Source organism: Pelobates fuscus, chromosome 3 (genome assembly GCF_036172605.1).
Source record: "Pelobates fuscus isolate aPelFus1 chromosome 3, aPelFus1.pri, whole genome shotgun sequence".
NCBI lineage: Eukaryota > Metazoa > Chordata > Amphibia > Anura > Pelobatidae > Pelobates > Pelobates fuscus.
In genome coordinates this window covers 360,334,331-360,390,417 of record NC_086319.1, presented here as the reverse complement: position 1 = coordinate 360,390,417, position 56,087 = coordinate 360,334,331, and the positions used below count along the sequence as shown (strand labels likewise).

At 42.6% G+C, this 56,087-nt stretch overlaps 1 protein-coding gene across 1 annotated transcript; it reads right to left on the bottom strand.

Moving 5' to 3' along the window:
- Nucleotides 1–23,434: 23,434 nt before the first annotated feature.
- LOC134601848 (olfactory receptor 5F1-like) lies at nt 23,435–55,576 on the bottom strand. The gene is made up of 4 exons (XM_063446350.1): nt 55,541–55,576; nt 48,225–49,172; nt 41,904–42,195; nt 23,435–23,562 (listed from the first exon to the last, which is right to left on the bottom strand). The coding sequence occupies exons 1-4, from the start codon at nt 55,574–55,576 to the stop codon at nt 23,435–23,437; spliced, it is 1,404 nt and encodes a 467-aa protein (XP_063302420.1).
- Between the last annotated feature and the right edge of the window lie 511 nt (nt 55,577–56,087).

The window sequence follows — 56,087 nt, the reverse complement described above, 5'->3', positions numbered from 1 at the left end:
CAAGTCATTGGTGGAATAGTGGGTGTCTTCCCTCTTCTGAACTTCCATTCATTACCCGGCATCTTCCTCCAGGTGTAGCTCCTTCGCCGAAGATTTTAAATCCTTCCCGCATTATTCTCTACCACTTCCGCATACGTCACGCGTTACGTTCTTATCACGTGACCGGTGTGCGTTCCACACTCGAAAAAAACATGGCCATGCGTTCCACCATAATCATAAAGGAATCCACTGTTATTTACACACATTGGTGATACCCGGGAATCTGAACGAGAGGGCTATTACATGTTGCACACAAACAACAGCAGTCATGATGATAATATTAATATATCCTCTACATCTAACAAAATTAATAAATCAAAGAAAATTTAAATTAAAAATTAAAATTGAATGCAACAACTTCTTATCCAAGCTTGCATTCAATATAATCATAAATCTACACAATATACATCACAAGCTATTATCTCTTGTAGCATTAATGGTTTAATATTTGCCTAGACGTGGGCAGCTTGCGAAGAGACACAAAGTGGGCCATCTTGGAAAACCGATCAACTTTCATTAGGATAACAGTGTTACCATTCGAAGGAGGTAATTCAACAATGAAATCCATGGACAGGTTAGACCAAGGCCTCTCGGGAACGGGTAACGGATGCAACAGCCCACACGGAACCCTACGAGAAGATTTCATACAGGCACAAGTGGTACAGGCACCTATATAGTCGGTGACATCCTTACGCAAGGAATCCCACCAAAAATACCTAGAAATAGCCGACACTGTTTTGGAAATACCAGGATGTCCAGCAGTCTTAGTGTCATGATATAACGACAGAATATCCCGTCTCTCGGGAACATCGACGAATAGTTTATCAGTAGGCCTCTCGCTAGGAGCCATGCTTTGTTTTGCTTGTATGGCCTGCAAGAGGGACGAGGAAATAGACAAAATAGTAGTAGCTATTATCCTTTCTGGGGGAATGACGGGAGTAACATCAATCTCCTGTTTGTCAGTAGTTTTGAACTGTCTGGACAGAGCGTCCGCTTTAGTGTTGCGATCACCCGGCCTATAGGTGATAATATAATTGAAATGGGACAAAAACAGTGACCACCTAGCCTGCCTAGAAGACAATATTTTAGCCTCACTAAGGTAGGATAGGTTCTTGTGATCCGTAAATATGAGGATAGGATCCTTGGTTCCTTCTAGCAAATGCCTCCATTCTTTAAGTGCTAAAATAATAGCAAGGAGTTCGCGATTACCCACATCATAATTCTTTTCCGCCTTGGACATTTGTTTGGAAAAGAAACCACAAGGATGCAAAGGCTTTTCAGGCGACTCTCTTTGGGACAAAACAGCACCTACCCCGATATCAGAAGCATCAACCTCAAGAATATAGGGCAGTGAGGGGACAGGATGCTGTAAGATAGGTGCAGAGGCAAACGTAGTTTTAAGAAACGAGTATTGCCTTCCTTTTTTGTCATACGGGTAATAGGTGCTACAATAGACGAAAAACCTTTGATAAACCATCTATAATAATTAGAGAAACCAAGAAAACGCTGAATTGCTTTCAGACCTTGTGGTAGAGGCCAGTCTATGACAGCAGAAAGCTTCTGGGGATCCATACGAAAACCTTTAGCAGAAATCTAAAAACCCCAAAACTGGACTTCGGATTGGTCAAATAGACATTTTTCCAGTTTACAATAAAGACCATTAGCAAGAAGGGTCTTCAGAACTGTCATAACATGTCTGTGATGAGTGTGTAAGTCAGTAGAATATATTAATATGTCATCCAAGTACACAATTACAAATGTGTGAATAAAGTCTCTTAAGACGTCATTAATAAATTCTTGAAATACTGCTGGGGCATTGCAAAGACCAAATGGCATAACAGTATACTCGTAATGGCCTGATCTAGTGTTGAACGCTGTCTTCCATTCGTGGTCTTTCTTGATACCGTATTAAATTGTATGAACCTCTAAGATCCTGTTTGGTGAATACCGTAGTATGTTTGAGCCTGTCAAACAATTCCGTGATTAACGGTATTGGGTATGCATTTTTGATGGTGTTTTTATTTAGACCTCTATAATCGATACACGGTCTTAAATCACCTTCTTTCTTCGATACAAAGAAGAACCCCGCTCCAGCCGGAGAAGAGGATCTCCTAATAAATCCCTTGTCTAGTGATTCCTTAATATATTCCTCCATGACACGGTTTTCTTGAACCGATAAAGGGTACACCCTGCCCTTTGGAGGTATAGTGCCAGGCAATAAGTCAATAACACAATCGTAGGGTCTGTGAGGCGGTAATTTGTCAGCCTCCCTTTTATCGAAGACAGTCTTTAAAAATAAGTACTGAGAGGGTATAGCCGTAGACAAAGGAGGAGTGGTAGGAACATTAATAGAATTCAAAGGTGTGACTTCAATAGTACAAGACTCGTGGTTTTATTTGCCCTGTTTCCCAGTCAAAAATGGGATTGTGAGCACGTAACCATGGGTACCCTAACACTAAGTGTGAAGAGGGAGAGGTGATGACCTGGAACCGAATGGTTTCAAAGTGTAAAACCCCTGTATATATGTGTAACGGTACAGTTTCATGAGTAACAACTGGAGAACTTAACGGTGTACCATCTATGGCAATTTAGGAGACTTAGATATCACACCCAAGGACAGTCCCCTATAAGGTCTTAGGTGCGAGAGTTTTCCGGAAGCAAAGGACATCCCTTTACCATATGGTCTCTCCTACCGCAGTATAGGCAGAGTCCGTCCCTTCTCCTATGTAATATCTCAGTATCAGAGAGTTTGGCAACCCCTAATTGCATGGATTCCTCATGAGATACTTTAACTCTCTCCGGTATATTAACTCTGGGGTTAATAGGTGTAACAAAACGTCTATTCCTGTTCTTAGTATAGAGCCTGTCACGAATCCTATTATCTACAGGGAGTGCAGAATTATTAGGCAAGTTGTATTTTTGAGGATTAATTTTATTATTGAACAACAACCATGTTCTCAATGAACCCAAAAAACTCATTAATATCAAAGCTGAATATTTTTGGAAGTAGTTTTTAGTTTGTTTTTAGTTTTAGCTATTTTAGGGGGATATCTGTGTGTGCAGGTGACTATTACTGTGCATAATTATTAGGCAACTTAACAAAAAACAAATATATACCCATTTCAATTATTTATTTTTACCAGTGAAACCAATATAACATCTCAACATTCACAAATATACATTTCTGACATTCAAAAACAAAACAAAAACAAATCAGTGACCAATATAGCCACCTTTCTTTGCAAGGACACTCAAAAGCCTGCCATCCATGGATTCTGTCAGTGTTTTGATCTGTTCACCATCAACATTGCGTGCAGAAGCAACCACAGCCTCCCAGACACTGTTCAGAGAGGTGTACTGTTTCCCTCCTTGTAAATCTCACATTTGATGATGGACCACAGATTCTCAATGGGGTTCAGATCAGGTGAACAAGGAGGCCATGTCATTAGATTTTCTTCTTTTATACCCTTTCTTGCCAGCCACGCTGTGGAGTACTTGGACGCGTGTGATGGAGCATTGTCCTGCATGAAAATCATGTTTTTCTTGAAGGATGCAGACTTCTTCCTGTACCACCGCTTGAAGAAGGTGTCTTCCAGAAACTGGCAGTAGGACTGGGAGTTGAGCTTGACTCCATCCTCAACCCGAAAAGGCCCCACAAACTCATCTTTGATGATACCAGCCCAAACCAGTACTCCACCTCCACCTTGCTGGCGTCTGAGTCGGACTGGAGCTCTCTGCCCTTTACCAATCCAGCCACGGGCCCATCCATCTGGCCCATCAAGACTCACTCTCATTTCATCAGTCCATAAAACCTTAGAAAAATCAGTCTTGAGATATTTCTTGGCCCAGTCTTGACGTTTCAGCTTGTGTGTCTTGTTCAGTGGTGGTCGTCTTTCAGCCTTTCTTACCTTGGCCATGTCTCTGAGTATTGCACACCTTGTGCTTTTGGGCACTCCAGTGATGTTGCAGCTCTGAAATATGGCCAAACTGGTGGCAAGTGGCATCTTGGCAGCTGCACGCTTGACTTTTCTCAGTTCATGGGCAGTTATTTTGTGCCTTGGTGTTTCCACACGCTTCTTGCGACCCTGTTGACTATTTTGAATGAAACACTTGATTGTTCGATGATCACGCTTCAGAAGCTTTGCAATTTTAAGAGTGCTGCATCCCTCTGCAAGATATCTCACTATTTTTGACTTTTCTGAGCCTGTCACGTCCTTCTTTTGACCCATTTTGCCAAAGGAAAGGAAGTTGCCTAATAATTATGCACACCTGATATAGGGTGTTGATGTCATTAGACCACACCCCTTCTCATTACAGAGATGCACATCACCTAATATGCTTAATTGGTAGTAGGCTTTCGAGCCTATACAGCTTGGAGTAAGACAACATGCATAAAGAGGATGATGTGGTCAAAATACTAATTTGCCTAATAATTCTGCACTCCCTGTATATCAATGAGGTATTCAATAAGGTCCTCTAATGCAATAGGAAGCTCCTTAGCTGCTACCTCATCCAATATAGTATCTGATAAACCTTCCATGAAGGCAGTAGTTAACCCATTGTTGGTCCAATCTACCTGTGAAGCAAGGGTACGAAACTGAATAGCATAGTCAGCCACAGACCTAGAACCCTGTTTAATTCTCATTAATGCTCTTGCGGCATTTTTTGACCTTTTCGTTGTGTCAAAAGTTCTACGAAAAGCCGTAAGAAAACTGTTGAAATCATGCACCATAGGTCCATTAGCTTCCCAAATAGGATTTGCCCACTCAAGTGCTTTATCGGTAAGTTGGTGCATAAGGAACCCGACCTTAGACCTCTCTGTGGGAAATGAACGTGGATACATCTCAAAGTGGAATTCTATTTGATTAATGAACCCTCTGCATGTCTTAGAGTCCCCTCCATATCTAGGAGGGGGTGTTAAATGTGCCGAAGTATTAGACAAAGTAGATACTTCAGGAAGAAGGGGTGTAGGAGGGTTAGGTGTGGTTGCTGGAATGGTTCTAGATAATAGCGTCTGGAGAGCCTAGGCTATCTGATCCATACGGTGATCCTGCTTTACAAATCTAGCCTCATGGGTCGCCATCTGTTGAGCTAAATCTGCGGGGTCCATGGCCCTATCGTAATGTAACGAGATTATACCCCAACACGCAGGATCCAGCTAAACAGAAGACAGCACAGAGGAAATATACGTCTACCGGTCCTTAGAGTGGCCGGACTTGACGTATATAGGAGAAGTACAGAGTCAGGAACGATCCGAGGTCAAGGGCACAAAGAGACAGCGTAAACTAGGACTAGCCGGGGTCTGGTACACAGTAAACAGCAAGCCGGCAAACAGAACAGATAAGGATAAAGCGAAAACGAAGTCAGAATACAAAGCCAAGGTCAAATACGAAGGAACACAACTGATCACCACAAGCGCTAAAGGGAACTGTAGCAGAAACCACGATAGGGCAAGGAACTAAGGGAAAGAGGTAAGTATAAATAGCTAAACATCTATTTTGATTGGTCCCTGTCATATCCACACCCCCAAAAGGTAATTGTATGGGGAGTGTGGCATGACAGGGACCAATGGGAGACCTTTTCTAATTTAGGCTCCCACTGTCCTTTTAAGAGCGCGCCCGAGACTCGCGGCGCGCTCTTAGAGTCAGGCGGGACACGTGACCGCTTCTCGCGGTCACTGCCCGCCTTCCAGTTCCAGCCGTCGGATGAGCCGCGCGGCTCGTGCAGCAGCTGAGCCGCACTCGGCTTGAATAGAGGACCCCGGCCAGCACCTGGAAGGGTAAGTACCACTACAGATCCGCTCTTTAAGGTGTAACTTGGTGCTAATACATTTTTTAGATTTTGTTTTTTCCTATATATAATATTTGGTTTCTTTGGCAAATGTCCTCCTCAAATGGGGTCCTTGTCACGTCCTGCTCTGTTCTGTGGAGATGTCTGGCCTTGGCTTCTAGTATCCAGTACTCTTGTTACAATTCTTGTTTAGTTTTTCTTGGTTTTTGGTTTTCTATTCTATGTCTGGTTTTCTTTATGCTGGGATTTCTGGTTTCATTCCTGTAATCCATCCCTGGGATTCCCAGTCTCCAGGTTTCATTTAATTGTTTGTTTTATTTGCCACACCCGTATGTTTCCATCTTTCATTATGTTTCAGTGTTCCTGCAGGCAGCTGCTCACTGCTTCTGTCCTTTCTTGCAGGTATGTACTATATATGTGTTCTGAATCTGTGGATGTTTTAGTATACATTAGGCAGTGTAGGACCTGCCAGATATGGGGTACATTGGCGTTGTTGGCAGGCTTATGAAATGTATGATCATATAGTGTGACTAAACCCCCATGATTTCCATATGTAGTACTTAGTTATTTCTCCTCTTGTTTTGCCTATGTTATCTTGTTTTAGTTTGTATACCCAGTCCATGTACAGTCCTGTCCAGTCTTGCCCATGTTATGTTCATGTTTTCCTCATGTCTTGTGTATATGTTCTGGGTTTAGCTTACTATCCTTCTCTGGTTCTGGGCTCTCCTAGTTTTGTCTTGTTTCCATGTTTGGTGCCTATCTCTAGTCTTGCCTTGTTTCTAGTACTGGATACAATCTTGCTGCAGAGCCTCCCTATTCAGCTCCTGGGAGGTCTGCTAATTTCCATGCTCCTAGTTCCTGGTATCCGCTGAAGCTGATTCAGGGTCTTGGTATGTTGCTGCACAAATGCTGGTGCTCAACACCAGGGGGCGTGCGGTTACCCTGCACCAGACCCTGCTAATCCACCTCCACACTGTGACTTCTTCTCTGAACATCAGGCATACTGGGTCCCGGTCCTGCACCGCCGCCCGGACAGTGTCTGGGTCCTGGGCATCGGACCGCCACCCTGACAGTCCTCCAACAATATTGGCCAATATTTACATAAACTCCTCCTAATTTTAGGATGATCGGTGTTGTATTGTGTAAAAAAAGATTGTTTAAAATTTTCCCCTTTCTGTCTATCACTAGGGTGATCCATCAAAAATTAATTTCTATTCTTTTTAGACATCATATAAATCTCCCTTTCAATCCTTTTCTTGTTATAACCTTTTTTAGCAAGTTTATCAGCTACATGTTGGGCCTGCATGTGAAAATCCTTAATGTGGGAACAGTTCTTCCTAACTCGGGTAAGTTGTCCCTTTGTGATCCCCTTCAACCAAGGTTGATGGTGACAGCTATGTTTATGAACATAGCTGTTTCCATCCGTTGCTTTAAAAAAAACATTTGGTTTTGATCTCACTTCCTTCACAGAATAAAGTCAGATCCAAGAAATTGATTTCCCTACGGTCCCATAATGGAGAAAGTTTCAAATTATACTCATTTGAATTTAAATAACTAACAAAGGTCATGAATTCCAAATCTGACCCCTTCCAAATTATGATGACATCATCTATGTATCGCCACCATAGTACCAGGTTCTCCATCCAGTCATGCCCTGACCACACGCAGAGGTCTTCCCATCTGCGCATGTATATATTGGCATAACTGGGGGCGAACCTGGTACCCATGGCGCTCCCCACCAGTTGTAGAAAAAATGATTTGTCAAAGAAGAAATAATTATGTTCTAATATGAACTGAATACCAAAAAGTATGAAGGTTTTAAGGCCTAGAGAAATGTCTCCATCACTATCCAAATAATAGGCAACTGCCTCCAACCCAAGATCATGGCTAATGACCGTGTACAGCGAGGTCACATCCAGTGTGGCCCAGCTGTAACCCTCCTGCCACTCCAGATTTTCAATCTCTTGTAAAAACGATTTTGTGTCTTTGGTGTATGACAGTGCCTTTTGCGCATGTTTCTGTAAATGAAAATAAAAAAAAGCAGATTAATTGGCTGTAATTGACTCAATGCCACTGATTATTGGGCGTCCTGGTGGATTTTTCTAATTTTTATGAATTTTCGGGATAAAGTAAAAAATCAGAATGACTGGATGAGGATTCCAGAGATACTCAAAAATTCCTATCAGAAATAATATTTTCAGTTCTGGCTTCTTCCAGAAGGGTTTTAAGTTCTTTATTGAAGGCTAAAGTGGGATCACTCCCAAGCTTTTTATATGTCTTGCCATCTGCCAAAATATTAAAGGCTTCTTGTCGGTAATATTGCTCCGACATAATCTCTATTGCTCCGCCTTTGTCTGCCTCCTTGATAATAATATCCTCCCTTGAGGTTAAATTATTTAATGGTAGTTGTTCCCCCTTGGTCAAATTTTGTGCTTTCTTTCCTCCCTTTTGTTTGTTCATTCCTGCCCATTTTTCAAAGTCCTTCTCAACTAGACTCTCAAAAGTCTCCAAATGGGACCCTTTACTCTGCACTGGAAAGAACCTAGACCTTTGTTTAAATTTCTTTTGAGCACTATTTAGCTCATCTCCAACATCTTCCCCCGTTGGAATGGGAAACTTTAAAAAATGTCTCGTCACCGTCATAGATCTAATACATTTTTTAAAATCAATATACAATTGGAAATCGTCCGCCTCCTGATTAGGGGCAAATTTAATTCCCTTCTCTAGCAACTGAATCTCCTGTTCTGTCAAACTTACTCCAGTTAAATTCACAATACCCCTTCTTAATTCTTTCCCTGATACTTCTAATCCCTCCCTTTGTATCTCTCCTGATCCTCTGCTCGTTTTCTTTTTTGTGGGGATTCTGTGTATAGGTGAGAGAACCGGTTGGGATGTTCCCACCTTTTCTCTCGAGGGCGGAAATAATTGGTGATCTCTTTGGGGGCTCTTGTTCTCCCTTGAAAATGTTCCTCTTCTCTTAAGTCAGAGGTGTTCCCTTTTCTATTCTCATCTTTGTTTTTCAGGGCCTGTGCATAAGATCCAAAACGGTTTATTCCTCCACCAGGGGATCGTTCCATATCATTTACATTTCTATTTACATTACTATTTACATTTTCATCTGCCATTCACCTATAAGATGGCCTCCCCTCTCTTTCTGTTTTTTTTTTTGTTTGATACTCCCCTTCCTCTCTCTGGAGTCCCCTTTCTGGGGTCATTTGATAACCTCCTTTCTCTCATTGGGGTTCTTTTTCTAGAATTAATTGATGGAATTATTTTCCCAAAATTATATGGTGATTTCCTTTCCCTCTCTGGGGTTCACTTTCTAAAATTCATTGATGGGGTTCTAGTAAACTTTCTTTTGGCGTTAGATCTTCCTAATCTCCTACGAGCAACACTATTCTTAGTGGAGAAGATATTATGTGTCATATCCTCTTTATCCCTTAAATATTTATTATTTTTAGTGTCTGAGATTTTTTCATCTAAATATTTTAGTCTTTTGAACATGATTTCCTCTTTGAATTCCTCTTCCTCTTTGAATTCCGGGTCCTCCCTGTTTCCAACCTCTGTCTTGTCTAAAATTTCCAAGTCCTCTTCAGCCTTTATCTTACTTGCTTTGGAAAAATTCAATAGTAATGTCATTAATTGACAAGAACAATTAAACAAAATATCGTCCCATATACGGAGTCCCCTTGGAATGAGACCTTCCTTTAGATAACTCTCCAGGAAAGCAATGTCCCACCATTTTTTCATTTCCAAATTCAACAGTTTCTCTTTCTGTTTGAAACATTCCTCTAGTCCCTCCACATATTTTGGTTTAGCTACATTTTTAAACATTGACTCAAACTTTTGTGATCTTGCTTTCTGTATCCTTTGTAAATAGCTACTGCTATCTGCCATTATACGTAATTTAAAACACAATATGGATATGTATTACAATACTGGGAATACAACAAAGATTCGAAAAAATACAAATACACACAATCACCCGTGAACAAAGTGATTTGTGTAAACAAAAATAAAAACTTAACTTATAGGTACACAGCTTCCCAAGGTTATTTTCCAGCTGATAACCATATAACAGAACTGTATGAATGATAGGATGTTTTAGGGATTCTGCTAGTGTACCTAAAATAGAGGATAAGACATAGTGCAAATATTGTTTGATACTCAAAATAATATACTGGTTTATATGCACTCACAAGTTCCAAATTGGTAAAGCGTTTTATGGGTGCCTCCCCACGATGTAAATGGGGGGTGTTATTAGGTGTCCCTCCTCGAGTGGTAGCCAGTGGGGTATCAGGGTCAGCGAGATGATCCAAAAGACTGCAACCAGAAGAATACTTCATACAGTTCTGTTATATGGTTATCAGCTGGGAAATAACCTTGGGAAGCTGTGTACCTATAAGTTAAGTTTTTATTTTTGTTTACACAAATCACTTTGTGCACGGGTGATTGTGTGTATTTGTATTTTTTTTGAATCTTTACATTGACTCACTGTCTGATATATAGCAGTTGACATATCCCCACCTTAATACATTTTGGGGACCATGTAAAAAACACCCACAATAGCCAAAGCTTGTTTTTTTTCTGTCCATAAATTACTTAAAGTTCACTTACAGCACTATCCTCCCCTGATGGCAAGGCACAGAAACTCTTCTGCTGCAGCCTCTAGCTCCCCCTCCATCCAATCTGAGGACCCTCGCAATTTCATCCAATCCAATTGGACAGGAGAACGCACGTGTGTCAAAATGGTGCTTCTCCAATCAAATGCTGCTATCATTGAGTTTTACTTGATTATGGAAGTGGACGTTGGCCTTTTTAATGTAGATGGTGTTTGTACAAAATGGCAATGTTTTACAATAAAGGGTTAAAACTGCAGGACCACTGAGCAAAACCAATTCATTGAGACAAAGTGATCTGGGTAAATGTAGTGGTCTTTCAACATGCTTTATCCATTTTACATTATACTTATAAAGAGAACTTCTCTGTTCCCCATGATTAAAAAATGGCACCAATGAATAGTTAAATTCAAAATCTTCCTCCTCAGTGTAGATGTGTCAACCCACAAAAGTCCATCATTGACTCACAAAGTACATAGTACCTATTAGTTACATGCAAACCACTGAATGGTTTCAGGTGAATGTATTTTTTTAACTGATTGTTAAATCTCTCTTATAATATTGTAAAGCGCTACGGAATAGGTTGGTGCTATATAAATGCCAATAATAATAATAGTAAAAATAATAAAGAGCTTTGTTTATAATAAAGTACTTCCACAATAATGATTGCAAATTTTGCACTTTTTCTTATTAGAAATGGCCAGAAAAGTCTTCTGATCTATTACACTATTCACAGCAGTTGACATGTGTAGAAGTGTCAGCCGTCCTTGCAATTCTATAATCAACATCTTAAAAAGTATCCCCTCCTCAACCAACAACAGAAGTGGGGGATTGACGCCACTGAACGCCAGTCATACCAGAGCTAGTTCTAGCTCTCCAATAGGTGAGTGTAATACCTTCTTGATTTGGAGTTTTTCTTCCAATTTGATTTTCAGTTGCAGTCCGCACTATTGGAATTAAAAAAAAAAAAAAAAATGTATTTTTTTTTTTTTTTTTATTCCTACATACCTTCATCCGAACCAAGAGAACTTGACCACTTCTACTATCTGCAGAGATCTACTCTACACTCCTATTCCTGCAAGTGGATTTGGCCTTTTATATGCCCATTTTGTTCAGGACTATTAACTATTTTACTCTAGTGTGATATATGTAAGTACACAAGTGCATCTTAACTACTCTAGAGTGAATTACGGTGTTATTATTTTCATTTATCTCAGCTGTCTATTTTGGTTTAAATATACCTTCTTATTGTTTTTAGTGGCGCAACCTATACATTTCATTTTCTAGAAGTGGGATGATAGCCTGTGCTGAATGTGCTGGATGTCATAGTGATTGCAAAGCCATTTAAACCAAAATAGCTGAATTGGTAAAATACTCCAAGTAACTATTTTGACTTAAAATTTGAATTCCCTTTGGATTTATTTTGAATTCAAGACATTTCTTCCTTTAGTAAATGATCATGTAAGTTTGTGCCCAGTGAGGTACTGCCTCCCATAACAAAGCAATGTAAAAAGAATGATATAATAAAATGTTTATTAGAGTTACAGTTTACTAGGCAGACAAAGTAGGTATAAAGTCCAGCAGATTCAACCTTTCTTAGTATGCAGACCCAGAAACAGGAAAACAAAAACAACCCTCTTCGATGGCACTATTTTCAATTTGTTCAAAAAGCGAAAAAAAAAAGCAATAAGGATGTCAAATGCTACGAGTGATGTCATTGGTTAGATGACATTTGAAATTCAATGTAAATGTTAGACCAAAATGGATGAATTAGAAAACTTCTTCAAGTCAGCTACGTTTTCAATTCCGCTTCTTGACCTAAATTTTGAAATTCACTTTGAATCAGACAAGTCTCTAGAGCGAGGGTGCTTAAAAGGTAGATGCCCAGATGTTTGAAAACTACAGCTTTCATGATACTTTGTCATTCTAAAGGCATTCTAAAGACATGCAAAGTATCATGGGAGCTGTAGTTCTACAACATGTTGTGATCTACCTTTTGGGCACCCCTGCTCTAGGTGATATGAGGGGAGCCAGGGCTGCCATCAGAAATTTTGGGGCCCCTGACACAGTTTTAAGTGTGGGCCCCCTGGGCCCGCCCCCGAGGGCCCATTCTGAGTCCACCCACAAGGATGGCCTGTGTGGTGTGTAAAATGGATACATATTGCACATTTGTATAATGTAGTTTTGTGTGTTTTAGATAAAATGTGTGTTTGTGTAGTGAATGCAGAGTGTTCGTGTTGTGGTTTTAGTGTGTGTATGGTGAATGCTGTGTGTGTTTGTGTTGTGGGTTTAGTGTTTGTATTGTGAATACAGTGGGTGTTTGTGTTGTGGTTTTAGTGTGTGTATGGTGAATGCAGTGTGTGTGTTGTAGTTTTAGTGTGTGTATGGTGAATGCAGTGCGTGTTTGTGTTGTGGTTTTAGTGTGTGTATGGTGAATGCAGTGTGTGTTTGTGTTGTGGTTTTAGTGTGTGTATGGTGAATGCAGTGTGTGTTTGTGTTGTGGTTTTAGTGTGTGTATGGTGCATGCAGTGTGTGTGTTGTAGTTTTAGTGTATGTATGGTGAATGCTGTGTGTGTTTGTGTTGTGGTTTAAGTGTGTGTATGGTGAATGCAGTGTGTGTTTTTGGTGTGGTTTTAGTGTGTGTATGGTGAATGCAGTGTGTGTTTTTGTTGTGGTTTTAGTGTGTGTATGGTGAATGTAGAGTGTGTTGTGGTTTTAGTGTGCGTATGGTGAATGCAGAGTGTGTGTTGTGGTTTTAGTGTGTGTATAGTGAATGTAGTGTATGTTTGTATTGTAATTTTAGTGTGTGTGTTATGGTTTTAGTGTGTGTATGGTGAATGCAGTGTGTGTGTTGTGGTTTTAGTGTGTGCATGCAGTGTGTGTGTTGTGGTTTTAGTGTATGTAAAATAGGGGGCTGCATAGGGGGTTGGGGGGTGGGAGGGGAGCCTTTTTGGTGGCATTTACATTTTATTCCCCCCTCCCTGCTTCTTACCTGGCCAGGGAGGGGGGAGATTGCATCCCTGGTGGTCCGGTGGTCTGGTGGAGGGAGCCAGCCGCTGTAGAATGCAGACGGGGACCAGCCAGCACATCTTAACACTCCAGCAGCTCCTGCCTGTAAGTCTCGCGAGCTGTGTGTCATGTCTTAACTACCGGTATTACTTTCTCTCTTCCGGGTTGACGGAGCTTAGCCACACCCCCTTCTCTGACCCGGTCTCCCTACGCTACATAATGCGACCGCGCCAGATACAAGACGCTGGATTATTGAAAAGCGTTACCGCGTAATCAAACCGGCTAAAAGATTTCTCCAACCTTCACTTGTGAACCGAGCCTGGACTGGAAATCTATCGAACCTCCTTCTCCTCTCCTCGACCACGGCTAGTAACTGGACCTTCCTCATCCTGGTTGACAACTTCCCTCCCCGGAGGAGAACTTCGGGAAACCTGATCTTTCACCATTGAAAGCTAAGTCAATTGCTATATCCGTAATAGGAGATTACCTGCTCTCAAGCCTGCTAATCCTTACTGCTACAGCCTGCTCTCAAGTCCGCTAAGCATTCCTGCTACAGCCTGCTCTCAAGCCTGCTTACCTCGAACTCCAAAACTAATCACTCCTGCTACAACTTAATTTTCTTATTTTGCTCCGTTTCCATGAACTTGCAAACTCCTATGTACTATACTGCATGTATGCCAGAAGCTGCTTACTCCATTTAAACAAACAGCGAAGTAATTAAGGATACAGTGCCTGTAATATACGTAATTAAAGATACAGTTCCTGTATTATCCTCTAGTATCCTAGTCATCAATCTGAGTCTCAAGAGATCTGCAGTTGTGCTCCATTTAAATACATGTAAGCATTACACTGTGCCTGTTTGACGCGTGGAGCGTTGCCATGGTAACTGTGACAACGCTCTGCTGGCCGCGGAGCTCGCAAGACTTACAGGCAGGAGCAGCTGGAGAGTTAAGATGTGCTGGCTGGTCCCCGTCTGCATTTTACAGGTAGCCGGGGCCCGAGGTGAACATATAGATAGCGATAATCGCTATTTATATGTGCACAAATGGAATGTGGGGCAAGGGACTCCCTGAGCAGTCCAGGGCCCCCAGGACCGCCGGGCCCATGACAACCGTTATGGTTGTCATGCCCTGATGGCGGCCCTGAGGGGAGCTACTGCTCTGAAGCCTCAACTCAATTTGGCATATGGTAGGTGGATACTGACAGGGTTATTGTCAGTAGTAATTCATAGTGAATTCAAAATGAGTTTCAAATTAAAGGTCAAAGTAGCCAAACTGAAATAATTCAAAAATATAACTGTGTCATCTTCCAATTACTTTATTTGCACTAATCACTCCATTCGCAGCCTAGACAGAATTAAGTGATCTGACTAGGAGAGCAGCTCTGTAGCAAGAACCCAACAACTGCCCACCAACCATCCTTTTAAGCAGGTAAGCTAGTCAGCTCGTAAGCCAGGCTTCATGCAAGCTTGTAAACCAGCCACCTGACAAGCCAGACAGTCAGACAACCAGCAAGCCAGCTAGCCACAGAAATGGTTTTGAGCAAAGGTGCATTTTTTATTATATTTTTCAAATGCATTTTAATGTTTTTAACTATTTTTAGAAATGTGGTCTAAGTTATGGAAACATTTATCATTAGCCATTTCTTATTGCCTTTTTGATGTTACAGCCAATTAAACAGCATTCAAGCTAACTAGCCAGCCAATTAAACAGCATTCGAGCTAACTAGCCAAAAATACCTCCAAAAATGCTCCAGAACTGCTGAATGCAGCTGAAGAAAGTCTAATTCCGCTATTGTCCAGAGCACCTGCCTTGCAAAGACTTATCATTAGCCTGTATTGGGAAGTCTGTGAATGGACAGCCACCGAAGGGCTGGGTTAGAGGGGGAGGGCTTGCAAAGACTGAAGACAAGAGTGTAACGGATCACCTGGCACCCCGACTGGGTACCTCCGTTGAAGGATGCTCCTAGCGCTTACAAAGGGCTCCAAGCGCTCAGCAGACACCACAACCACCGCAGACCCCATGAACCGCTACTGCTTGGTTGGGGTCTTGCCATCTCCTACCCACCCTGGACCTATGACAAGTCTCCAGGTTCCAGTGGGTAAACCTCTCTTCCAAGAGAATGAAGCAGGAGCAAGCTCTTAGAAGAGCTTAGAAGTGATTATCCAAGGGAGCATGCAGAGCATAGCAATTCCCCCAATAAGAGACAGGACTCTAGATTGAGGGTGAAGAAGAACTCTGATGTTTAATGACAGGTACTCTGCTTTTATGCTGTGCTCCCCTGCAAGGGAGACGCCCACAGGCAATTAGGCATTCACCAACCAGACAACGGTTACATCCCACATATTCCCTCCCCTTTGCTTGGGAGATAATTGAGTTTCTTACTGTATCTCCTCAATTATCTCCAAGCTAAAACTTATACATTTTTATACATTTTTATAACTTTCTGATTTTGTATCACACATGAATAAAACTTATATTTTTATGAACCACACAACTTGGGGACAAACATATCAAAAATTCGTATGAATCGGTTCAGTGGTTCCAGAGATATTGAAAAAGTCTCTTTGGACCGACCGCACACCTGCATGCCCAAAACAGTTCCACAGATTCAGGCTGTGTGGTCGGTCTATTTCTGCCTTGAAAATTGACAAAGTCCCATCCGAAGGCGGCGTTCGAATAGTCGAACGCACTTCGACTTCTGTCGAAGTGTCGAAGTGAAACCGGGGTTGCGTTTCCGTAGTGTTAAATTGTCTACTGGAGGTCTATTTTACCCCCAAAATGACAAAGTCCCGTTCGAACGTGTGTTCGAATCTTCGAACGGGTCTTAGTCTCCAGCCGCAGTGTCGAAGGGTAGGGGAAGGTACAGGTCACCGCGTTCGACTGGATTAAAATGGCCGCCGCCACGTGTTCGACTGTCTAATGGCGGCCACTTCGACTACTTCGGCACTTCGGCTGTATCCGAAGTGCCATATCGAAGTACCAATCCTTTGTACAAAACAGTTAAAGGGCCTGAAACAGCATAACATAAGTCCATAATGCCCAAATACAGTTCTAAAAGGGCAATACATCCCAGGGCCATAGTCGCAGGGCAGGAGGCTAGCAATCAGTCCTCTCCAATGCCCAGTGGCAAATGGCAGTTTGTCACAAAGAGATCTCTAGATTTGCAAACTGTTTTTTTACATTTGAAATAATACCAAATAACGTAAAGACTGCAGTAGATACAATATCTTCAAATATAAAATCTGAAATTGACAATAAAATATATATACTGCAGACTATCTGATATAGCTCTCAGCTCTGGGATTGAAGCCACTTGAGAGGGATACTTCACACAGATTTATGACAGGAAAGGTGTCTCCACTCATACATCTGACTATTTATTTTAAATAAAAAAAAGTATATATATTTATTAATCTGCCCCTCTATGCCCACACACAATAACCTTCACATTCACACATACTCACACATTTCCCGCCCCACACATTGTACCCCTCAAACACTCACTGAACCTCTTACACACACACTGCACCCCTCTTGCCCAAACTGTACCCCTCACACACAAACTGCACCCATTACACACACTGCACCTCCCACACACACTGCTCCCCTCAAACACAAACTGCAACCCTCACATACACACTGCACCCCTCTTGCCCAAACTGCACCCCTCACACACACACTACACCCCTCACACACACACTGCACCCCTCACACACAAACTGCACCCATCACACACACACACGGCACCTCCCACACACACTGCTCCCCTCAAACACAAACTACACCCCTCACATACACTGCACGCCTCACACTTCACTCCTCACATGCACACAGATTGCACCTCTTACACACTACTGTCTCTAAACCCTACTACAGCCTCTATCGCGGCAGACACCAAGCAAGCTATCAGACTGTTCTAAAACGGTCTGACTACTTATTCTGGGGGGGGGGGGCACCACGGCACTCCTGACAGCATTGCCACTACATAGAGCTGTAGTGGTTATTGTGCCTGGATTGTTACTTTAAATAATCTATCAGTGCCCCTCCCGAGATTAGGTTCTGGATCCGCCCCTTAGTGGGACTAATGATATATTCTGTTTGTTTCTTTCCTATTTTCCCACATAATTAAATGCTTGCATGTATTCTTTGGGAGTATATCTACTAAATATTGTTTTTTTATTTTGTTTACAATGGAGTGTCCCTTTAATGTATCAACACAGATTTCAATTTGACTACTCTGTGCTTACATTTTAAATTCACTTTGACTTAATTTCAATATCAACTTTTACACTTCAGTAAATGACATACCACCCAACATTTCAAATGGACAACGATGGACACTTTAAAGGGAAACTATAGTGCCAGGAAAACAAAGTTGTTTTCCTGGCACTATAGCTTCCCCCTCCCTCACTCTCCACCCCCCTCCCTTCTGTCACTTTACTCAGTCCAGCGCTGATGTATGCAAAAAAGAAAAAAATGCTCTGTTTACGTAACGTAGCCTTCTAGCTGCTTATGTCACTTTAATAAAGGCATACATGCACACAATCTAAGGGGACATTTAACACATGGAAAATTGAAGTGTTCAATATAGCAAAGAATGATGAAAGAAAAAGCAACAAATAAGTAGATGCCCCGATGTTACCTTGCTTCTTTTGTGTGATCAGCTGCACCTGGGCTGAAGAATACTAATATCAAATGCAAATATATTACCTTGGAAAATAAATAACTCACTAGCACCAAAGGTGTGGCACTGTAGTACAGTAATGAAATCACCAGGAAGTAGTGTATTGTTGCAACATGTTAAGTAAATACTGGTACTCATAAAATAGCTTTTTAAAAAGTCGATTATGCCATGAAAAGGTTATTAAAGTTACATACAGGGGGGCAGAGCCTGACTCTCACAGAGAACGGACGCACATGTGGAGGGCTCCCGAGTCCAAGGCCTAGATTCGGGGTTCATTGCCCGACCGCCCGACCACAGGGACTGCTGCACACGAGACTCGGAACGAGGAGACTGCATGGCACACGGGGACACCCGTTAATGGGCTCTCCGGGGCAAAGCGGACCTAAGCGAGGCTGGCGGCCTGTGCGGGCGGGAGCCGAGGAGAGACGGACGCTCTCCCGGTTCTCTGGCAGACAAGGGGGCACCCACGAACCACCTCAACCCCCCCCTCTTTGGACCGGGGGGGATATCCCGGTCCCGGGGGACAACCTGCGAGCCCTGCAACACCTCCACAACATGCGGGAAAAGAAATCAAGATGGCGACCGCACCAGGCTCTACAGCACGAGGTCCGTCGTTGCCGCAACCGGCCTCAGCAGGCCCGAAGACCCGTACACCAGACGCCCTGGGAATCGTTTCCGACACCCTTTGGGCCCAACAACTCAACTGGGCAGAGCAAACAGTGGAGCCAGGCAAGGCACACCGAGCGGGCAGAGGGAAACGGCCTGAGAGACCCCCCATGGGCCAACAATCATACCGCACTAACCTGCCAACACCACAGGTGAAAGCTGCACTGGCGGCAGAGATAACAAGCCGAGGATCGGCGTTCTACCCACCGCTACCACGAGACTCCGAACCTCAACGTTCCGCCACCAGCCCCAAACCACAAGGAAAAGCCCACGAGACCTCCTCAAGCCGCAAAACCTCAGCATACTTACTATAACAGGACAGTGTGCCCAGTGGACTGTCAGCGGTACCAGCGGTCGAAATGACGGACCTATAAACTAACACGTTCCAGCAAGTATTTTCTTAACAGTGTCTTTAACCCGGTCCCCTGACACTTGCTTTTTCAGACCAGACCTAGCAGTATAGTCTTAAACTAGAGTGTTTAATGTGTAAACTGTCTGTCTAATGTTTCTGCCTAGCATCTGACACAGCATATTAACCTACTACGTAGAATCTAAAGCGATGTTTTTATATGTTAGGTTTTCAAACTTACTAAGCAATGTATATCATTACCGTTCATATCCTTAACTAAAAAAAAAAAATTGTGTGCAAGATCTTATGTCTACCCCTGTTGAAACTGTGCCTAACATGTAGAGGACTGCCTTTGGGGTACCTCCTAAGCAACTGTTGTAACTATGCGCACTTCGAAAATAAAGAATGTAAAAAAAAAAAAAAAATTACATACAGGACCTTGTTGGGATGAATAAAGTGGAGGCAAAGTTCATCAAGTTGAATGTTTCTTGGTATGTAGACCCATTGACAGTCATTAACTAAACTCTGAATGTCTCACCGACTTGCAAAATTCAGTGAAATTACAAATGTAACTATAGTAGAAAACCTATTTGGGAGCTCATCGTAGATTATCTCTAAATGTGCAAATTCTAGTTAAAACCAATCTTGCATCCAATTAAACATTAGCCAAAAAAAGTATGAATTGCATGAAAATGTGGATCGATGGGAAGATTCTATATCTTTATTTGAAAATAATTCATGGTGTGAAGTCGATGGATTGTTACGTGATAAGAGTCTTCAATAAAATAGCTTTCTGCAAAGATAATTGTACAATAAATATGCTATTAAAGATATATAGTAAGGTTGTAAAAAGATACAAAGTCCATCAAGTTTAACCATTCCAAGCATGACAAACGGGTATACAGGTGATACTCCAAAAATTTGAATATCGTGCAAAAGTTCATTTATTTCAGTAATGCAACATAAAAGGGGACACTAATAGAAGAGATAGATGCATTACATGCAAAGCAAGATAGTTCTTGCTTGTGATTTGTCGTAAGTGCGATGATCATGGCTTATAGCTCATGAAAACCCTAAATCCACAATCTCAGTAAATTAGAATATTACATGCAATCAATAAAACAAGGAGTGTACATAGAACAATATCGGACCTCTGAAAAGTATAAGCATACATATGGACTCAGTACTTGGTTTGGGCCCCTTTTGCAGCAATTACTGCCTCAATGCAGTGTGGCATGGAAGCTATCAGCCTGTGGCACTGCTGAGGTGTTATGGAAGACCAGGATGCTTCAATAGCGGCCTACAGCTCTTCTGCATTGTTCGGTCTCATGTCTCTCATATTTCTCTTGGCAATGCCCCATAGATTCTCTATGGGGTTCAGATGAGGCGAGTTTGTTGGCCAATCAAGCACAGTTATCCCACGTTCATTGAACCAGGCTTTGGTGCTTTTGGCAGTGTGGGCAAGTGCCAAGTCCTGCTGGAAAATGAAGTCAGCAACCCCATAAAGCTTGTCTGCGGAAGGAAGTATGAAGTGCTCCAAAATCTCCTGGTAGATGGCTGCGTTGACCCTGGACTTAATGAAGCACAGTGGACCAACACCAGCAGATGACATAGCTCCCCAAATCAACACCGACTGTGCAAACTTCACACTAGACTTCAAGCATCTTGCAGTGTGTGCCTCTCCATTCTTCCTCCAGACTCTGGGTCCTTGGTTTCCAAATGAGATGCAAAAGTTGCTCTCATCAGAAAAGAGGACTTTGGACCACTGAGCAACAGACCAGGTCTGTTTTTCTTTAGCCCAGGTAAGATGCTTCTGACGTTGCTTGTTGTTCAGGAGCGGCTTGACAAGAGGAATACGACATCTGAAGCCCATGTCCAGGATCCATCTGTATGTGGTGGCTCTTGTCCACTCCTTGTAAAAGTCCCCAACACTTTTGAATGGCCTTTTCCTGACAATCCTCTCCAGGCTGTGGTTATCCCTACTGCTTGTGCACCTTTTTCTTCCACATAACTTTCTATTAATGTGCTTTGATACAGCACTTTGGGAACATCCAACTTCCTTCGCAATTACCTTTTGAGGCTTTCCTTCCTTATGGAGGGTGTCAATGATGGTTTTCTGCATAACTGTCAGGTCAGCAATCTTTCCCATGATTGTGATTCTTACTAAACCAGACTGAGAGACCATTTAAAGGCTTAGAAACCCTTTGCAGGTGTTATGGCTTACTTAGCTGATTAGAGTGGGACACTGTGAGCCTAGAATATTGCACCTTTTCACAATATTCTAATTTACTGAGATTTTGGATTTGGGGTTTTCATGAGCTGTAAGCCATAATCATCGCACTTATGAAAAATTACGGCCTGAACTATTTTGCTTTGCATGTAATGCGTCTATCTCATATATTAGTTTCCCCTTTTACGTTGCAATACTGAAATAAATGAACTTTTGCATGATATTCTAATTTTATGAGTATCACCTGTATAGAATGACCATAGAGCACAGTTTCTAAATTGCTTTAAGGGAAATAAAGTGAATAAAGGGCAATAAAGTGCTTAATTGGACACTATATGCACTCAGACCACTTCAGCTCATAGAAATGGTCTGGATGCACTCTCCCTGTCCCCCTTAGTCCTGCAATGTAAATCATTGCAGTTTTTGAGAAACTGCAATGTTTACATTGCAAGACTAAGCCTGCCTCTCGAGAGTGTCTATTAGACAGCCACTAGACACACCTACTGGTGATTGCCTAATTGATGCTGGAAGTCCTCACTCTCTGCGTGAGGACATCCAGTGTCAGTAAAATCCCTATAGGAAAAACACTGAAGCAATGCTTTTATATAGAGATGGTCTAATGAGCTTGCATCCCTCAGCGTGCGTGTGCATTAGTCTCCCCCATTATAGGAGTCGGAGTGCCATCTAAGCACCACGGAAGATTGAATTCCCCTTTGTATCCCCTTAAATAAATGGATCAATGTCACTAGCCAGAATAAGCAGAATAATTTACCAAACTCTGAATATGTAACTGTATTGCCAAATACAAGGAAACTCACAGAATGTATTTATAATCGGGATATTAGTCCTGATGTACAATTTTCAGTTTTAAGGTACTGTCTGCTAAAAGTAGAATACAAATGTAACGGGGTGCCTGTACAGAGAGTGGTACCTCAGTTGTAGCTCTCTCACAGATCCAAGCCCACCCAGGCGCCTCTATGTCTGGGAGATAAATTAGTTAGCCCTCATTTAAACCAATTATCTCCCGGATACAGAGGTCACATCAGAAAATAGCCCTAAAACATGCATTAAACCACAATGTACCCCCACATGTTACATAACCTCCAAAAGATCTGATCGGATCCATGGGGTATTGTCCAAACACCACTGTATCAACGTTTTGACCGACTACTGTAACAGGTCTGGCCGGAAAGAGTTCCATGCAGTTCGGGTCATTCGTCTGTGATTTACCGGGAGCTATATCTCCTCATAGCGAGAGAGTTCCCTAATGGTTATAGAGAGCAATTGTCTGTCCTGAGGGGTAACAACCTCTCTCCAAAAAGCGCCTTCCTAGGCTATTGGGTACTCTCTGGGAACGTCTCCTGGGCAGAGAACAAGGAGTACTGGGTGATACAAATGCACAGGGGGGTAAGATAAGCAAGGGGGAGCTTAGCAGATCATTGAGTGAGTCTTTTGAGTGAGTTCTTTACATATTTCTGAAAAGGTGTAGAAAGTAGCTTTCAGACAATCACAGTGGCCATTGCTGGTATGAATCTACACCTTTGCAATATCTCCAGTAGCCAAGGATCCTCATTCAATATTAAACTGCTTGAAAATGGTTTAACATTTAATGGAAGGACATCACTAGGGGACTACAAGCACTATAAACACTTCAATTAAATGGTTCTATTGCCTACAGTGTCCCTTTAATAGTGATGAAGAACCCTATGGTCATTCTGGGTGAGCTCCAGGGATCATGTGTGGAGATGGAAGAAAATTGTGAAAAGACAACCATCACTACAGCACCACAACCTTTCTGGCAAACTGGCCAGATTGAAGCCACATACAAGCCTGCTTTGAATTTGCAAATCAGCACCAAATGGACTCTCGAACTGTGAGAAACAAGATTCTCTGGTCTGATGAAACGGACACTGAACACTTTGGCCTCAGTTTAGATAGTCATGCATGAAGAAAACCAGGCACCACTGATTACCTGTGCAATATACTCCCAATGGTGGCAGTAGCATCATGCTTCGAGTATTTTAGTGTCAGGGACTGTTAGACTGATCAGGTTGCGGGTTTGCGTTGAACACAGCAAAATGCATAGATATCCTTAATCAAAACCTGGTCCAGAGCGCTTAGGACCTCAGACTGGGCTAAAGGTTCACTTTCCAATAGGACAATTACTAAGCACACTGCCAAGACAAAACAAAAAATGTCCAAGAATGGTACAGCCAGAAGTTAATCTTGAACCCATCAAACTGTAGAGACCTGAATATGGCTGCCATCAATGGTCCCTTACCAGCCTGACAGAGCTTGACAAGATTTGCAAAGTTAAATGGCACAAACTACCTAAATCCAGGTGTGCAAAGCTTGTTGTTTCTTACCCAAAAAGACTTTTGACTGTAATCGCTGCCTAAGATGCTGCAACTTAGTACTGAGTTAAGGGTCTGAATACTTATGTCAATGTGACATTTCAGCTAATTATGTTTAATATATTTGCAATGATCTATAAGATTTTGGTGTTTGCTTTGTCATTATGGAGTAGTGAGAGTAGATTGAAGGGGAAAAAATAGATAACAAAAAGGAACAGAACAAAAGAAATAACAGTTAACAATTGTAGCATAAGGCTGCAACATAAAATAAAAAAATGGAAGGATCTAAATATATTGAATGCACAATATATTGATATGTATCCTGGAATTAACACCTCCATCTTGACTCCCTCTTAGTTACTTTATCTGTCAATGAACATTGTAAGTGGAGGGGATAAAATAGAAAAAAAAAAAAAAAGAAAAAAAAAAAAATATATATATATATATATGTATATATATTAATATATTAGAAATAAAATTGAATGTAACTTCCATAACGAAATCTGCATGCAATATTTCTAAGAATATATTGAGAAGGTTAAGACACATAATAGGTGAATTTCAATGTTTTATTGGTGTAACAGCTATCCCTTTAAATTTCATCTACTAGCTATAGTTTGATCAAAGAGCATCTCTTAAGAATGTTGTCAAAATAAGTTCAGTATGTGTATATTGCATGGTTAATTGAGGCATAATGATGTAAATGTTACTTTTCCATTGTGTCGCCTGATTTAGTCCACGACATCTAATCTAATTTAATAAGTCTCTTAGTGACAAATTAAGGCATATATGCAAGTTATACCAGTATTGCGCAATAGAGGACTATCCAGAGGACACCCTGTGTGCATGTTACATAGGGAATTTAGGGAATTTTAATTGATGGAGATCGGAGAAAGTCTCAGTGGATTCATTATATTGAGTTACAGCTGTTAAGAAAAAATAAACACATCGTAACCGACATTCAATTTATATCTCTTTGTTTGTTCTTAAATTCCCTCACCTATTATAGTCAGACAGGGGATTCTTTTAAATATAATGCTAGCATATTATAAATGATAAAAAAAAAAAATATATAAATCATTCATGAATATTAAATGTGTCTATTATCTGAAGTAATTAGCAATGCATGAAAGGTTACTGAAATACATACTTAATCAAACAAAAACTCGGCAATGGGAGTTATAATTGCAAGAGCTGGGGAAATTTTATGTATTCTTAATACGTATTGGCAACATTAAATAAAGAGCATTGGCAATATTAAATAAAATGACATAAATAATTATTGAATGTAAATATTCTGATAGGCTTTGAGCTCAGAGTAAAAATACAAAGCATTACTTTTTAGTAGAAGCAAAAATCTTGTTAGATCATATATCATATTTTATTAATTTATATTATATTATTATCCGTAGACACATACTAATATTTAAAGGAACGTTTTAGCATTAGAAATACAAAATAGGGGATAGAAATACAAACATGTAATCCCGAACCGAGGAGGTCCCTTGCGTGGTTTTCTGAGAGAGATGGCGTTTGGCAGCAGTGTAAATGCTCCCTTTTCTCAAACAAGGCAGCATTTACACTGGTCGGACTGCACAGACAGTCTATTTGCCCCAGAACCACTACATTAAGCTGTAGTGCTCCGGATGCCTAGATTTTGGGTCATCTTTATCAGCTTGATAAAGACCACACTGGTCGAAACGTTATTTTGCACATTCTGGTGACAATAAATTGCCTGGAATTGAACCTTTGGAGTGCACTTAGCCTTTCTTTTGAAGTATTACATTTGGGATTTGGTGCTGAACCCAGATCTGGTTGCACCCTTGTTCTAAGGCTGGAAGATTGAGTGCAGTTTATTTGTTACATTTCAGATTGTGTGTGATGCATTTGCTGATATCTTGTGAGAAGAATCTTGTGAGAAGTTTAGTTGAGGGAACTGTGTGGAAGGATCACTGATAGGATTATTACTAAATGACTTTTAAGGGAATTCAAAGAAAAAGAGCGATTTTGTACCAAAATAGCCAAACTAAAAGCGTAGCTGGCATGGATAATATTTTCAGTATGGCTGTTTTGGACTACAACTTTTAATTACTGACAATTCTCACTTTAGAATGTTATGATTCAAAGTCCGGAAAAAAACAAACAAACACAAAATAAATTACCTCATTACAGTGTTTGTTATGAATTAATTCCTTGATATACCTTATACCTACATTTATGACATTTCAAGACATGTTTATCATACAATAACACCGTATGGAGAGAATATATAACAATAGAAAAAGTATTGTTATAGGTGCTATTACTCACAGGTACTCCCTCAAGTACCAAATAAACATAAATACTACCAAAAAGAGAATGCACACTAGAACCATGAAGAAAGTTATGCAAATATTTAATGAACCATCAATTGGTTAAATATGCATATAGCAAAAAAATTACAGAGTGACAATATACAGGCATGACAAATAAAACAGTAACAATTTACCAGAGTACTCACTAGCCTAACCTGGCAGAAACAAGAGTCCCCAATACCCCCAACGTTTCGGCACCAACTGGCTGCCTCAATTTATTTAACTTATATAATCTTAATTTATGCGCTGGTGTGCAGGCATAGTGTCACTGTATACAGCAGATGTGACTGATATCTCTGTGTATAAGTCACCAACTACCCCCAACATTTCGGCACCAACTGGTTGCCTTTATCAAGGGTACCGTTGAAAAAGGGAGCCAGTTGGTGCCGAAATGTTGATGACTCGTGTTTCTGCCAGGTTAGGCTAGTGAGTACTTTGGTAAATTGTTACTGTTTTATTTTTGATGCCTGTATATTATCAATTTTTTTGCTATATGCATATTTAACCAATTGTTGGTTCATTAAATATTTGCATAACTTTCTTCATGGTTCTAGTGTGGATTCTCTTTGGTAGAAGCCATGTTTATCAAGCACACATAGTAATTATGTAGATTTTTTTTAAATTGTTCCTTGTTTTATAAACTTTATTAGTCTCCATGTTATTAAATACACATTACCAATTAGAAGATGTCTACTAAACATTTTGTTTTTTTCAATTATTATTCACAACAGTAATTTTAGGTTTGAATAAGTTAAGGGTGAGGTATAATGAAAGGCTAAGATATATCAATCTCCAGGTTTCCAAGAAACTGTCTTATTGATGCTTCGAGAACTTAAAGGGACACTGTGGCGAAACCGACCTCGCCACGTGTCCTTGGAGGGGGCTGATTGCCCGCCTCTTGCCTTTGGACTATGGACCAGACTTTATGGGAATGTGATACCCCAGATAGCTATACCATGGAGCCTATTCATATAATGAAAGACTATGGGAAAGACTTTAGCTCCATGGCAATTGTACTGTGTGAGTAGGATCTGCGCGCTATTCGGTAGTTTTGTGCGCGCAGATCCCAGCTATCTGGGGATATGTGAAATGTCTGTGTGTTATGGTTAAAAAGTAACTTTCTGTATTTTAAAGTGTTTTATGTCTTTCTGTAACCATGTGGTTAATGGAGTCTGTCTATGTGCTGGAGATAATTCGATTACTTCTCCAGCACAGAGAAGGCTCTGTAAAAAACAGTCTGAGCTGGGAAGCTAGGGGGTTTAAAATATACTTTACTAACTTTTGAACCCCTGGTCTGATCCATGCCATTTTTTAATATGTTGTTCCCCTGAATGGATTGATTGTGGATATGTATTTTTATGTGAATGTGATGTATGGTTTTAGAGTTAGGAAAGTTGTGTAAAAGTATATTTTAAACTGTATGCATAATGGGATTATGTGTCACACTAAGGGGAGGGGATGTGTGGGAGGTAACATCTATGTCATTGGTTCTTTTATGCCTCCCCCTGGGTGTGGCCTGTATGTGTGAGTTGGAAATAAAAGCCAGGCTAGATGAGCCAGTCCAGAGTTCCTGTTTTACCCTCAAAGTGATGTGTCGTCTCATTATTGGGGGGAAGGATTTATTGCATGCTGTTCCAGTTGACTGCTAGGAGTACAAGCCTATTCGTATGGTTCCTATTCAATGGTATACAGCATTCATATGCTTGGGAGAATTTAAAAGGTTTCTCGGATTCAGTGTTCATGTGTCTCCAGTCGGGAGAATGGTGTTTGCAGTAGCTGCCTGTGCATCTGTAAAGGGGATTATCGCCTAAACTGGGTTTTATCCTTGTGTGTGTGAAACGGTCCGTTACAATTGGTGGCAGCGGTGGGATCGTTCCTACAACCAGAGGGACAGCTACAGACAACACCATTCCTGGAGTACAAAGTGAGGGCAACGCCAGTACCCGTACAGCGACCCTATCTACGAAGGATTTTGGGAAAATGGGCAACACGCACACCTGGGCAACACACACACCTGAGGAAGAGAGTGAATTAGAATGGAGAGATAATGCCCGGATAGAATTATGGTATGATGCCCTGGAAGAAGTCCAGTATCAACGGCAGCAGCGCTTTCCTGGTGACGTATACCAGTTGGAGGAACAAATGGCCTGGCGGATGCTGCTTCTGGGGGACCAACCCGGAGGGGAGCGGGTAAGAGAACTTGAGTACCTCGTGGAAAGGGAACTGAGCCTGGATGTCTCATACCGGGCACTGTGGTGGTGCACTGTCCAGCCAGAGACGTGGAGGGCAGAGGGCATCCAGCCGGAGGGGGATCACTACACTAGCCCTGGCCTGTTGTGGAAGGCCCTAACAGAAGACGTCGACTTCGGCAGTCCAGCAGAGTCACGGTACTGGGCTATCGTGCATTACCGGAGTGAGATGTTACAGGGCCCGAGATCTATTGGACTGGGACAAGACCTCCGCCGTTTCGCTGCCATGGAACAAGGGCTGGAGATGGACTATGTAGAACTATTAAATTCCGGCCAGCCGCAGAGCAGGGACGCAGACCGGGAAAACTGGGTGGCAGACCCAGACCTGCTAGCCTACAGCTGGGAAAACGGGGCCGAGGTACCTCCTGCTTCACTACCAGCTGCAGAAGTGGGGGACCTCATGGACTGGCCCTGGAGAGACCCACAGATGGCCGGGGGAGATGGGACCGAGATCTCTCTACCGGCCCTACAGGGATGCTGGGCAGTCGGCCCAGATCCCCAGCGGCAGTGTGTGTCCCAGGGAGCAGAAGGTGCAGTCCTTCCTCCCCAGCGGCAGTGTGTACCCCAGGGAGCTGATGGTGTCGTCCATCCTCCCCAGCGGCAGTGTGTGCCCCAGGGAGCAGAAGGTGCAGTCCTTCCTCCCAGCGGCAGTGTGTACCCCAGGGAGCTGATGGTGTCATCCATCCTCCCCAGCGGCAGTGTGTAACCCAGGGAGCGGATGGTGTCGTCCTCCCTCCCCAACGGCAGGCTGAGTTACAGGGGGCAGAGGCTGTTGTTCCTGCCCCCCAGCAGCAAAGTGATGTGCCAGGAAGGCAGTGTGAAGTGAAGGGAGAGGAGAGCAGCGTCCTCCCTCCCCAGCGGCCGTGGGTGTCCCAGGGAGCAGAAGGTGCCGTCCTTCCTCCCCAGCGGCCGTGTGTACCCCAGGGAGCTGATGGTGTCGTCCATCCTCCCCAGTGGCAGTGTGTCCTGCAGGGAGCAGAGACAGTCAGTCTCGCACCCCAGCAGCAGGACAAGAGAAGGAAAGGGGAGACAGCTGGTCTCCCTTTCCACCAGCAGAGAGAATGGCAGGGAGAGGAGCCTGCTAGCCTCTCTCCCCAGCGGCAGTTTACCGTCCAGAGAGAGGAGCTTGTTACACCCTCTCTCCAGCGGCAGCCTAACCCACCAAGGGGAGATGTTAAGCCCCACAACTGTGCAGATGGGACCGTAGTATCTGCACTTACAGCACCAGGGGTAGGGACGGTCGGTCCTATCCCACAGCCACAGAGCGATATATCCAAAGTGGAGACAGTCAATCTCCAGCAACCAGGCTCCAACCAGGCTACTCCCGGGGTAGTGCTGGCACCAGGACAGAGTACCGCTGGTCTCTGCACCCTCAGCAACCCACCAAGGCAGCCTACCAGTCCCCCACACAGCCGTGGTAAGGCACCTGGACATGGACAAGATTCTCCCTTACCCAGGTGTAGTAATGGTTTATTGTGGGTGGGCTGTACTGCTGTTTCTGTCTTGTGGGTGGGCTGCTGGACTAACAAGGGCACTGACCGGCAGGAGGTCAAGTACCCTGTTAGTCTGGGGGGTAAAGGGGAGAAGTGTGGCAAAACCGACCTCGCCACGTGTCCTTGGAGGGGGCTGATTGCCCGCCTCTTGCCTTTGGACTATGGACCAGACTTTATGGGAATGTGATACCCCAGATAGCTATACCATGGAGCCTATTCATATAATGAAAGACTATGGGAAAGACTTTAGCTCCATGGCAATTGTACTGTGTGAGTAGGATCTGCGCGCTATTCGGTAGTTTTGTGCGCGCAGATCCCAGCTATCTGGGGATATGTGAAATGTCTGTGTGTTATGGTTAAAAAGTAACTTTCTGTATTTTAAAGTGTTTTATGTCTTTCTGTAACCATGTGGTTAATGGAGTCTGTCTATGTGCTGGAGATAATTAGATTACTTCTCCAGCACAGAGAAGGCTCTGTAAAAAACAGTCTGAGCTGGGAAGCTAGGGGGTTTAAAAGATACTTTACTAACTTTTGAACCCCTGATCTGATCCATGCCATTTTTTAATATGTTGTTCCCCTGAATGGATTGATTGTGGATATGTATTTTTATGTGAATGTGATGTATGGTTTTAGAGTTAGGAAAGTTGTGTAAAAGTATATTTTAAACTGTATGCATAATGGGATTATGTGTCACACTAAGGGGAGGGGATGTGTGGGAGGTAACATCTATGTCATTGGTTCTTTTATGCCTCCCCCTGGGTGTGGCCTGTATGTGTGAGTTGGAAATAAAAGCCAGGCTGGATGAGCCAGTCCAGAGTTCCTGTTTTACCCTCAAAGTGATGTGTCGTCTCATTATTGGGGGGAAGGATTTATTGCATGCTGTTCCAGTTGACTGCTAGGAGTACAAGCCTATTCGTATGGTTCCTATTCAATGGTCTACAGCATTCATATGCTTGGGAGAATTTAAAAGGTTTCTCGGATTCAGTGTTCGTGTGTCTCCAGTCGGGAGAATGGTGTTTGCAGTAGCTGCCTGTGCATCTGTAAAGGGGATTATCGCCTAAACTGGGTTTTATCCTTGTGTGTGTGAAACGGTCCGTTACAGACACTATAGTCACCTGAACAACTTTAGCTTAATGAAGCAGTTTTGGTGTATAGAACATGCCCCATGCAGCCTCACTGCTCAATCCTCTGCCATTCAGGAGTTAAATCCCTTTGTTTATGAACCCTAGTCATACCTCCCTGCATGTGACTTGCACAGCCTTCCATAAACACTTCCTGTAAAGAGAGCCCTATTTAGGCTTTCTTTATTGCAAGTTCTGTTTAATAAAGATTTTCTTATCCCCTGCTATGTTAATAGCTTGCTAGACCCTGCAAGAGCCTTCTGTATGTAATTAAAGTTCAATTTAGAGATTGAGATACAATTATTTAAGGTAAATTACATCTGTTTGAAAGTGAAACCAGTTTTTTTTTCATGCAGGCTCTGTCAATCATAGCCAAGGGAGGTGTGGCTAGGGCTGCATAAACAGAAACAACGTGATTTCACTCCTAAATGACAGTGAATTGAGCAGTGAAATTGTCAGGGGAATGATCTATACACTAAAACTGCTTTATTTAGCTAAAGTAATTTAGGTGACTCCTTTAACACACAATGCTGCTCCGACCTACTTATCCTCACTAATACACAAATATGTCTCATCTAGGCCCCTATGCTCTGCCGAAGACCTACGTCTAACCTCTGTTCGTACTCCTATCTCTGATGCTCGCCTTAAAGACTTCTCTAGGGTTGCAACAGACCTAGGGAACGCCCTTCCGCTCTCTTAGACTTTCACCCAGTCTCTATTCCTTCAAAAAAATATTTAACTTCTTCAGGAAAGCATATCAATTAAACTGTGAACAGCTTTCTCTCCCTGAATCCTCTCCTGCAACTGTCATCAAAACAAAACACTAAGCTGTCAGTGAATACTATCATAGGAACCTACTTTTCTACCCTAACCATAACTTTTGTATCACTATACCCCACCTCTCTAGCATGTAAGCTCCTTGAGCACGACCCTCAATTCCTCTATTTCTGTTCATCCAGCTTGTCTGATTACAAATACGTGTCTGAACAGAAAAGAGGAAGGAACCACGCCCTAGACAGTATTATATAAATAATATACGTACACAGATCTTATGATGACGGTCTCTATACAGTTGACCTCAAAGTAAATTACATAGAGAATAATAGTGCAATAAGGTAGGTATAGTGGGTATGTGAAAGAGTGCTTAAATGAATGCACACTCACATTTACCAGAACTAACTCAGAGCTCAGCTGTTATTTCGCATAGACGGAACAATCCTCGTCTCAGGATATATATGGAGCAGTAGGTGTCTTGACAGTCTCAGGCAGATGATATATGGAGAGACATAGAGAATCCAAATAGTGCAATATGTATTGATAAGGTAAATACAATGATAAAATATATATAAAATGGCGTACTCACATGTTCTAGAGCAAGACTTGCTCTAGTCGGTGTAGCATAGTTGGTATAATCCCCACCAGGGAATGTGATGGTAACCAGGAAGTAAAGGAATGGTAATCCAGAGTGATGAAAGGATAAAAATATACTATTTATTTACCAACGAAAACAATAAAATGTTGTATATAAAATCACTCTAAAAAATGTCCACTTGAAAAATGTCCACTTAACGCGTTTAACCTGTAAAAAATATGTGTCTGTTAGTCCACCCATTGTACAGTGCTGTGGAATTTGTTGGCGCGTTGTAATAATTAAATTATATGACATTATTATGCATAGGCATGTACTGATGTTTTAAGTAATATTATTTAACCCCTTAAGGACACGTGACATGTCATGATTCCCTTTTATTCCAGAAGTTTGCTCCTTAAGGGGTTAAAGAAGTCACACATGGATAGCCATTTGCTCTTAACTAAATGGTCAAAAGTTGTCCCAATAATGAAATGAGATTTTAAAAAAATGGTGACTTGACAATAGTTTATCAATTAAGTTTTCTTTTGTTTTATTTATAAAACATTCACCATTAATCCAACTTTATATATTCAAATGTTGTTTTTGTTTTTATTTTCATTTAAGCATCTTGCATTTGTTTTTGATTATCATATTCTTTTTAAATGTAAAGAATGCTGTAACGGACCGTTTCGCTCACCCAAGGTTAAAAACCGTTTAGGCGATATTCCCCTTTCCAGATGCACAGGCAGCAACTGTAAGCACCAATCTCCTGAACTGCAAACTCTACGAATCCTGGAAACAGCCGAACAGGAAAACCATGCAAAAGGGTTACACTCCTGGCAGTCAGCATACAATCCAATTCCCTCAATAACGAGACGACACTTCGTTTTGAGGGTTAAGCAGAATCTGGCTGTACTGGCACATACAGTCTCTTTTATTCCCAATCCACAAACATAGTACAGCCCACAGGGTTTTACAGAACAACCAATCAATCCGTACAATACACACAGACACTCCCACACAAAATCCTCCCCTCTGCCTGTGATATGATTACTGAACACAATGGGTAATCTCATTATCACAGGCAGAGGAATACAGTTTTTTACACAATATTCATAACTTTGAAAGTATGCATCACATTCACTTACATTTTCCGAATCAGCATAGTCCAAATCCAAACATATGTCAAAATCATCCAAATTGGTCCATTGGTTCAAAAGATAGATCAAGTCCTTTGTGACCAAATGAAGCATGGCTTTTCTGCCCAAAACCCTTTCCACAGAGTCTTCTATCCTGGAGATAATTGAGAAGTAATCCAATTATCTCCAAGGACAGAGGCAAAACTCCATTAAGCACATGGCAGTAAAAAGACAGTAAAATACAATAAAATACACAAGGTTACATTTATTACATAAAATACAGACATTCTACCTATCCCCAGATAGCTTAGATCTGAGCACACATTATTACCGGATGGCGCTCAGATCACATGCATACAGTTCAATCGCCATGGAGCCAAAGTCTTTCATACAGTCTTTCAGTATACGGCTGGGCTCCATGGCATAGCTATCTGGGGTAGCATGGCTTTAACAGTCCGCAGAAAGGTACAAATCAGCCTTTCTGCAGGGAAAAAGAACAGGGGCCATAGTCTAAAGGCAAGAGGCGGGCAAGCAGCCCCCTCCAAGGACACGTGGCGAGGTCGGTTTCGCCACAAATGCTCATTAGTTACTACTTCACACAAATCATGTTCATGTATGTTGAGATGTTTATGTATGTTGAGTGGGTGAAAGTGATTAAAAAAAAAATGTGTAGTTTAAAACCCAGTGAACTATAAATGGCTTGATTGATGAAACTTGAAAGCATATATGAGACAGAGCTTCTTTGGGCTGCATAATTGACTTATGATTAATGAGCCTTGCTTGCCATCAATAATACTTTTTTCTCAAACATATTGTGTCAGACCAAGCAAAAACAATATTAGAAAAACGAAAGGTGTTACTAAGCGCTCAAGTTAATTACTTCCCTTCAAATAGCATATATATATACAGGCTAACTTTTTAAATGTGAAAGACAATATATAGGCACTAAATATGCCCTAAAAAGTGAAAATGAATACTTATCTCAAAGATATAGTGCAACGGCCTCCCAGGTCACTACCCAGAAAAGATGACCTTTACACAGCAAGAATACAAGACAACAAAGGAATTTGGGATACGGCTGTAAATCTAAAACAAACAAAATGCATACATAGTGTAATACAATTTTAAAAAACAAAATTGTATAAATGTAATGCACTCACAAGATTACGTGAAAATATCGCTTTTAGGGTGCCTCCCCCGATAGCAGTGGGGGGCCAAGTGATCCCTTCTGTTGTTCACCGATGGATACACAATGCAGGACTCCAGTGATGGTGAAAAAATGGCAGCTTTATTGATAAGGCAAAAAAAAATTCCACCAAATAATTATAAAATATAATATAAAATAAAATATAAAATGCCAATAGGTCCTACGCGTTTCGTTCACTATATGTGAACTTCCTCATGGACCTTAGAATAAAATAATAAGCACAAAACAATGACAAACTTGAAAAGCCTTTTCAAGTTTGTCATTGTTTTGTGCTTATCATTTTATTCTAAGGTCCCTGAGATCACATACATTAGAAATTAGAATGAGACAATACGAATAACTAGCCAAGGGTCAAGATACCAGAAGAAGGAAAAGTCAAAAACAAAAGCCAAAGTCAATAACCAGACAAATATTACAGGGTTTAAATATGCCTCTCAGTGCCGTGATTGGTTAGTACATGGCCTTTGACCCCAAAATTTAAGCAGTAAAAAGAGAAACAATAAATTATCTATTATCTATTTATTGTTTCTCTTTTTTTTCTGCTTCAATTATTTAACAGGTGTGATCTCTTGGTACTTATTAGATATTTTTTATCATTTGATTGCTATTTATAGATAGAATTTCTTCACTATTCTCATTCTATATTATGGTATAATTGTGCATTTTATTCAATTGATTCTCTACTCGTAATAATTGTTCTGGGAATACTTTCCCTTTTCTATGTTTATGAGGATTTTATTTTTATATTTTAAATGTTTTTTAGAAATTATTTTAGTACATTGGTGCGATATTATACCGATATACATAATGTGGACTTGGCACTTTAAGAAAAGAGATGTTTTAACCGGCCTGACGTCATATAAAGGAAAGGCATAGGAGGACTCACTACATGCTTGAGAGAGCCCCGAAAAGCAGGGCGAAACATGTAGCAACCCACGCTGAACCCGCAGGTCCCTGCACGTGTGAAGAGATTGTGATAAGCTGGGAGACACAGCGAGAGGATGCTCGAACTGTACAGCTACCGATACCCAGGACTTTGATCTTCTCTAAGTACAGTGAGATTTTATTTATTTTAAGTATTACTGTTTTTATGTGGAATAAAGCATTTAACTTCACGGTTCTGGCTGGTGGTAAGTTCATCCAGGGTACCCACACTTGGATCTAATGTTTTCAAGGGTCTGACCCTCTCTGTGCCTGTGAGAGTCCGGAGTTGCTGCATACATACCATTGTTTATAGTTTCCTTAAGGTGATAACATTTATTTTTTAGCTATTTGTGCCATTCTAATTTATTGTTTTTTACTGATAGACTCCAACCATTCTGACTACAATTGACTCACTATTGGCTCTCAGCACACAGTGTGCACAGGATTAAAATGTCGGGAACGTTCGGGGATCCTACACGCAGAATGCAAATCCTCGTAATGTATACCGGACCTTAAGATGGTCGGACTAACACTACACACACACAAAGAATAGTCAAATAGCGAGCCAAGGTCAGGGGTACCTTGTCAGGACCCCGCGGGCGGCTGCAAGGGGAGGCTGCAGTCCGCTCGCGGCACTCACCCTCCAGCCGTCCGCGGTCCCCTTCTCCACGGGGTCTCGGCGAGCGGCATCCCTCCAGCCTCGGATGCCGCCCGCGTCTTCCTCCACGCCCCCCAGCGGCAGCATGCATGACGCTGTACGCTGGAGGACTGCCCAAGATATGTCACGCCGGGGTCAGTCACCTGACCCGGCATTAAAGGCACAGTGCCTCAGTCACAGTGGGAGGTTTAGATATCTCCCACGTGTGATTGTTAATTCTGATTGGAAATTATCCAATCAGAATTAACCTGATGGTTTAAATACTTACCTTTCCTGTTCCTCCCTGCCCTGTTGTGGTCTTTGCTTTTTAGTATTGATTCTGAACGTGTGATTTCTGGTTACGTACTCTCTGGCTTGTTATACTGACTTTGTGACTTTCTCCTACCCTTTGACCTCGGCTTGTTTCTCGTTATTCTGTTTTCTGGTTCCCCTTACTCGGCTTGTCTCCTGACTATTCTGTGTGTGCTTAGCCCGGCCACTCTAAGGACCGGTACTGCACACTTTCTGTGTGTGTGTCTGTGTGTGTGTTAGCGTGTTGGGTTCCCCGAATCGTGACATTACAACAGGGCCATAATGGAACCTGCTGACATACCCCAGCTTTTGGTTAATCAGGAGGCTAGATTGGATGGCTTGGACCACCGTATGGTTCAGTTTGCTCAAGCCTTACAGACCATACTGACTCATACTGCACACTTGCAGCCTGCCGTCCAGGAGGTGGCTGCTGCTGTGTCCGAACCCATTGCCACTCCAGTACCCGTTCCTGCTCATGTAGTCCATATGACACCGCCACAGCGCTATAGTGGTAACCCAACTTTGTGTCGTGGTTTCCTCAATCAAATTGACATCCATTTGGTAATGAATCCACGTTCCTATCCCACTGACAGAACTAAAATTGCCTTTTTGATAAACCACTTGTCTGGGAGAGCTTTAGCATGGGCCAACCCCATGTGGGAGAATACGTCTCCTATGTCCTTCGCAGATTTTCTGACAGCTTTCAAACGCACGTTTGATCAACCCGGTAGGGTTGCTTCTGCTGGCAAAGCTCTGCTTAGGGTCCGACAGGTTAACAGATCTGTAGCGGATTACACTATCGAATTCCGCACTCTAGCAGCTGAGGTGGTATGGAATAATGATGCCCTCGTTACAGCCTTTCAGGAGGGTTTGGCCGCTTACATCCTAGACGAAATAGCATCCAGGGAATTGCCTGTCCTTCTAGACGATCTTATAGATTATATCATCCGTATTGATAATCGTATTAGAGAGAGACGTAGTCAGAGGCGTATGTTTACACAGATGTCACCTGCTTTACCCAGTACTGCGTTACTGGCATTACCCCCTTCTAGACTACCTCCCCCTGATACCTTGCAATTGGGTGTTACTGGGTTAACCGAGGTAGAAAAATCATACCGAAGAAGGGAAGGGTTATGCCTTTACTGTGGGAAAAGGGGACACCTTCTAAGAACCTGCCCTGAATTGCGGGGAAAACTGCAGCACCCAAGGCCTATAGAGGGGTCGGCCTCGGACGTTATGTCGTTTACCCCTCACGCCCCCATTACTAGACCATTTATTACGGTTACCCTTTTTGTTGGAAATACCTCCGTGATAACCAAAGCCTTGATAGATTCAGGGGCTGCTGACAATCTTATGGATGAGTGTTTTGCTAAAGCCACATCGTTGACTCTGATCCAAAGGGTCACTCCCTTGGCTGTGGAGGCCATAGACGGTAGACCACTGGAGAAGCCTCTGGTGACCCATGAGACCAAAGAACTGGTTATGTCTGTGGGTGCCTTGCACAAGGAAAGATTGTCCTTTCAAATAATCAACTCCCCTACAGCCTCTATCGTTTTGGGCTTCCCCTGGTTGGTTAAACACAATCCGATGATTGATTGGGGTTGTTTGGAGATACTCTCCTGGGGGGAATCTTGTCAAAAGGAATGTATGACTCGTGTTTGTCCTGTTGGCTTGCTTAACGTACCCACAGCCAAACCACTATCTGTTTATGTTCCCCCTGTGTATGCAGACCTAGCTAAGGTGTTTGAAAAAAGGGAGGCAGATAAACTACCCCCGCACCGTGAATATGATTGTGCCATAAACCTCTTACCTGGTACTATGCCGCCTAGGGGCAAGGTATACCCTCTTTCTGAAAAAGAGAACCAGGTAATGGAGGAGTACATACAGGAAGCCTTAACTAAAGGTTTTATCAGAAGGTCCTCCTCTCCTGCTGGGGCTGGTTTCTTTTTCGTTGCCAAAAAGGAGGGTGACCTATGGCCTTGTATAGACTACAGGGGCCTGAACAATATAACGATTAAAAATGCCTACCCTATTCCCCTCATCACGGAGTTGTTTGACCGGGTCAAAGGTTCTAAATACTTCACTAAATTGGACCTCAGGGGGGCTTATAATCTTGTTCGTATAAAGGAGAATGATGAGTGGAAAACAGCATTCAATACCCGTAGCGGACATTATGAGTATCTAGTCATGCCTTTTGGACTGTGTAATGCTCCCGCGGTGTTCCAGGACCTCATAAACGATGTCCTCAGGGATCTATTGCATGTCTGTGCCGTGGTGTACCTTGACGACATCCTTGTATATTCCCCTGATTTACAGACACATCATAATCATGTTAGGATGGTGCTTAAAAGGTTATTACAGAACGGACTTTATTGTAAATTAGAAAAATGTTTGTTCGATCAGACCTCGGTGCAATTTCTAGGATATATAATTTCCGAACAGGGTTTCAGTATGGATCCTGCTAAATTAGAAGCCATACTATCCTGGCCGCTTCCCCATGGTCTTAAGGCTATCCAGCGTTTTATAGGATTTGCCAACTATTACAGGAAATTTATAAGAAACTTTTCACCACTTATCTCCCCTATAACGAAGCTGACTAAGAAAGGTCTACACCCTAGGGTTTGGACTCCTGAAGCCCTTAAGGCCTTCGACACTCTCAAGAAGGCATTTGCCTCTGCTCCAGTACTGCGCCACCCTGATCCTTCTCTTCCCTTTGTTATGGAAGTGGACGCTTCTGAATCAGGTGTGGGAGCAGTACTGTCACAGAGGTCATCGTATGACGAACCCCTCCATCCCTGTTGCTACTTTTCAAAAAGGTTATCTGATCCGGAAAAGAATTACGATGTTGGGAACAGGGAACTATTGGCTATTGTGTTAGCTTTTAAGGAATGGAGGTACTTGTTGGAGGGTTCTAAACACAAAATCATGGTTATAACAGATCATAAGAACCTCTCCTATATAGCTGATGCTAGAAGGTTGTCCGCCCGGCAGGCTAGATGGTCTCTATTTCTTTCACGCTTCCAATACGTGATTACCTACAGACCTGGTTGCCGTAATGCCAAAGCTGACGCTATCTCTCGACAGTATGAACCTCTAGAATCTGTTAACCCGACCCCTGAACCTATTGTACCTGCGTCTCAGATAATAGCTGCTACCCGTTTGGTTGTTTCGTCCCTTGTTCTCGATAATATTAAGACATACCAAACTCAAGCACCTCCTGAGACGCCTGTTGGCAGACTATACGTTAGAGTGAATGACAGAAAGAAGTTGTTAGCTTTATTTCACACCGCCAAAACTGCTGGTCATCCGGGGGTTACCAAGACTTATAAGGGCCTCCTTCAACAGTTCTGGTGGCCTTCACTCAAGCGAGACGTAGTGGATTTTGTGCAGGCTTGTCGGGTCTGTACGCAGTGTAAGTCCCCTAATGTGAGACCCCAGGGTCTCCTGATGCCTCTATCGGTACCCAAGAAACCATGGACCCACTTATCCATGGATTTTATTGTAGACCTTCCTCCTTCCGATGGTCAGACAGTGATATTAACTGTGACGGATAGGTTCTCTAAAATGGCGCACTTTATTCCACTTAGGAAATTGCCTTCTGAGCTTCAACTTGCTCAGGTGTTTGCCAAGGAAGTGTTCCTCCTGCATGGGGTACCTCAAGATATAGTGTCTGACAGGGGTCCTCAATTTGTCTCTCGGTTTTGGAGAGGTTTTTGTGCTGAGATGGGGGTCTCCTTGTCGTTTACTTCCGCCTATCACCCGCAATCTAATGGTGCAGCCGAACGTGCTAATCAGTCTGTGGAATTGTATTTGCGCTGCTTCACTAATGCGCACCAGGATGACTGGTCTCGCCTCCTTCCGTGGGCTGAATTTGCCAGGAATACGGTGTCTCATTCGTCTACTGGCTTAAGTCCTTTTGAGGTTGCTTATGGGTTTCGGCCTTCCGTCCTTCCCGGTGCGTTCTCCGACAAGGGAATGCCCGCTTTGGACCAGCACCTCGCCTCTTTGCGGAAGATGTGGGATCAGGTCCATGTTGCGCTGTCCCGTTCAGCGGCTGCTCAGAAGAAGTTTGCTGATCGCCATAGGGGTGCGGCCCCTTCCTATGTTCCGGGTGATAGGGTATGGTTGTCCTCCAGGAACCTCCGCCTCAAGGTTCCCTCGATGAAGTTCGCTCCCAGGTTCCTTGGTCCCTACAAGGTGTTGCGTAGGGTTAACCCCGTTTCCTACTCCCTGGAATTGCCTTCTTCCATGCGCATTCCGAACACGTTTCACGTTTCGCTTTTGAAGCCCTTGCTTTGCAACCGGTTCTCTCGTCCCCTCGGGCGGCCTGTTTCCCCTCGCACTGTCCCCAGTGATGTGTACGAAGTGGCTGCCCTTCTCGACTCTCGTGTTTCTAGGGGTCGGCTGCAATATCTGGTGGATTGGAAGGGGTACGGCCCCGAGGACCGATCTTGGGTTTCGTGCTCTGATCTGCACGCTCCCTCTTTGATCCGCTCCTTTCATGCCCGGTTTCCTTTGAAGCCTTCTGCTTCCCGCCCTCTGGGCGGTCTTCGAGGGGGGGGTAATGTCAGGACCCCGCGAGCGGCTGCAAGGGGAGGCTGCAGTCCGCTCGCGGCACTCACCCTCCAGCCGTCCGCGGTCCCCTTCTCCACGGGGTCTCGGCGAGCGGCATCCCTCCAGCCTCGGATGCCGCCCGCGTCTTCCTCCACGCCCCCCAGCGGCAGCATGCATGACGCTGTACGCTGGAGGACTGCCCAAGATATGTCACGCCGGGGTCAGTCACCTGACCCGGCATTAAAGGCACAGTGCCTCAGTCACAGTGGGAGGTTTAGATATCTCCCACGTGTGATTGTTAATTCTGATTGGAAATTATCCAATCAGAATTAACCTGATGGTTTAAATACTTACCTTTCCTGTTCCTCCCTGCCCTGTTGTGGTCTTTGCTTTTTAGTATTGATTCTGAACGTGTGATTTCTGGTTACGTACTCTCTGGCTTGTTATACTGACTTTGTGACTTTCTCCTACCCTTTGACCTTGGCTTGTTTCTCGTTATTCTGTTTTCTGGTTCCCCTTACTCGGCTTGTCTCCTGACTATTCTGTGTGTGCTTAGCCCGGCCACTCTAAGGACCGGTACTGCACACTTTCTGTGTGTGTGTCTGTGTGTGTGTTAGCGTGTTGGGTTCCCCGAATCGTGACATACCTGAAATCAGGATCAATGACAATACAATAGCCGAGGTCAAAGGAACACAGAAGGAGGAATAGTCAAACGAAGCCAAAGTCAGAATACAAGAATACCAATTCGGAATATGCGCTCCTGGGTCAAACAAGAACCACAACAGGGCAATGAATCTCTCCCTGTTTTCTCTTTAAATACCGTGCTCCATTAGGTAAGTAACCACGGCCCCAAAATGTTCTCGTTCTAACACTTTGGCCGTGTCATAAAAGGAGGTGGGGTTATTGCGGCTGGCGTAAGAATCGCTGGGGACAAGCTGAGAGTTGGTAGGAGTGTCCCCAATATCCTGCAATGTGACGCCAGCCTGTGACTTGTCCCTGACTGATACACAAGGTAACCTGACATAAAGCAGCAGGATACTGATATACTTCTTATTACCTTTACAGCGGGCAATATATTTAATCTGCACTGGCAATATGGAGCCAAGAAGTAGCTGACATGATTAACAGAAGCAACAATCTTTACAGATTAAAATAAAATGAAGTCAGAATCCGATCAGAATCCCCAAGCACAAGGGTGGCCAAAGGGTAGATCCCCCATCTGTTGTACATCTCCCACAATGCTTTGACAGCTGGGGATCTACCATTTCCCATGTTATCAGGGTTGTTTCTAGGACTGATCAGTGCAAAACAGAAAATCATTCACTGTTTTTGGGGGTGAACAATTAACCAGGAGCTTATATGGTGAACCTCACAATACCACTAGAACAAAACAAGCAAAACACGTTAACAACATATAAGAAAAGCAAGCTCCACATCATATATAAACAAATAGACACCACCTGATTAGAAATATGCCAATTTTTTTTATCACAGATGAGACGTAGAAGTATGCAGGCTTGTCTCCCCAAAGAAGGTAAAAATCTGTATGACTGTGCTTCAATCTGCAGCTGTGGGTCATGAAGAAAAGAGTCAATAGCATAATACTATAATAAAAATGCTTTTAATGATTAAAATTGCACTTACAAGAAGGCAGTATGTTCAGGTATATCTCCACCAGGGCCGGCGCCACCTGTAAGGCGACCTAGGCAGCCGCCTAGGGCGCAACTTACCAGGGGGCGCCGGATCCCTGTCCCCGCTGCGCCTCGTCATGCTGCGCCGCCTGAGCACTTTAACAAGCCCAAGGCGGCGCAGCACTGCTGCATGGAGGGAGGCCGGGTTAGAGTGACCGGCAGGAGGGAAGCGCAGAGCGCGCCCTCCTGCCGGTCTCTCCATGTAGCGTGGCCGGGCGGCGCGGAACGCGGGACAGGAACCTTTGTTTCCTGTACCCGGCCGCCGGCGGAATGACACTGAGTGAGCACTTCCTGTCATTCCGCCAGCGGCCGGGTACAGGAAACAGAGGTTCCTGTCCCGTGTTCCGCGCCGCCCGGCCACACTACAGGGCAGGAGGTGAGGGTAAGGACCACTAGGGGAGGGAGGAAGGGTGTGTAAGGACCACTAGGGGAGGGGGGGTGTAAGGACCACTGGGGGTGTATAAGGACCACTAGGGGGGGTATAAGGACCAATAGGGGAGGGGGGGTATAAGGACCAATAGGGGAGGGAGGGGGGTATAAGGACCACTAGGGTAGGGGGGTATAAGGACCACTAGGGGAGGGAGGGGGGGTATCAGGACCACTAGGGGAGGGGGGGTATAAGGACCACTAGGGGAGGGGGGTATAAGGACCACTAGGGGAGGGGGGTATAAGGACCACTAGGGGAGGGAGGGGGGTATAAGGACCACTAGGGGAGGGGGGTATAAGGAACACTAGGGGAGGGAGGGGGGTATAAGGACCACTAGGGGAGGGAGGGGGGTATAAGGACCACTAGGGGAGGGAGGGAGGGAGGGGGGGATAAGTACCATTAGGGGAGGGAGGGGGGATAAGGACCACTATGGGAAGGGAGGGCCACTAGGGGAGGGGGGATAAGGACCACTAGGGGAGGGAGGGGGGATAAGGACCACTATGGGAGGTTGGGGGGGGATAAGGACCACTAGGGGAAGGAGGTGGATAAGGACCACTAGGGGAGGGGGATAAGGACCACTAGGGGAGGGAGGAAGGGTGTGTAAGGACCACTAGAGGAGGGGGGTGTGTAAGGACCACTAGGGGGGTATAAGGACCACTAGGGGGGGGAGTAAGGACCAATAGGGGAGGGGGGTATAAGGACCAATAGGGGAGGGAGGGGGGTATAAGGACCACTAGGGGAGGGGGGGTATAAGGACCACTAGGGGAGGGAGGGGGGTATCAGGACCACTAGGGGAGGGGGGTATAAGGACCACTAGGGGAGGGGGGTATAAGGACCACTAGGGGAGGGAGGGGGGGTATAAGGACCACTAGGGGAGGGGGGTATAAGGAACACTAGGGGAGGGAGGGGGGTATAAGGACCACTAGGGGAGGGAGGGGGTATAAGGAACACTAGGGGAGGGAGGGGGGTATAAGGACCACTAGGGGAGGGAGGGGGGTATAAGGACCACTAGGGGATGGAGGGAGGGGGGATAAGGACCACTATGTGAGGTTGGGGGGATAAGGACCATTAGGGGAGGGAGGGGGGATAAGGACCACTATGGGAAGGGAGGGCCGCTAGGGGAGGGGGGATAAGGACCACTAGGGGAGGGAGGGGGGATAAGGACCACTATGGGAGGTTGGGGGGGATAAGGACCACTAGGGGAAGGAGGGGGATAAGGACCACTAGGGGAGGGGGATAAGGACCACTAGGGGAGGGAGGGGGGATAAGGACCACTAGGGGAGGGAGGGAGGGGGGATAAGGACCACCGGGGGAGGGAGGGGGGATAAGGACCACTAGGGGAGGGGAGGGGGGAGTAAGGACCAATAGGGGGGGGAAGGTAAGGACCAGTAGGGGTGGGGAGGGGGGAGCAAGGACCACTAGGGGACAGGAGGGTAAGGACCACTAGGGGAGGGAAGGGGGAAGTAAGGACCACTAGGGGAGGGGAGGGTAAGGACCACTAGGGGAGGGGTGAGTCAGGACCACTGGGGGAGTGGGGGGTGAAGGAACACAGGGAGAACGGGGGTGGGGAGGTCCACTAGGGGTTTGGGAGAGGGAGGACCACTAAGGGGGGGAAAGACCACCAAAGGGGGGTAAGGAGGGAGGACTACTAAGGAGAGGGGAGGAGGGTAAGGACCACTAAGGGGGGGGATTACCACTAAGGGGGTGGGGGGAGTAGGGGAAGGTCTACTAAGGGGTTTGGGAGAGGGAGGACCACTAAGGGGTTTGGGAGAGGGAGGACCACTAAGGGGGATGAGGGAGTGAGAAGACCACCAAGGGGGGACTGCAGAGGGACAGGGGCCAAGGGAGAGCACTAAGTGACAGAAGGGGAGAACACGGAGGGACAGAAGGAAAGGGGAAATCAATAATTGACTGGAGGGGAGAGCACTATGAATTAAAAAAATATCCTACCCCACAAACCCTCTATTTTACACTACACACATCCCCAACTCATGGATGGGCCATGTAGGTGGATTTATGGGTGGGCATTGTAGGCGTATGACCCCTGGGGGCCCAGACCTTGAGCTGTGTAAGGGGCCCTAAAAAATGGAGCTGCTTCCTGTTCGTTAATTGTTGTGAGCACTGTTAAAAACAGTCTCCAGAGAGCCTCTTCTACACCAGACCTGTGGAGCCAGACTGAGACCATCATCAGCCTCTTGTCCTCATCTGGTTGTAAGTAGGCATCCCAATATATTATTAGTGGCACTAATCTCTAATTTACCTCACATTAAATGGATACTATAGTCACCAGAAGCACTACAGCATAATGTAGTGGTTCTGGTGTCTATAGCCTGTGCCTGTAGGCTTTTTAATGTAAACACACTGTCTTTTCAGATAAAAGACACTTTGTGAAGACTGGCGTTGGCCCATATGGCAGAGCATATGGGCGGGGCATTGTGATGTCACATGGTGGGCAGGACATATGGGGGGGCGGCAAAACATTTTTTGCCTAGGGCGTCAAAAATCCTTGCACCGGCCCTGATCTCCACCTGAGGTGGACCTCAGAATCAGCAGACTGGAGCAGGCAGGAACAATTGCAAATGAAATAAATAGTATTAAAATCAATTAATCCAAGTGTGCGGACCCCGGTGCAGCAGTACCAACTGTACCAGCACTAGTTCCGCCACTGTGCAGTAAGAGTTTTGGAAAATAGTAGTGACCACCAACACAGTGCTGTGTACCAGAAATGCCCACCTCCCCTTGTCACCCCTGGGATTCCCTGGTTTTATATGTTTATTATATTTTTGAGTAAATTCCCTTGCTTAATCGGCACTCAGGCAGTCACTGGGGCTATTGGGGGGAGAGAAAAATAAAATATACACTTACATTTGGCCGGGGCCAAGTTCTGATACTGTTCTATCCTTTTGCTACTTACAAGATGGCTTCTTAAATCTCTCTACTGTGGGCTGTAACCCCACACTCTGATGCTAACAATGGCTCCTGAATAGAGACACCAATAGCGTGCCTCCATTCATGGGCAGCTGGCAACTCAAAGAAATTCCTTCTTAAAGGAGACTAGGCAAGTGCAATTCCTGTTGAAACAGGGCGGCTCTAAAACCAAACCCATTTTCTAATATGCCTTTTTGTCTCAATATATTTTAAAGGCACAGAGTGCACAATATTGTGTTGAACAGGTCTATTAATTAAAATGAGCTTTTGCCATGAGCTGTAATACACAGTACCACATTTCACTCATAATGTTGCATAACCATAATACAAACTAAGGATCAGCACACACATAAAAATACAGTTTTACATTTTATAAGGCTACTTAAAATCACCTATCTCAGCAAACAAATACGGGGATTCAGTTCCACCATATGGCCATATTTTGTTAAGCCACCACTACTTCACAGTACCCTACACTAATTCCAACATGGGAAATAAACTAAATAGTGCTAGTGCTAAATGAGCTAAAGTGTGTTTAAACAATCAGTTGTAAGAGCAAGCATATACACACAAAAGGTTTTGTCTATATTACCTTGACATTAAACCATTGGATACCCTCACTTTAAGTAGCAATTGTTCAATAAATTCAAACAATCTCTTCCAAATCCCTAATTTTATCAGTCTCGCGCATCTTGTCTCAGTATATATGTATCTGTTTATTTGGTTTTACTAATTTACAAACTTATGTTATGCAGATCAACACATTACTAGTTACCTAATAGAGTTGGAGTAATCACAGTATCTCATATGCCTTTTATTTTTGCCATTTTGCGTCTTATCGAAGTCATTTTCATATTCATATTATTCGTTCAATTTCTGTGCTATGCCTCTTGAATGTCAGCTCTATGTTAGAATCAGTTTGTTTCTATTTATGAATGTATTTATGTTTGTGCATTCAGAAATCCCTGCAGTTCAACGTGAATTACACTAGAGGGCCAAGACATGTTTGCACTTTATGCGTTTATTTTACATGACTCTTGTATTTAATCTTCCAAGTTGAAGCAGTGGCCCTCAGTGTGCATTATAGCAGCACTGGTAGAAATGTATTCTTTTTTTATATACTGAGTTCAGTTGGACTACTGTTTTTTGTCCAAATACGGCAACTCTGAAACATCAGAAGGATGAATTATGAAATAAATTAAACAACATTGGGTGGGCCATTTAATTTGTCTGTTGTGCCATGAAAAGGGACTAAAAATTTAGAAAAAGATTATTTTTTTTATTGATTTTTTTTATTGCAGTACAGTAATAGGCACATTTTTGTGCCATTTCAGTTTCGCTAAATTGTTTTTCCAGAAATAATCATGTAGGCAAAATCCATCCATATCAAAACTTACATACACTACATATACTAAATGAATTATTTATTTATTTTTTTTGCACAAATTGATTAGGACGAATAAGTGGCAAATAATACAGCTAGTCATAAACCAAGTTCATGGTTGGTGAAAAAAAAAGACACAAAATATATATATATTTTTAAAGTAATTTATTAACTAATACCATACATGATATAATCTTTCATACTAGTGACTACTTTGTAACTGCAAAATATGTTCATATTATTATATTTTACTCAAACATGTACATTAAATCTTTCACTTAATTCACATCTGCCCATATGCAAGCCAATGAGCCAAATGTGTCCTCTAAAATGTATTTTATTATAGTTATTGTTACTGACCGATTGAATACTAGACAGCTTTTATTATATTTTACAATTGTTTCAAATTTGTGTCCCCTTTCAGCATGAGTCTTTTCACATTTTGTCATCTGTGTCATTTTTGCATGTTGTCTTCCAACAAACTTAATCCAATGCAACTTGTCTGCCATTTTGAATACAATGCCATCATCTAGCAAGGCACAGAATCAGTTTGGGATAATAATAAAGCAGCTGTTGAAAAGAGGTCCTTATAACCAGTTATGCTCCATGATAATTATCTAGCTTTAAGTCTACTTTGAATACTACTGCTGTAGTGTTTACATATTTAGATTTTTTTTTTTAGATATGTAAAAATTTAAATTGGAAGGTTACACTTTGACCGAAGAATCTTTGCAAAATCAGTTTTACTTCTTTATTTCTTATGCTGTAGATAAGTGGATTTAACATTGGTATGACCACAATATAAAATACAGATGCCGCCATTTCTTGGCCCACTGACGACGAAGTGCCCGCTGTATGAAGGTAGTTGAATAACACTGTACCGTAGAACAAAGTGACACATGTTAAATGCGAAGCACACGTGGAAAAAGCTCTTCTCTTTCCTTGTGATGATGGTATCTTGAGAACGGTTGACACAATATAGATATAAGATAGAATTATAACAAAGAGAGGCCCTCCTCCTATGACGGCAGCACAAAAAATAATCAACATTTCATTCAGAAAAATATCTGAGCAAGAAAGTCTTATCAGAGGTAGAGCATCACATATGAAATGATTAATAATGTTGGGGCCACAGAAGTTTAAGGTAAAAATGCTGGATATCTGAATAATGGCATGTAGAACAGCGGCAGAATATGCTACTGCCATTAGGGTGCTGTATGTTTGTTTTGTCATCATCACTCCATAATGTAAAGGTCTACAAATGGCCGCATACCGATCGTAGGCCATCACACCAAAGAGAAGACACTCTGTGGAACCAAATGAACAAAACATGAAAAGCTGTACCGCACAGCCAATACTTGTGATGCATTTACCAGGGTTTAACAATTGGACCATTGTGTTTGGTACCACTGAAGACGAGTAACAAAGGTCAATGAAAGACAAATTACCAAGAAAAAAGTACATGGGTGTGTGAAGATGAGAAGAGAACTGGATGATGAGGCAAATCCCAATATTTGCAATTATGGTGATCAGGTACATAATAAAGAAAGCATAAAAAAGCAGGACCTGTAGTTTTGGATCCTGCGTGAGTCCTAACAAAAGAAATACAGATGTCCTTGATTGATTTCCAAAGTATTCAAATGATGATTGCAACTTCATCTAAAAATATAAGATTAATATAAATGTAAGATTAATACATAAGATACACATTTCCACATGCAATGTTTATCTGTTGCACATATATTTTTAATATCTCCTATGCCTTTAAACTAAGATGCATACGTATAGTGTTTTTTATATGTATTTTCCAACTAAATTTATCCACATCATGCTCCATAATTTAGACCATAGTCCGGATATAATATTTTTATTCAGTGACACCTATATAAAATGAGGTGGACATCTTCTAATTGTATAGAGTACAAGGTGACCATTCATCTCTTTCCCCAATTCCTGCTTCTGTCTATTGAAATTATGAGGTGACTCCAAGTAGGCATTGCAGTTTCCATTTGCTGTAAATACCAGTCAAGTAGTGAGAAAGAAATGACAGAGCAATTATAACATAAAACCACTTGCTATATTCATCACAAGGTAAAGAGGGAGAGAGGGCTATGCAATGGATGTCTGAAGAGCAATAGAAAGTGACCATAGACAACTGCATCTGACCCATTGCTAGCAGCCATATTATGTAAAATAATGAGCTGAGTGTTACTGAGGGAGAGATAAAATATACATCGACAGGACATAAAGTTCTTTGGAAAAAAAAAACAATACTTTGATATATATACATATGTATCTTAATCAAGATCTTAATAAAGGCCCAGATGGGGCCAAAACAGCGATATTTTGATTTACCGCTACTTTATACTTTAAGACATGTGAGTGTGTCAATTTTAACTAACAGTGAAATGCACCCAGGCTAATGTATTTTTTCAGGGTAGAGTGCTGGTTATTGATAACAAATATATAGTGCACTGAAGATGACAAGACTGCAATAATTACAAATTTATACCAGCCACGGGATTGCTCCTATGTCTTTTAAGGAGTAATGTTGTGTTTCAAAATCAAATTCCATTATGGAATGTCCCTCTCATAGCAAAAGGGCTTTAAGGACTACATTGAGAGGAGAGCAAGGCAGTATTGGTCCTACGATATCAATCAAATGGGAATCTTTGTCATATTGATGGTTATAAACTAGTCTCTCTTAGAAACATAGAAACATAGAAACATAGAATGTGACGGCAGATAAGAACCATTCGGCCCATCTAGTCTGCCCAGTTTTCTAAATACTTTCATTAGTCCCTGGCCTTATCTTATAGTTAGGATAGCCTTATGCCTATCCCACGCATGCTTAAACTCCTTTACTGTGTTAACCTCTACCACTTCAGCTGGAAGGCTATTCCATGCATCCACTACCCTCTCAGTAAAGTAATACTTCCTGATATTATTTTTAAACCTTTGTCCCTCTAATTTAAGACTATGTCCTCTTGTTGTGGTAGTTTTTCTTCTTTTAAATATAGTCTCCTCCTTTACTGTGTTGATTCCCTTTATGTATTTAAATGTTTCTATCATATCCCCCCTGTCTCGTCTTTCCTCCATGCTATACATGTTAAGATTATTATTATTATTATTGCCATTTATATAGCGCCAACAGATTCCGTAGCGCTTTACAATATTTTGAGAGGGGGGGGATGTAACAATAAATAAGACAATTACAAGAAAACTTACAGGAATAATAGGTTGAAGAGGACCCTGCTCAAATGAGCTTACAGTCTATAGGAGGTGGGGTATTAGAAACATTAGGATAGGAAATATCAAGTAGGAGTGAAGCAGAGCTGGAGGAGAGAGCAAAGCACTATCCCATAGGGACAGGTATGTAAGGGAGAGATTACTCTGGGAGGCCATACGCTTTCCTGAAGAGATGGGATTTAAGGCCCTTCTTAAATGATTGAAGACTAGGGGAGAGTCTGATGGCAGTAGGCAAGTTATTCCATAGGAGAGGAGCCGCCCGTGAGAAGTCCTGCAAGCGTGAGTTGGCCGTACGGGTGCGAGCAGCGGTCAGGAGGTGGTCGCGGGCAGAGCGGAGGGTACGAGGAGGGGCATACCTCTGGATCAGTGAAGAGATATAAGAGGGGCTGGAATTGTTCAGTGCTTTAAATGTATGGGTTAGCACTTTGAATTGACTCCTATAGGATACAGGGAGCCAATGTAAGGACTGGCAGAGGGGCGAGGTGTGAGAGGACCGACTGGATAGGAAAATCAGTCTAGCTGCAGCATTCATTACAGACTGTAGCGGGGCAGTACGGCTTTTGGGGAGACCAATCAGGAGAGGGTTACAGTAATCCATGCGGGAAATTACTAGAGCATGGACAAGCTCCTTGGTAGCATCTTGCGTAAGAAAGGGGCGGATGCGGGCTATGTTTTTGAGTTGGAACCTACAGGACTTGGCAACAAACTGGATGTGAGACTCAAAGGTGAGACCAGAGTCAAGTATGACGCCAAGACAGCGCGCTTGTAGGGATGGACTTATGTGGATATCACTGACTTGAAGGGAGAGTGAGAGAGGAGGATCAGTATTAGGAGGAGGAAAGACAAGGAGTTCAGTTTTAGAGAGGTTAAGTTTGAGAAAGCGTGACGACATCCAGTCAGAGATGGAAGAGAGGCAAGCAGTGACACGTTGCAGGACGGCCGGGGAGAGGTCCGGTGAGGAGAGGTATATCTGAGTGTCATCAGCGTACAGGTGGTAGTTGAATCCAAAAGAGGCAATAAGTTTTCCAAGAGAGGCAGTATAAAGAGAAAATAGAAGGGGACCAAGGACAGAACTCCAAGATCCTTTAACCTTTGCTGGTAAATTTTATCCTGCAATCCATGAACCAGTTTAGTAGCCCTTCTTTGAACTCTCTCTAAGGTATCAATATCCTTCTGAAGATAGGGTCTCCAGTACTGTGTACAGTACTCCAAGTGAGGTCTCACCAGTGTTCTGTACAATGGCATGAGCACTTCCCTCTTTCTACTGCTAATACCTCTCCCTATACAACCAAGCATTCTGCTAGCATTTCCTGCTGCTCTATTACATTGTCTGCCTACCTTTAAGTCATCAGAAAGAATTACTCCTAAATCCCTTTCCTCAGATGTTGAGGTTAGGACTCTATCAAATATTCTGTACTCTGCCCTTGGGTTTTTACGTCCAAGATGCATTATCTTGCACTTATCCACATTAAATGTCAATTGCCACAACTCTGACCATTTTTCTAGTTTACCTAAATCATTTTCCATTTGGCTTATCCCTCCTGGAACATCAACCCTGTTACATATCTTAGTATCATCCGCAAAAAGACACACCTTACCATCAAGACCTTCTGCAATATCCCTAATAAAAATATTAAAGAGAATGGGTCCAAGTACAGATCCCTGAGGTACCCCACTGGTGACAAGCCCAAGCTTCGAATATACTCCATTGACTACAACCCTCTGTTGCCTGTCACTCAGCCACTGCCTTACCCATTCAACAATACTGGAATCCAAACTCAAAGATTGTAGTTTGTTGATAAGCCTTCTATGTGCAACAGTGTCAAAAGCCTTACTGAAATCGAGGTAAGCGATGTCTACTGCACCACCCTGATCTATAATTTTAGTTACCCAATCAAAAAAATCAATAAGATTAGTTTGGCATGATCTCCCTGAAGTAAACCCATGTTGTCTCTGATCTTGAAATCCATGTGTTTTTAGATGTTCAACAATCCTATCCTTTAACATGGTTTCCATCACTTTCCCCACTACTGAAGTTAGGCTTACTGGCCTATAGTTGCCCGACTCCTCCCTATTACCTTTCTTGTGAATGGGCACAACATTCGCTAACTTCCAATCTTCTGGGACTACTCCTGTTATCAATGATTGGTTAAATAAATCTGTTAATGGTTTTGCTAGTACACCACTAAGCTCTTTTAATAGCTTTGGGTGTATTCCATCAGGTCCCATTGACTTATTTGTCTTTACTTTTGACAGTTGAAATAGAACCTCTTCCTCTGTAAACTCACGTGTAATAAATGACTCATTTATCATTTTTCTTAACTGAAGTCCCTTTCCTTCATTTTCATCTGTAAATACCGAACAAAAATATTTATTGAGGCAGTCAGCTAGACCTTTATCCTCATCTACATACCTTCCTTCTTTTGTTTTTAATCTAACTAATCCTTGTTTTACTTTTCTTTTCTCATTTATGTATCTAAAAAAGATTTTGTCCCCCTTTTTTACTGACTGTGCTATTTTCTCTTCTGTGTGTGATTTGGAAGCTCTTATAACTTGCTTAGCCTCTTTCTGCCTAATCTTATAGGTCATTCTGTCTTCCTCACTCTGGGTTTTTTTATAATTACTAAATGCTAACTTTTTGTTTTTTACTATTTTGGCTACATCTGTGGAGTACCACAGTGGTTTCTTGATTTTTTTGCTTTTACTGACAAGCCTAATGCAATTTTCTGTTGCCTTCAGTAGTGCAACTTTTAAATAATCCCATTTCTTTTGGACTCCATTTAAATTGCTCCAGTCTGATAATGTCTCCTTTACACATATTCTAATTTTGGAAAAGTCTGTTTTTCTAAAGTCTAAAACTTTTGTTTTTGTGTGGTGTGACTCAGTCACTGTTCTTATATTAAACTACACTGACTGATGATCACTGGATCCTAAACTTTCACCTACAGTAATATCTGATACCAAATCTCCATTTGTTAACACTAAATCTAGTATGGCCTCTTTACGAGTTGGCTCCTCAACGACTTGTTTTAGAGACAATCCCAGTAGGGAGTTTAGAATATGTGTGCTCCTGGCACAAGTAGCTATTTTTGTTTTCCAATTTACATCAGGAAGATTAAAGTCACCCATGATGATAACTTCCCCCTTCATTGTCATTTTGGCTATTTCTTCAACTAGTAGATTATCTAACTCTTCAATTTGTCCTGGGGGCCTATAAATCACACCTACACGAGTTACTGTGTGATTACCAAATTCTAACGTAACCCAAACTGACTCTATGTTCGCCTCACTAACCTTTATTAGGCTAGATTTTATGCTATTTTTTACATACAGGGCCACCCCTCCCCCTTTCTTGCCTTCCCTGTCTTTTCTATATAAAGAGTACCCTGGTATTGCTATGTCCCAGTCATTTTTCTCATTATACCATGTCTCAGTAACAGCGACTAAATCTACACTATCAGTTGCCATTATTGCCACAAGTTCATGGATCTTATTCCCTAAACTGCGAGCATTTGTAGACATGACTCTAAGCTTATCATTTTTTAACACACTTGCTACAGGCACCTTCTGTCCTTGTTTTGGGGGACAATTGGATTGATGTTTTATCACCTTTTTGCCCCCCCCCCTCCTAGTTTAAATACATCCTAGCAAAACCTCTGAACTGCTCACTGAGAACATTTGTTCACTTTTGAGAAAGATGCAAACCATCTTTTTTGTACAGTTTATTTCCATTCCAAACAGAGCTACCATGAGCAATGAAGCCAAATCCTTGCTCCCGACACCATTCACCAAGCCACAAGTTAAAGTCCCTAATACGCATCCGCCTGTCATTCTGAGTGTTATGCACAGGCAGAACTTCAGAGAATGACAATGTGGAAGCAACCTGCCGTATATCATTGGCAAAAACACTAAAAACTTCCTTAACCTCTGAAACCTCATTGCAAGCCAAGTCATTTGTCCCTAAATGGACAAGTACATCCAATTCCCCTTCCTGCTTTGCTTGCTTAACAATATTACAGATACGTCTCCTGTCTCTGTGAGCAGTAGCTCCGGGAAGACACCTCACAAGACCACCATTGTCCATCTCCACACCTCTTATGATGGAATCCCCCAACAACAACTGCTTTCTATTAGGCCTCACTATAGTCTTCAAGCCTCTCTGCACAACACCACTAGCCTCAGTCCCTCTCTGCACAACACCACTAGCCTCAATGCCTCTCTTCACAACACCACTAGCCTCAATGCCTCTCTTCACAACACCACTAGCCTCAGTGCCTCTCTGCACAACACCACTAGCCTCAGTATCTTAGTCATGTACTTATCCGTTTGGTCATATTCCCATCTCACTTGTAACTGAGAGACCTCTGGTTTACTTTATTTTACCAATCTAATGTCAGACCAACATTGCATCCTTTATCTGAAAGACTATAAGAGCTGACAGCAAAGTTATACTATTTTAAAATGTAATGTTATATATACAGTAATTAATAGTGGATGTAGCTGTGCAACCATTATTTTCATAAAATTGTGCCATCCACCATCTCAATATAAAAATATATCCTATATTAAACAAATGTTAAGGAAATCAAATGAAGATACATTTTATATTAAACATGTGTTAAGTATATCAATTTAAAACACTAAGAACATTTTTGTAAGTCATTTTCTTAATTGTGTAAAATAAATATTGCTACATTAGAAAAGCACCTACATTTGCACTGTACATACAATTTCTTTTAAACCTTGAGTATAAATCCATTTTAATCACTTCCACTTACTTGCATGAATGACAAATGTTCTTGTCGTTCTTCCATAATGCTAACAAACGTTGCATCTTTCTTCCCGAGCTCAAACTACAACCGCGCCAGTACCATAATTAGAGAATGACTAACTTGTCAAAAGGAGATTAAACATAGAGAGAATTCAAATAACTAAAATTAACAGAGGCAAGAACAAATTATAAAACTAGATGCTAACATATAATTAGTGTTATTTTGGTGTCTAGCTACAGTTGTAATTTATTAATTAATTGGCAGCTTTTGAGTACACTGAACAAGTGAACTAATTTATTTAACAATTAGACCAATTTAAGCACAATGGCTGATTTCATGTTAAAGATACATTGTTGTGTGTTCTGGTTTGCTTAAGTGACACCATGTGCATTGTATGCACTAGTTATCAAAGTAGCACAATTAAATTCACTAAATTTAATTTTACATGTACGGTACGGTACGGCTAGGGTGGAGCTACTGGCGTCACACTATACAATACATTGATTGTCGGACAGGAAAACGTCAATGCTCACGACAAATGACACGCTAGGCA

Excerpts from the sequence above, each read along its gene's own strand:
- LOC134601848 (XM_063446350.1), bottom strand. The coding sequence starts at position 55,576 with ATGGAAGAACGACAAGAACATTTGTCATTCATGCAA. Across the intron at positions 49,173-55,540 it reads AACATTTGTCATTCATGCAA|ATGAAGTTGCAATCATCATT; the intron begins GTAAGTGGAAGT and ends TTATATTTTTAG. Across the intron at positions 23,563-41,903 it reads TACTTACCTAATGGAGCACG|TGTGCTTAGTAATTGTCCTA; the intron begins GTATTTAAAGAG and ends TTGTCTTGGCAG.